At 37.8% G+C, this 68033-nt stretch overlaps 1 protein-coding gene across 1 annotated transcript; it reads left to right on the plus strand.

Annotated features, from left to right (window-relative positions):
* Nucleotides 1–22432: 22432 nt before the first annotated feature.
* Nucleotides 22433–26742, plus strand: LOC140887063 (U-box domain-containing protein 35-like). Its single transcript, XM_073294083.1, has 10 exons — nucleotides 22433–22738; nucleotides 23163–23281; nucleotides 23366–23487; nucleotides 23583–23788; nucleotides 23862–23931; nucleotides 24050–24350; nucleotides 24446–24547; nucleotides 24893–25321; nucleotides 25619–26374; nucleotides 26472–26742. The coding sequence occupies exons 1-10, from the start codon at nucleotides 22567–22569 to the stop codon at nucleotides 26574–26576; spliced, it is 2382 nt and encodes a 793-aa protein (XP_073150184.1). The 5' UTR covers nucleotides 22433–22566; the 3' UTR covers nucleotides 26577–26742.
* The last annotated feature ends 41291 nt before the right edge of the window (nucleotides 26743–68033 follow it).

Consider the following 68033-nt stretch of genomic DNA (forward strand, 5'->3'; position numbering starts at 1 on the left):
AAAATACCAGAACTGCTCGAGGTCAACCTTGCTCAACTGATCAAATTCCATTTGGTCTTGAGACGTCTGTTTGATCTAGATAACATCCGTTTTTGCTCAACCAACATGATATACGATATGTTTCAAATTGATTTTTCTATGCAGTCATCTTGGCATCTAGTCATTTTCATCACTGAGCTGTGAGATATCATCGAAAAACTAAAGCTCGCCAGAAATTCAGTTTAGCTAAATTTTAGTTTTGGTTTCAATCTTGAGTTTATCAAATTCACACTAGAGTAAATAAGTTAAAAATACAATAACAAGTTTTGTTATCATAAAAATCAAGATTGTTTTTGTTTCACAACCCAACAAAAAAATGGAGGAAAAAATTTTTTTCATTCTGAATTTATAACTTTGCCCACAAATTGTTCATGGATGAAAAAAAAACATGCATGGATTATAATGGAAAATCGAGGTAAAAAACAAGGATAAAAAAGAGATTTAAAAATTTAGTCAAATTTAAGAGTGATGTGATTTATTGCATCATGACTTTCATGAGTAATGGAAAATATTTTGACCCTAGGCTGACGGAATCAATAAAAAAATAAAATAGTGTAATTCAATATTTAAAAATTAAAATATAATAAAAGACTATGATAGGATCGGTTGGGGTCTTATAAACCACTATTGGATTGATATTCTAAACTTAGTTCAGTTGGGTTGGCAACTGAGCTATTTTTTTTTCTTGTGTCTATATCAATCAACCTACTAGATAAGGCTGTAATGAGGTTGACTGATAGATGAACATTAACAAGATGGCTTGACTAAATTGTTGGAAAACGTGTTCAGATCAATCAAGAATTGATATCCGGTGCAGCGGAAGTTAAAAATTTTATTTTATTATATGGAAGGATTCCATATCAAGGGTATCAAAACTTTTACGATTAAATATGTGTAAGTAAAACAAATAATCACAATTAAATATTTTACCTTAAAATCTCGAAGCGAGATTATGGACACCAACAGAACTTAATCTGCTCTTCTTGTAAATTCCAGGAACCGATGGCATCACGATCAATCACCGGAATTAGGTCCACGAACAAAAAACAGAAACCCTCTGATTGACTGCACTAGAAATCAATCAGAAGTTTTACGTAGAGAATAAACAGATTTGATCTGTTAATTCGAATTGTAATTTTTCACAAAAATCACAGCCCGAATTTTCTCAAAAGGGACAGGAATTTTCGAAAAACCTTTTGAATAATATAGACTATTTTTCGAAAATTGCTAGACTGAAAACTTGTGTAATTTTCGAACACAGTACATATATTTATAGATAATTTCTAGACTAGATTAAGTTATAATTGCATTAGGACTCAAACTCCTTAGGGCTCACAATCCATAACTTAAGTCCAACAAGCCAAGCCCGTTGTTTTAGAAATTAATATAAAATTCATCGTGACTCCGATTGATAAACTGATTTTACCGATGTGCACAGAAATCATTTCTGCATCTTTTAAAGTCAAGATAATTTTTATGAATCCGAATTCAGTGATTTCCAAAAATGTCCATCCCTATGTCATTTTAGGAAATCCCACTCCCTTTAGTTAAGAAGTCCAACTTTTCTTTCATTAAATTTAACTCTTTAAATTTAACTATCTCTACGGGGTTTTAGTAATCCATTACTTGTGTAACCCTCAATGGTTCAGGAATACAGCTAGCCGTGGGCTCACAACTCCTTGTGACTCGGAACAACAATTTTTGACTTACCCATCGAATCATGGTAATAGCGCCTAGCAACATCGCCCCATGATTCCCTAGGTATTACTGATAGTGCTTGCAAGAACCAGTAGATTTTGGTTAGCGTACAGTACAGTCCCTTCATCCATATATTCCGATCAAATCAACAACCATTGGTATATCGAGAGTCGTTCGAGATTCGATAACTATGCATTACATCTTGGAGATCAAATAGTGACATCGTATGTGTTACTAGGAAAACCCATTAACCTAAAACACATCATGTACTCTGGCCAGAGATTCGTCACACTAATATCTCCTCAGATCGCATAGGATATCCACACTCGCAAGTATGTGGTGAATCCTTGACAACAAAGCATCGACTCCTATATGTGTCGTAACTGTACCCAATCCCGACACCTAATGACCCCAATAGAGTCAGTAAACGAGTCAAAGTACAGTACTAGCATATAGAGTCTCAATGATGTTTCAAGTAATAAGGACTAATGGTGTACAACCAAAACCGCGGACTTTTCCCACTCGATAAGAGATAACCACTTGGAAAGTCCGAATAGGGTAGTTCGATCATTCATCATATGAATATCCATTTGCATGATTTGAACATCTCTATGTTCCATACCAATGAAACGTGGTACTCGGCATCGCAAATGCTAGTCTCAATCTCGAGCAATCCTTATCCTTATTTGCGGACGGCTCAATTGACTAGGAACAGTTTAGAATATACAGTGACTATAAGATGTGTTTCATGATAGCCATTCCCATGTGCTACCATATCTTACATAACCTATAGTATATTCAAGGTCTTTATCAAAACAACAATAGTATATCATAATATAACATTATGAAGAAAGATAAAGTCAATGCCATTATAAAAGTGTAAATTATATTAAACAAAAGATTGTTTTACATAGAGTCATAAAAGCCCTTAGCCACAAGTTGGCTAACCGGGCACCATCTCTTTCAATCTCTCACTTGCCTTAAAGCCAACTAGTCATACTATGTAATCCCATTGCTTTGCGATGTTTGTCAAACAATGGTCCTGGCAAGGGCTTAGTAAGCGGATCAGCGATATTGTCTGTAGAGGCCACTCTCTCGACACTGATGTCTCCTCTTTCCACGATCTCCCGGATGATGTGGTATTTTCTCAGTACGTGTTTGGACTTCTGACGAGACCTTGGTTCCTTTGCCTGAGCAATGGCACCCGTGTTGTCACAGTACACCGGGACTGGACCAACAGCGTCAGGAATTACACCCAACTCTTGGATGAATTTCCTTATCCAAACCGCCTCTTTAGCAGCAGCTGATGCTGCAATGTATTCTGCCTCAGTGGTGGAATCCGTTGTGGTGTCCTGCTTGGAACTCTTCCAAGAGACAGCACCGCCATTGAGCACGAATACAAATCCAGAGGTTGATTTCGAGTAATCCACGTCACATTGGAAGCTAGAGTCGGTATAGCCTTCCAACATCAATTCTCTCCCTCCATAAACCATGAATAAATTCTTAGTCCTTCGCAAGTACTTAAGAATATCCTTCACGGCTTTCCAATACATTTGACCGGGATTGGCTTGGTATCTGCTCGTGACGCTCAGAGCATAGGCCACATCCGGTCTGGTAGATATCATCCCATACATGATACTACCTATGGCTGACGCATATGGCACGTGTGTCATCTTCTCTATCTCTTCGTCAGTCTTGGGACACATAGACTTGGATAGAGAAACTTCATGACACATAGGTAGATGTCCTCTCTTGGACCCATCCATTGAAAACCTTTTCAATATGGTGTCGATGTAGGTTGATTGAGTGAGTCCTATCATTCTTTTAGATCTATCTCTATAGATCTGAATTCCTAGAATATAGGATGCCTCACCTAAATCCTTCATCAAGAATTTACCTGATAACCATATCTTTGTTGACTGCAACATCCCTACATCATTCCCCATGAGTAGGATGTCATCAACATAAAGTACTAAGAATGTTACCGCATTCTTAACTACTTTCTTGTACACGCATGGTTCCTCCGGGTTCTTGATAAAACCAAAATCCTTTATCGTTTCATCAAATTTCTGGTTCCAACTTCTTGATGCTTGTTTGAGACCATAGATTGATCTCTGAAGCTTGCATACCTTATGCTCGCTTCCCATGAATGTGTATCCCTCAGGCTGCATCATATAGATCTCTTCCTTAATGTTTCCATTAAGAAATGCAGTCTTTACATCCATTTGCCATATCTCATAGTCATACCATGCTGCTATGGCAATAAGGATTCTTATGGATTTGAACATTGCGACTGGTGAAAAGGTTTCATCATAGTCAACTCCTTGTTTTTGAGTATAACCTTTTGCCACCAATCGTGCCTTGTAGGTCAATACCTTTCCATCAGGCCCAAGCTTTCTCTTGTAGATCCATTTGCACCCAATTGGAACAATTCCATCGGGAGGATCTACTAAAGACCAAACTTGGTTAGAATGCATCGAGTCTATTTCCGATTGCATAGCTTCAAGCCATAAATTCGAATCCGCATCAGAAATTGCTTCCTTGAAGTTTCTTGGATCACATCCAATGTCGAGTTCACTTTGATCCCCTTCAAGAAGAAGACCATATCTAATAGGAGGCCTAGAAGTCCTCTCGGATCTCCTAGTAATAGGCGTGTCTTGTGATGATTCTTGAGGTGTAGGATCGCTGTAAAGCCCCGTTTTTATCTTAATTGAGCTTATTTGAGATAATCAGAGTTTCCAGAGTTAATGAGCCGACTTTTTATTGATCGGGTTCTATTTTGTAAAAATTGGATTTTTCAGGGACTAAAACGCAAATATTGAAATTGTTATAATATCTAGCAAGGGTTGACTATTCTTGACACTCTATCTTCCTCCCCTAGCCGTGCTCCACCATTGAAGACGCCTCCAACCTTTTCCAAGCTTCTAGATTTCAGTCCGAGCTCGATCCAGCCGTTGGAAATTATTTCTGAAGGCAGATTAGTGATCACAGCAGTGAGAGCTCCGTTATACCGTACGTATTTCTCCGATCGGATATGTTTTGATTTTCGGAGGTTGTTAGAATCGATTTAGATTCTAGTATGTTGTTCTTGGCGGAGTTCTGAACGTTTTTATCTGTCGATTTTGAATTAGAGCGACGTTCGGAATTGTTATGATTTTTGGAAGCTATTTTCGAAAATGTGAGTTTTGAGATGTGTTGGATTTGCCTTGTTGTTGTTGTATTAGCATTGAGTTGAGTTGATATCGGTATTGAACTGCTGTCTGCATTGCCGGTTTGTTCAGTTTATAGCCGTTATGCCGTCGGTTTGAGTTTTAGGGATTTTGAACCGTTTTTGAGTTGTTGGAACTTGGCTTAAGTTGATCTTGGTTATTGATCATTCATTTGTCTCCGTACAAATTCGTTTGGAGGTATCAAGCCCAGAGTTAGCAGTTGTTTGATCGTTCTCGAGATTTGAACAAAGAACGGTATAGAGAATTTCCTTGAACCGTTGCCTTGTTGTTGTTAGATTGTATAGTTATTGATACAGTCTCTTTTGTAGCGTATCCAGAGTTGGAAGCTACTGCATTGAAAGGTAAGAGCAGTCACCATAGCGGGATAGCATACTCGGGACTGTGGTTCTCGAGTTTCCCTTTTTAAATCACATACTTGCATTTACACTTGTTCTAGCATGAGGAACTTGTGTCTGGTTTGATTGTATTGGCTTTTGTTAAATGGCTTATGTGTTATGTTTTTGTTATGCATTCATCTTAAGCCAATCTTGTTTTCAGCGGGCAAAACCGCCCTTTTTGTTTAGACGTTTGGGAACTATGATTGAGTGGCCTAGGTCATAGTCGTTTCGCTTGGTGCTAGCATACTCATTATAGTTGCTCAAAGTCTAGAGGAGTGAGATACGTGGTACCACCTCGATTGGGAGAGTCGGTGAGTTGTTACGTGATCTTATCCTCGGGATCCCAAAAGCACAGCAGCAATCCCTCGTTTATCAGATTGATATCGCGGTTTAAAAGACATGCATTCATTATGTTATTATTGATTCTTTGTTGTATTGAAAGCATGTTGATTGTTGTATTAATTGTTATGTTGCTTTTACTGGGAATGTCATTCTCACCGGTTATCCGGCTGTTGCTTTGTTTTGTATGTGTACTTGGCAACAGGTGTGGCAGGATCAAGTCAGAAGAAGCATGGTTAGCTCCGAGGGAAAGTTGTAGCAGTGAGACTCGGTTTAGAAGTCGTGTCAGCATGTCTACCTAGTGTTGTTAGAACATGTTTAGATAACGAACTTCATTATTATGTTGTATTGTCATGCAAGCTTTGCCGTGTTGTTATCGTGGCATGTTCTATTTTGGAGTAGTTGTTAAACTCTAGAACTTCATGTATTAATCGGAGGAACTGCATTTATAATGTATGTGTTGATTTGGATTACATTGGAATAGTTTTAGATGGAATTTCAAAGCATGTTTTCTGCTGTTCTGTTTCTGCTGTAGGGGGCGCCCGAGCTGCAATTTTTAGCAGCCCGAGCGCACCCCACTCTGAGAACTCAGTAGCGTCTCTGTCCAGGGCGCGCTCGAGTGGCGGTTTTTGACCGCCCGAGCGCGGCCCTCTTTAATAAAAAAAAAAAAAAAATTCCTTTGCTTTGCTTTTAGTTCTTAGATCTTGGAGGTTTAATTATTGTTTACTCCTTAATTAGATGTTTAGAACCGAGGTCTCACAATCGCTATTTTGTATCTCGGGTTCTTCTCGAATTTTTCGAGTTCCATCATCTTGCCTTTCTTATCCAATAAGAACTCCTTCTCCAAGAAGGTGGCATTCCTTGAAACAAACACTTTTGTTTTATCAGGATGATAGAAATAATATCCAATTGAATTCTTCGGATACCCTACAAAATAACATAAGGTGGATCGACTATCCAACTTATCCCCCACTGTCTGCTTCACGTAAGCAGGACATCCCCAAATCCTCAAGTACGAATACTTAGGAGCTTTGCCATTCCATAACTCGTATGGTGTTTTATCTACTGCTTTAGTGTGGACGTTGTTTAACAACAATACCGCCGTTTCAAGCGCGTAGCCCCAAAATGAAGGTGGGAGCTCAGTGAAGCTCATCATGGATCGAACCATGTCCAACAAAGTTCGATTGCGACGCTCCGAAACACCATTCAGCTGAGGTGTCATAGGAGGAGTCCACTGTGAGAGAATCCCATTCTCTTTTAGATAGTCCAAAAACTCGGTACTTAAGTATTCTCCACCTCGATCCGATCGAAGTGCCTTAATACTTTTACCTAGTTTGTTTTCTACTTCAGCCTTGAATTCTTTGAACCTTTCAAATGCTTTAGACTTATATTTCATTAAATATAAATACCCATACCTAGAATGATCATCAGTAAAGGTAATGAAGTAGGTGTTGCCACATTTAGTACCAATCCTAAATGGACCGCAAACATCTGTATGGATCAAATCCAACAGATTTTGACTACGCTCAGGTTTTCCTTTGAAAGGAGATTTAGTCATTTTTCCCTTTAGGTAGGACTCACAAGTAGGTAGAGAGTTAATATCAGACATATCAAACATGCCCTCTCTCACTAGCTTGTTCATCCTCCTTGAGGAAATATGACCTAGCCTAGCATGCCAAAGGTTTGCCGGGTTTTGACTATCGTTTTTCCTTTTAATTGTTGTTACCGGTTTATCGACATAATTAATTGGAACGTCTTTTAATTTTAAGCTATATAGATCGTTTTCAAGTTGTCCATTTCCAATCAAACATTCATTCTTGTAAATTGCAAATCTCATTCACAAAATTGCAAGAAAAACCATCTCTATCAAGCATAGAAATAGATATAATGTTTTTGACCAAATCCGGAACATATAAAACATCTCTCCAAAATAACTTAAAATTGTTTTGCAAAACTAAATAAATGTCTCCTATAGCTTTGGCTTCGACTCTAGAACCATTCCCGAGCCTTAGCTGGGTCTCACCCATCCTTAGCTTACGACTTCTTGTCATCACCTGCAAATCATTGCAAATGTGAGATCCACATCCGGTATCCAATACCCAAGAAGAAGTATTAAGCGAAACATTTATTTCAATGTAAAACATACCCTTTGTAGTTCGCAACTTTTCGAGGTATTCCTTGCAGTTACGTTTCCAATGACCGGGTTTCTTGCAGTAGTGGCAAACGTTATCATCTTTATTCACATTTGAAACCTTGGCCTTTCCCTTCTTATTTGGTACAATCTTCTTGGGTGGGGCAGAACGTTTCTTACCCTTTCCACTTGGCCCCTTCTTGGAGTAAGAAGAGGAGCCAACCAAGAGTACCGGTTTATCCTTCTTTAATGTGGCCTCATAAGACACAAGAATATTGACCATCTCTTCAAGGGTGGCCTCTATCTTGTTCATATTGAAGTTCACCACAAATCCGTCAAACGACGAAGGAAGTGAAAGAAGTAATAAGTCCGTGTTTAGCTCATGCTCCAATGTCAAATCGAGTGTTACCAGCTTTTCAATAAGCCCAATCATGTGTACTCCATGCTCACGGACCGAAGTCCCATCTCGCATGCGGCATGTCATGAGCTCTTTGACGGTGGCATACCTTTCCGACCTTGACTGAGCACCAAAAAGTTCCTTGAGGTGCATGTGTATGTCAGCAGCATTCACGGCATCCTCAAATTGCCTCTGGAGTTCATCAGACATTGAAGCTTGCATATAGCATTTAGCCTTGATATCATGGTCCTACCATTGATCAAGTTTTGCCAATTCTTCCGGACTTATATTAGCCGGTGCTTCCTTTGGAGGATTTTTTTCTAACACGTAGAAAATTTTCTCCGAGTTTAGAACAATTTTTAATTTACGGAACCATTCCGTATAGTTTGCGCCAGTCAATTTGTTTTGTTCGAGAATTGAGTATAGTGGATTTCGCGAATTCATCGTAATGAAATACTGAAAAGGATACAGACAATAATCAGTGATTTGTTTAATTAATTTACTAAGACATAAAATATGGCGAATTTTAATTTTATGAATTACACTCCCACTATTTTAACGATTTCACTACCCTCTAGTGAAACGGGAAACCCTTTCCTTAGTGGAAACATGGAGTCCAATTGACAAATCATAGTCCCGAATAATATCAGCCAACCATAATTTTCAAAAGGTAGAGCTCAATTGCTTCCAAAGCAACCCCCATGTTTTCACCTCATGTCCAATAAGGGCCCAATAATATGACGCCGTTTATTGTGACATGTCAAGATGACCCATCAATATTAAGTTGTGATGGACGGTCGCCATGTGGATCCCCAATAATATGAGCCAATCCCATGGGAGTTCCACCCAACTTACAACATGTGCCGATCCAATGTACAGCTTTCCAACGAACGGGTCCCCCCCAATAATATGAGCCGGACCGTATCCGCGGGTAGCATCTCATACATTGATCGTTTATGGAAGGTAGGAATATTTAAACAATATTTAAATTCCCTTTGTTTATCTTGTTATCAATTTTAAATCATATTTAAAATGAGGGATTTTATTTTTGAAAATTTGTCTCATCATGCAATTTATGTATGCTTGCGGGATTCATACAATTTAGTCTAAACATGCATACATCAATAATATCATATATTATTTAAGGATGATCGATCCTATTAACTAATCGACCCGTGGTTGCCAATCACGAGTCTAAGTCCAATCCTAGGTGATATGCAAGTATGCAATGCAATCCTATTATATTGAGCTTCCAATTTACATTTTTTCGGTCTTCATTGTCTGCTGGGCCCACCATTTCTTCAAATCTTTGTCTCCCACTAAGTCTAATAAATTTCGATGACAAATATGGGATACATTTTTAGGGGTGGGAACGGGCCATAAACCAGGCCCACTTTTATTACATATGACAATCATATTGGGCTATAAATCAAGCCCATTAATAAAATCCAACAACAATAAGAAAAATGTAAATTACCTAACATACACCTAAAACATTGGTCATGACAATCGATCATCCTTTATCCAATAATTAATTCAATAATTAAATAATTGGATAAACATGCATAGGCATCATAATTTAAAAGATAAAATCATATTTTATCTTATCCATCCATAAGATCATATCTTATCATCAATTGTACCAAAATAATTAATTTTATAAAATTTAATTTAACGGATAAAATTTATAAATTTTCCAAAAATTTAAATTTATCCAAAAATCAATTTTAAAATTTTCGGACTCGAAAAATTCGATCCGATGCCTCGTGAATCAATCAAAAACAATTTTCGATCGGATCAAAAACTAAAATTTCAAAATTTTAAAATTTTAATTAAAAAATTAAAAATTAATTTTTTCGGGCTGCCCGGGACAATCCCGGGCAGCCCGTGCCCCAAAAAGGGGCCCGGGCAGGGCAGCCCGTCGCTGCCCGATTTGCCCATTAAAATTCAATTTTAAAATTTTCGTTTTGTTTCAAAAACCGAGGCTTAAAAATTTTGTACAATCGATTAATTTAATCGTTTGATCTGAGCAACCTGGCTCTGATACCACTGTTGGAAAACGTGTTCAGATCAATCAAGAATTGATACCCGGTGCAGCGGAAGTTTAAAAATTTTATTTTATTATATGGAACGATTCCATATCAAGGGTATCAAAACTTTTACGATTAAATATGTGTAAGTAAAACAAATAATCACAATTAAATATTTTACCTTAAAATCTCGAAGCGAGATTATGGACACCAACAGAACTTAATCTGCTCTTCTTGTAAATCCCGGGAACCGATGGCGTCACGATCAACCACCGGAATTAGGTCCATGAACGAAAAACAAAAACCCTCTGATTGACTGCACTAGAAATCAATCAGAAGTTTTACGTAGAGAATAAACAGATTTGATCTGTTAATTCGAATTGTAATTTTTCACAAAAATCACAGCCCGAATTTTCTCAAAAGGGACAGAGGAATTTTCGAAAAACCTCTTGAATAATATAGGCTATTTTTCGAAAATTTCTAGACTGAAAACTTGTGTAATTTTCGAACACAGTACATATATTTATAGATAATTTCTAGACTAGATTAAGTTATAATTGCATTAGGACTCTAACTCCTTAGGGCCCACAATCCATAACTTAAGCCCAACAAGCCAAGCCCGTTGTTCTAGAAATTAATATAAAATTCATCGTGACTCCGATTGATAAACTGATTTTACCAATGTGCACAAAAATCATTTCTGCATCTTTTAAAGTCAAGATAATTTTTATGAATCCAAATTCAGTGATTTCCAAAAATGTCCATCCCTATGTCATTTTAGGAAATCCCACTCCCTTTAGTTAAGAAGTCCAACTTCTCTTTCATTAAATTTAACTCTTTAAATTTAACTATCTCTACGGGGTTTTAGTAATCCATTACTTGTGTAACCCTCAATGGTTCAGGAATACAGCTAGCCGTGGGCTCACAACTTCTTGTGACTCGGAACAACAATTTCCAACTTACCCATCGAATCATGGTAAGAGCGTCTAGCAACATCGCCCCATGATTCCCTAGGTATTACTGATAGTGCCTGCAAGAACCAGTAGATTTTGGTTAGCGTACAGTACAGTCCCTTCATCCATATATCCCGATCGAATCAACAACCATTGGTATATCGAGAGTCGTTCGAGATTTGATAAATATGCATTACATCTTGGAGATCAAATAGTGACATCGTATGTGTTACTAGGAAAACCCATTAACCTAAAACACATCATGTACTCTGGCCAAAGATTCGTCACACTAATATCTTTTCAGATCGCATAGGATATCCACACTCGCAAGTATGTGGTGAATCCTTGACAACAAAGCATCGACTCCTATATGTGTCGTAACTGTACCCAATCCCGACACCTGATGACCCCAATAGATTCGGTAAACGAGTCAAAGTACAGTACTAGCATATAGAGTCTCAATGATGTTTCAAGTAATAAGGACTAATGGTTTACAACCAAAACCGCGGACTTTTCCCACTCGATAAGTGATAACCACTTGAAAAGTCCGAATAGGGTAGTTCGATCATTCATCATATGAATATCCATTTGCATGCTTTGAACATCTCTATGTTTCATACCAATGAAACGTGGTACTCGGCATCGCAAATGCTAGTCTCAATCTCGAGCGATCCTTATCCTTATTTGCGAACGGCTCAATTGACTAGGAACAGTTTAGAATATACAGTGACTATAAGATGTGTTTCATGATAGTCATCCCCATGTGCTACCACATCTTACATATACTATAGTATATTCAAGGTCTTTATCAAAACAACAATAGTATATCATAATATAACATTATGAAGAAAGATAAAGTCAATGCCATTATAAAAGTGTAAATTATATTAAACAAAAGATTGTTTTACATAGAGTCATAAAAGCCCTTAGCCACAAGTTGGCTAACCGGGCACCCACTCTTTCATAAATAAATAATGCAGTAATTAAATAGCACAAGATATGTTTTTGGATGTTCGGATACTCAACTGCTCTTACGTTACCTCTTCTACCACCTCAGAAGGATATCATTAGAATACTTTGAGTATTACAAACAAACACCACACCTCAGTTAGGACTTACCTTACTGCATGTATACAACTGAGACTCCTAGACTTAGCTCAAGAATTCAGTACTCAACTGAATCTATTACAACTCGACTTGTCAATCCTCGACTCACTCTACAATAAAGTGTTTATGACTCAACATTTGGAAAAAAATGACCCTAAGAGATATGATACAAAATTTATTCTTGTGCTTTGTGTTCTTCAGCTTGAATAAGATCTTCAATTGTAAGCTTGAACTCTCTTAATATTAGCAATGATAGCATAGTTCTCTATAAGCCGACAGGCTTCTTGACTGATCTTTATCTCTATTTGTAGGTGATATTGAAACTGTGTAATAATTCAAAATTAGCTCCGTGCAAAAGATCTGTTGCTTTGTATTTTCTCAACGAAACACTCTCTGACTTCAAAATTTCATTGTATGGGAAATACTTTATCCAAAAATTAGTTGGCTTCGACTGATCATCCTTGACTGAAATCTTTAAATTGCTCAACTGGTGTTCATCATTTGATATCTAGTTGAATGTCTTGATTGAGTCTGGTTAAGTAGTTTAGATTTCGTCCATGACTGACTCAGTTTACCTTCATTCAGTTGCGAGTAGTTCGGTCGAGCAACTTGTATAGTTACGATGCATTCAATTAAGATCATGGACACCATTAGTTACTCTCTTCAGTTTTGTCATCTCCAGTTGGTTGACTAGTCCAGTCAAATATTATCCAATTTACTTGTGGACTAGTTAGGTTAATTCAGTCGACTTTTTCAGTTGAGAAACTCGGTTTGGTTGTCTGAAATCGTCCAATCGAGTTACTTAACTTATTCTTTTATTATTTTCTTTAATTATTTTGTTTAACACCAAAATCCGATAATTGATTTCCTAACAGACTAATTTATAATCATAAAAACTTAATTTGAACATCTAAAAGAGAACACACAGTCTAACTGAAATTTCAGATTACTTTAACTCCTTTTTAAATGAAATGAGTAGGACTAGACATGAACTTATTCGAAAACTTCATATATATCTTTACAATGTAGTGTACTCAGAATAAAAAAAATGATGTTTCAAGTAACACAACACACCATAAAAAACTTCACATGTGAGCTACTTAAAAAAAAAATCATTATCGTTAACAGGGATAAAAAAGAAATTTAAAAATGCAAAAATTTCATTTTCTAAATGAAACAAGTAATATTATAAAACCCACAAGGGAACTACTTGAAAACGCACATCATTTGTATTTTTTAATAAAGAAAATACAAAAATGACACAGAAATTATAGAAACTAAATGAAATCATTTAAAAAAAAGAGGATAAATTTTTCCACTTCACATTTATTTTTAAGAACCCACACACACACACACACACACACACACACACACACACATATATATATATATATATATATATATATATATATATATATATAGTAGCTAATAATAAAAAAAACCTTGGTTGTAACCTACCCCAGCCCAGACCTCGGTTTTTGGTACATGGCGGAGCAGTTCGGGTCCAAATTTTATCTTTGGTAGGACACTTCCTAGGATTGACTAAACTCGTCTTAGATCGGCTCGTTGTCGTACCTAGGCATGAAGCACGTGCTTCATCGTCAATAAATGGGGAAAAAAATCCATTATACACTCTTCTTTAATGAGTAATATACAATGCAATACATTATTGTAACATATTTTATATTATATTTTGTATATGTTGTTTCTTTTTCTCTCTTGTAACTTTTTATCTTCCTTAGGTTTATGTTTTGTATATAACATATTTTGTATTTAGTATTTTGGATAAATGAAAAATATATTCTCTCATTAGTTTATACATGGTATTAAGAGTCTCTGGCATACTCCACTAACCCTAACCCTAGCTCTGAAGCCGCCAAGCCACCTCCAATCCTCCATCTTTTTTTTCCCACCGTCCCTATGGTTTCCTCTAACATCGTTGCTACCCTTCTACTCTGATTTCATTCAATGTTGCTGCTCATGTGCCCTTAAAGCTATAACCTCCTCCAAATATCTCTCATGTCATCTGCAGTTCATGAACCTCCTTATTGGTCATGATCTGTTTGGATTTGTTGATGGTTCTCATCCATGTCCGGCAAAATCGGCCACGGTCTCCAACACTTAGACTTATAGTCTTGTGTATACCTCCGAGATCTGCCACTATAAAATCATATTGAAAGTCATCATTGGATCATTGTATCCTTCCTTGATTCCGTTTATTGCGATTTCTAGCACATCTACAGTAGCCCGGAACACCCTTCCTCTCACTTATGGCAAGCCCGCCCAAGGCCACATAAAACAATTGAAAATACAACTTCATAATCCGTCAAAGGCCCTCAATATATCACCGAGTTCATGCAGTTTATCAAATATTAAGCTTGTGAACTGGCTCTCATATATGCTCCTCTTGATGTTGAATACCTCACCATCAAATTTCTTTATGATCTTGATGACAACTATAAGGAACTCACTCACACCATTCAAGCTCGGGAAATTACAATCTCGTTTAAGAAGAAACATGAGAAGATCCTCAATCATGAAGCTCATATGGCTGCTCGCGGGATACTCAAGTCACTCTTCCGACCACCGCTCATCCTTCCACCAGATCCATCGGCCAACTCCACCACCTATTATGGCCCAAAAGCCCGTCGTCGGCCGTTGCCCTGGCTCCTGGCCCTCTTGGTACTGCAACAGCTGAACGCATTGCCGTACAACCAGCATGCCCCGTGTATCTCAAGTATTGCCGGCTCTGTAGTCGTCAAGGCCACTTTACTAGATATTGTCCGAATTTTTTGTATCTGCTGACTGCTACACCTGCGCCCCCTATTGGGCATCCTAGCCCTACCTATGTTCAGTTTCTTTCCCTAGTAGCTTACTCGCTCGCGCAATTTTCTCACTTTGGCTGGATTATTGAATCTTGCGCCACTCATCATGTGACTTCTGATCTTGCCAATCTCTCCTTACATACCCAATATATTGTCTCTAATGGTGTCTTTGTTGGTGATGGTATTTGCCTTCCCATCACTTACACAAGCTGTCTACCAGCATTTAATGTTCCTTACAGTTCTCTCATGCACTTTGTGTCCTCTCGATTAATAAGAATCTTTTGTCAGTTTCTCGACTCTCCAAATCTAATGATTTGATTTTTTTTTCTTCCTCCACTTTTCAGGTGAAGGATCCTGGCTCAGAGGAAATTATCCATCAAGGTCCACTTAAGGGCGGTATCTACTCCTGGTCTGCATCCATGTCTTCTCCACCATTGGCTCTATCTTTTTCTGTCATGTCATTGCCTGTCTAGCATAGTCGCTTGGGTCACCCATCTGATCGAGTCTTACATCAGTTTTTTTTGAAAAAAGTCTTACGTCAGTTAGTCGTGTTTAATTCGTTGTCGTCCTTTAATTCTCCATTGCATTGTTTAAAGTGTAATTCTTGCCAGTGCAATAAAAGTCATAAATTGTCGTTCGTGATTCTTCTATTTTTGAAATTTCTCCTTGATCTAATTTTTTCTGATATTTTAACTTCCTCTGTTCTCTCCTATAATGGTTATGTTATAAATATTATGTTATATTTATTTACTATTAAAGTAAATATATTTGGGTCTACTCTTTAAAATGAAAATCGGATGTCCTTTCCGTCTTTCACTATTTTAAATCTCATGTATAAAAATGGTTAACTCGTCATATTTTCACATTGTACACTGATAATGGTGGTGAATTCCTTGCACTCCAAGAGTTTCTTGCCCCTCCTCACACTCTTGAGCATAATGACTTCTCTGAATGTCGTCGCCACCATGTTGTAAAGTCGATCATGTGCTTCTACACCATGCACCTGTCCCTACCCAGTTTTGGCATTTTGCCTTTTCCACATTGGTTTATCTCATTAATTGGTTACCTAAACACAATCTTTCCCACAAGTCCTTCTTTGAAAGTTTTTTCACTGCCTTACCAAATCTTTCTAAGCTTCGTATTGGCTATCTATGCTATCCTTGGCTTTTCCCCTACACTCCACATAAGCTTACACACCGCTCTTTCCCATGTGTCTTCCTTGGTTACTTCCTTACACAAAATGCCTATCTGTGTTATTAGTCTTCCTTTGGAAAAATCTTGTTTCACTTCAAGTTATCTTTGAGTCCGAGTTTACTTTTGCTAGTGGTGGCTATGGTGATGGTTCTTTCCTGGAGTGTTGCCTGGTTTTCCTATGGAGGATTTCCTGTCTGTCGATTCTTTACCCTTTTTCACATGAGTCGTGACCCATACTACCCGTACGTCCTGCCCTGCCTGATCGTCCACCCAAAATTGCCATACCCCCTACCTAGCCTGAACCTACAAACTATCGACCCACACCTGATCTTATCACCTCATCGGATTCTGCCCCCAGCAACCATCCTATGGTTACCTACTCCAAAAATAATAACTTCAAGCTCAATCCTCGCTTTGGCCTCACCACTGTCACTGACACTACCTCGTCTGAGCCCACCACACATATTACAACTCTCAAGGATCCCCTGTGGTGTACAACCATGTATGAGAATTGTGATGCTCTTCTTCGTAATGGAACCTGGGATCTTGTCCCATTGACACATCTCAGATTGTATTTGGTTGCAAATGGTTATTTCGAATGAAACAAAAGACTGATGGCTATGTTGACCTGAAACGACCCTTACTCGAATTTTTTTTAAATATTACATATATGTCCATACATATATTAATATATACTAAAAATACATTTTTCAAGTAATATAATACATAATAAATTGATTGTATTTTAACAACTTAAAATACTCGAATAATGAAAGAAATTCATGCACGAAAGTTCAATAACGTAAAATGCAAAAAATCATAGTTTAAACACAAACCAGAAGCAAACAACCTCAGTTCTAAACCAAGTAACACAGTGAAAATAGTGAACATGTGCGGAAATTGGTTTAATACAATCACTAATAGAATCTCATAAAAATATTGAAACATAAATACTGCAAAGGTCACGGGTACGCTATCCAGCGCCGGATGCTCAGAGGTCCTCGCATGCAACCACATATCATATAAAAATATTCTGAGGTGTCTAATGCATGCATGATCGTAAACACGTTGCATAATACTGAATCGTAACGTAAAAATCATCATAAATTGAATCATAAACATAATACGTACGTAAATTCATAACATAAGTATTGGCATGTCATAAATATAAAATCATTTTCATGCGGGTCATATCAGTGAAGTGTGACCATAAACATAAGCGATTGATCAATCTAAAAACCAACGTACGTGGCGGCGAGATCCACCCAACCTTTGTGACTTCCCTACGCCTCTTATGCCACTTCACCCAACCTTTAGGGATCCATAGACCCATAAACATAAGTGACACTTCACCCAACCTCTGGGGATCCATAGGCCCTTAACATAAGTGCCACAAATCACATCAAATTGCATAAAATATTTTTTTTCATGCCCATTATCTTATCGTAAAATACATGCATGATTCATGAACTTAAAAATATATTTTCCTTAAAATTCTGCCAGTAAATATATATTTAATTCATTTTCCATAAAAATCATACTATATCAAAATATACAGATACATCCATTAAATATATATTTACGGATAATTTTATTCGCTACTGGCTAGTTCCAGCTGATGCCCCCTTAACTTAAGCCCTTAAACTTAGTCTGGCTCATTAATACTTACCCTTGCCCAAAATACTTAGACTAGCCCAATTATCCATAAATTTACCCAATTAGACTTAGATTGACCCATAAACAATTAAATTCTCTCAAGCCCAATTAATTTGGCCCAGAATAGACTTGATCCAATAACTATTTAAGCTCATTACACAACTTAAGGCCCATTTAATTCATTTGGGCACAAATAAACTTAATAAAATTAACAAGCCCAAGTAAAAATTAATTCAAGCCTAAAATATAATATTTCAGCCAAAATATAAAATTTAAGCCCAATAGATAACTTGGACTCGTAAATTAAAATTACCCGGCTCGAAATAAAATAACTCGAACCCAAACCCATAACTTATGGCCCTAAATCACTTGACCCGACCCGGACCACTCACCCGCCCGAGCCCTGCTCGGGCTGCCCAGATAAAACCAAGCAGCTCAAGCCCTAACCCAAATCACTACGCTACACCCGAGCAACCCCCATCTACACCCCACGGCCACCTTGCTCCAGCCACCCATGGCCGGAGCCGCGCCGGCAGGACCACCCCAAGGTCATGCTGGTGCTACAGGACCCGGCCATGGCCTGATCCATGACCTGCATGGCTCGAGCGTGAGCCATATTTCAAGCCATACGCAAAAGCACACCCCTGCGCACAGCTCACCCAAAAAACTTCGGTCCTCTTGATCAGAACCCTCCAGGCCGAGCCCCCACCTTCCAAACCAACGCAACGAGCCCAACTAACCAGCCAACCAAGTACAGCAGCTAATCGAACCAGCTATGTCCGAAAATGAGAGAAAATCAATCCATCCATTGCAAAAACGTGAAATGTTGCATAAATCTTAAAATCATGAGCTGAAATCCACAAACAAATGCAAACACAATTTTTTAAGCATAAAAACAGAGTATACTATGATTTAAATGGGTGAGGAAAGGAGGATAGATCATGCCTTAGCTCAAGAACAAGAGATACGATTACGAAACTCGAGACGGGAATCTCGGAAAGCCCAAAATCTTCAGTTTTTCTTCAAATTTCGTGAAGGTGTGTGCAATGTGTGGCACGGCAGCTGAGACTCCTTCTTGAGCTTCAAGAAAACGTGAGGTTGAATATGATGGGAAGAAGATTAAGGCTTAGTATATATTTGTATGTATAGTGAGCTTAGTGCCTTTTAATTAAAAATGATAAGGGGTTTAGAATAAAATGATACAAGCCCAACATAAAATTTTGAACATAAAAGAGCTCAAATTTTTGAAATAAGAAAAGACCCAAATTTAAAAGTGCCCTAAAAGCCTTTAAAATAACCCACTAAGGTTAAAATGGGCTTTTAATTACACACACACACACACACACACACACACACATATATATATATATATATATATATATATTGGGCTCTTGAAAACCTTGGTCATAAATTTCGATAAAAACTTTACCCCGTTCATCCATGGTTTCGTCTACGCGCTCGCAAATCGAATTCCTCAAAAATTCATAACGCTCAAAATACTCGAGTCAAATTTCATAAATAAATTTAAAACATATACACATGTCACATAAAAGGTCATTTAACCCCTTAATTTATTTTAACATACTTCAATTCTTCTAATTACGCATATGGTTTATCGTAGAAAAAATTTTAGGCGTCACATGACCGCTACAAGGCTCGTTTTGTTGCAAAGGATTTCATCAGTGCGCGGGTCTTGACTACATTTACCCTTTCAGTCTTGTGGTGAAACCCACTACAATTCACATTCTCTTGCTACTTGCGGTTTCTAATGGGTGGTCTCTTCTTCAGATGGATGTGAATAATGTCTTTCTTCACGTTCAGTTGAATTAAACGTGTTTATATGGCTCAATCGCCTAGTGTTGACTTCACTGGATCTCGTGCTGACATGTATTTACTTATTTTTTTGTTCTAGAGGTGTTACTACTGTGTATCTACTCATCTGTGTTGATGATCTGATTCTCATATGGAATAAATCAGGCGCTCTACAGGGCTTCATTGATCGATTGAGAAATCGGTTCTCTGTCAAGGATCAGGACAATTTTTCTTATTTTCTACGTGCTGAAGTTGATTCTTTTATAGAGGGACTTTGTCTCTCTTAGAAAAAGTATCTTCTTGATATTCTTACCAGGACCAACATGGCTTACTCGAAGCCTGTATAATCGCCTCTAACAACGTCTTCTGCGCTGCACCTATGGGATGGCTCACACTCTAAGGATACAACCTTGTGTTGCCAAACGGTTGGTATTGTACAATATCTTTCATTTACTCATTAAGATATTGCATTTTTTGTTAACAAATTGTCTCAGTTTATGCACTCTCCTTTGTATCCACCGGGGATTTCAAACGTGTATTGTGATACCTAAATGGTACGTGCTCCTATGGTCTTCTTCTCTGAAGGCATTGCTCTCTTTCCTTTACTATGATATGGATTGAGCTGGTGATATTGATGACCGTGCATCCACTGGTTCTTATATTATGTTTCTAGGTTTCATTCCTGTCTCATGTAGCTTCAAAAGTATGGCTCTATTACTCGCCCTTTTACTAAGGCTGAATATCGAGCCATAGCCTCTACAGCTGCAGAACTGCAATGAGTTAGGTGTTTTCTTGATGAACTTGGTGTTGCTATTGATCCCTATCCAGTCTCTATCTACTGTGACAACATTGATGCTACTTATTATGTTCAAAATCATGTGTTAAATTCTCGCATGAAGCACATTGCTTTGGATTATCATTTTGTACATGAGCTTGTTCAAAGTAACAAAGTTCGTGTCTCTCGTGTCTCATCTTCCGACCAATTGACTGATGCTTTGAAAAAGCCACTTCTTAGTTCTCGTATTGTCTACTATGTTCCAAGATTGGTATATCTTCGATCTCACCATTTTGAGTGGGTATATTGAAAAATATTTTATATTTTATTTTGTATATTTTGTATGTTTTGTATATTATGTTTCTTTTTATCTCTTGTAATATGTTATCTTCACAGAGTTTATGTTTGTATGTAAACATGTCTTGTATTAATTTTTTGGGAGATATGAACAATATATTATCCCATTAGTTTCTACTGATATAACACATATGTTCTACATATATATAAAGAACATATTATATATATATGATTTTCTGTTTGTCTTCCCTGAATGTATTACATATTTAATTTGTATTTGACACTTACCTCGCAAATAGGGATGTCAATGAACTCGGACCCACAATGAACTTGCCCCATGCGAGGCGGGCCTCGAGTCCATTTTTTCAGACCCGAAAGGGTATGGGGCAGGTGATCATGGGTCCTATAAGACCTGCCCCATATATAATACATATAAAAGCTCCTAGGTTTTTAATTCTTCAAAGATTCTTCCTAGCTGCTCTCTCCCATTAGCCGTGCGATCATCTCTCTCACTCTCATCTTTTAATTCCTAAACAATTCTTAAATTCCTCTTGCTTTTTAATTCAACTACCACCGATCACCGCCTTACTGCCTACCCTTCGATGTCTGCCTGCCCTTCGACGATTGCCAACCTCCAACCACCAAATACGTTCAGTGCTAAGATACAAGTTTCTATCATAAAGAACAAGTTTCATATTCGAATTTAAATTGAGAAGTATTTTAAGGTTCTCTTTTGCATACTAGAAATGGAGTATTTTAAGGTTTTATTTTGCCCTCCGACCACCACCTACGATCAGATCTGTTTTTCATTTTAAAAAATCGCGGTTTCATGGGTCTCACGGATCCAACCCATCCCGTCCCGTTTCAGATTCACGGTGGGACAGGTACAAAGCATATTCAAACGTGGGGTGGGTAATGAGTTCATATTTTTCTATTGAGACGGGTCTCGGGGTTTGGCCAAACCCGACCCAAATCCGCCCAATTGACATCCCTACTTGCAAAATTATTATAACATGCGTGGAGGGTAAGTGTCAAATTCATTAAATACAAGAGAGTTTAATGCAAAAAACACTCGATTATATATTTATAATATTTAATGTATCTTTTTAATAGATTTATGTTAATTTTATGAATTATATGACACACATAATTTCACATTCTTAAAGTCCCCGAATTTTAGTTTCCTTGCCTTTTTGTTATTTTGAGAGTTGCAGTCTTCCAGATTTTTACATTTGAATATTAACTAATACATTTGAATATTAAATAATAAATCTAACATATTGTAGCATTAATATAAATATAAATATCAACCATTTAATTATTTTAAATTAATTATATACATATAGAGGATTGAGTAATATAGTTGTATAGTCAATACAATACCTATAAACACGGCCACAACAAAGTCTCTATAAACCAATGAAGAAACAAACTAGAGGCATATAAATCAGGTGATGGTCTACATAAATCCCATTTTATTCGGACCAAAAATCAAGCGTAAAACCCAAAAAAAATCTTAAAGCATCACATTAATAAAAGAAAATATTGATTCTCCATGGGATGAGATTCATTGTCTGAAAAAGACAACATACATTAATTTCTCAGGCAAATCTAACTGGGACCTCTTTGGTCCCATTTAGAAGAACTTGTCTTCGTTCTGATTCCATTTCGCCTCTTGTTGATAGAGGATTCGAATCCGAAAAAGGATGTCGAATCAAAGAGGGAATGGAGACAAGAAGCAAGAAATGGTTGCCGTCGCCATCGACAAAGATAAAAGCAGCCAAGCTGCCTTGAAATGGGCTGCTGATCATTTCCTAGGCAAAGGCAAAACTGTCATTCTCCTCCATGTCAAACAGAAATCTCCGTCCGGTACTCCCGGTTCGTGCAATTTTCGATCATGATCATCTGCCAATGAAGCTGCAGTTTCTTTTTCTTTTTTTTTTTCTTTTCTTATCTCACCTTTCTGGCATGCAAGAAATGAACATATATAGATCTATCTTTTTGCTCAGCATTGTATTTGGAAGGATATATGTCAGAATTTTGTTGTTCTTGTTTCACAAGAAATAGTCAAATTCGACGCTTTAAAGAATTAAAGTATACAACAAACATTTGGTTCAATAATTTGTCTCTTTGCAATATTGATCTCAATTTCTTTCGTTTTGCCAAGGCCTTGACACTTTTTGTTTAGTCCAGAATATGGATAGCTATTGATCATATACAATCATTAATCTGGTTTGCGGTTGACATATCTTACATCGAAATTTCATGGACTTTATCTCACCCTTTTCTGCTCATGGTTCAGTAGGAAACCATTCTAGTTTCTCAGACAACGAAGACGTTTCGAAAGGGAGCAAAGTTCCATTCGACAACCAGACCAAGGAGCTTTTCCTTCCCTTCCGTTGCTTCTGCAACCGCAAGGACGTAAGAAAACGCCTTCATCGTTCATGACGTACGATAGATTATGCTAATATACTAAATTGGGATGGCGAAAATAATTTGTAACAGATAAAAGTGAGTGAAGTTTTACTAGAAGACACAGATGTAAGTAGAGCTCTTTGTGACTTTGTGAGGAACAATTCAATAGAGAACTTGGTGCTTGGTGCCAGTGTCAGAACTGGTTTTAACAGGTAAAAAATAACACATCTAATCTTATAGTTACATTTTCATTGCCATTTCATTTCAAAAAGTTAGCAGTTAAAAAGTTTCTTTTTTCGAATTTTAGATTCAAAACAATTGATATTCCGGGAAATGTTACCAAAGGAGCACCCGAGTTTTGCACTGTATATGTCATTGCTAAAGGGAAAATACTAACCGTCAAGTCGGCCTCGATAAGTTCAGCTTCGAAAGAAGCTCCTCGCCAGATGCAGAATTCGTCTAACCCTCCTGGTTCGACTGATCCACGGTCAACGCAAGTTAATGGGGCACGAGGTAGGTTCGTTGCTTATCATAGATACATATCTTGTTTCATTGGGCTAAAGAAAACTGGGTTGCTCCATTTCAGGAGGTGCCTATGTCGATAGGTCATCTTTTGCGGCTAAGACAAGTGGAGTGGATAACACAGATTCAATCAAGTAAGCAGACTGATATAAGAACAACAGATGTTATTCAATCCAACTGAAAGTGGAAAACTTATATACAATGCTTGTTTGTTTGTTTTTTAATCTTTTATACCATCGATTTCAAATTCAGGTCACCATTTATGAGAGGAAAAGCTGTGAATAGATCATCATACGGGGAAATATCTCTGCCCGATACGGACATATCGTTTGTGAGCTCGAGCAGGCCGAGCAACGACCGAATGTTGTATGCATTGGATCACGATACCAATCTACCCCCTCGCCTGTCAAGCGGGTCGGACCCAGAAAACTCGATGAACTTCGGATCCCAAATCTCCGTCTCCAAATCCTCCGATGGAGGCAGCAGTTTCGGAGTCTTCTCTTCGAGCTCACTGGAAAGTGGGAACCATCCTTGGTCAGGATCTCAAAACTTGGTATGCTAAAAACAAAAACAAAAACAAAAACGATCTAAGTATTCGAAAGAGAAATTATATAGATTCGAAGATAGTTAATGTTTTCGTATACGCAGGATGATGTAGAAGCAGAGATGAGAAGGCTGAAACAGGAGTTGAGACAGACAATGGACATGTACAGCTCAGCTTGCAAGGAAGCATTCACTGCTAAACAGAAGGTATAATTTTTAGTTTGGGCACTCCTGCTTGTGAAATCTACTTCCCTATGTGCTCAAATCTTGAATAATAAATCCCGTGTTTTCAAATTTTGAACATATACCCCTTGTATAATTTTAAAACAAAATGGAATTAAGAAAAGGTTTTCAGCCCTTGTATAATTTTAAAACAAAATGGAATTAAGTAAAGTTTTTCACTTTTCAGCAGTCTCCTCATTTCACTCAAGCAGTGTATCCAATTCCAATCAACCCCATTGATTAGTTTTTTCAAATGACATACAAAATGAATTCTAATATATCAGTCATTTATGGAATACAAACACGGGTTCTATGTCTACATCTTCATAGGCACTCGAGCTTCATCGGTGGAAAGTGGAAGAAGAACAAAAACTCGAAGAAGCACGACATGCAGAGGAAGCAGCATTAGCCATTGCAGAGAGAGAGAAGCAAAAATGTCGGGCGGCTATTGAGAAAGCCGAAGCGGCTCAAAGAATAGCCGAATTCGAGGCGCAGAAAAGAATCAACGCTGAAATGAAAGCACTCAGAGAAGCAGAGGAGAAGAAGAAAGTACTTGATAAGTTGGCACAGAACGATGTTCGGTATCGAAAATACTCCATCGAGGAGATTGAAGCTGCCACTGATTATTTCTCGGAGTCTCGTAAAATCGGAGAAGGTGGATACGGGCCGGTTTACAAGTGCTACTTGGATCATACACAGGTTGCCATAAAGGTTCTTCGGCAAGATGCTGCACAAGGAAGATCACAATTCCAACAAGAGGTATGAAATTTTTGATATTGGTAAAAAAATTCGTTGAATGAAAGAAAATATGTGTGACTTCTTTTCACATGAGAAAATGAAAGTTTTAAAATGAGTTAAAAAATGGGGTAACTTCTATAGCAATTTGGGTTAATTATTTTCGTAAAGCGAAAGCGAGAACGAATACAAAGTAGTTGTTATAGAATCTCATTGTGCAATCGCGCAGGCCTGAGCGGCCCGGGGCGTGACAAAATATAGGCCTTTTTCTTGGCTTGGTATCGAGTCATACTAGAAAAATGTCGATATCTTTTCTCTCAGGTCGAAGTTCTGAGTTGCATTCGGCATCCGAACATGGTGCTGCTCCTAGGAGCATGTCCCGAATACGGGTGTCTCGTGTACGAGTGCATGGTAAACGGCAGCTTGGAGGATTGCCTCTTCCGACGGGGGAACTCTCCAGCTCTCTCGTGGCAACTCCGATTCCGAATCTCAGCAGAAATCGCAACCGGCCTCCTTTTTCTCCACCAGACCAAGCCTGAGCCACTGGTGCACAGAGACCTCAAACCGGCCAACATTTTACTCGACCGCAACTTCGTCAGCAAGATCAGCGACGTCGGCTTGGCTCGACTCGTCCCACCGTCCGTGGCCGACACGGTCACGCAATATCACATGACATCTGCTGCTGGAACGTTCTGTTACATCGACCCAGAGTATCAGCAGACAGGCATGTTGGGCACGAAATCCGACATTTACTCCCTCGGAGTAATGCTACTTCAGATCATAACAGCCAAGCCGCCTATGGGTCTGACTCATCACGTCGAAAGGGCTATCGAGAAGGGGACGTTCGCAGACATGCTCGACCCTGCGGTCCCCGATTGGCCAGTAGAAGAGGCATTGGGCTTTGCAAAGATAGCACTCAAGTGCGCAGAATTGAGGCGCAAAGATAGACCTGATCTTGGAACCATGGTGTTGCCCGAGCTCAACAGATTACGAGCACTAGCCGAGGAATCGATGCCGACTATGTCCATGGCTACAACTCCAAGAATCACCCCAAGTTCAAGAGAGACTTATTCTCATGTGAGTACTGAGTTATTCTCATGTTCGTCGTCTCTGATCAGCGTTTTTCTTGTGATGTATAGCTAATATATATCGAGGGAGTTGCTGAATTTTGCAGGTGCCTGAATCTCAGAAGCTCTACTCAAATAGTGAAGGCATACGAGGACGTACAATGACAGGATATATTCCAGAAAATAGAAATTTGGGAACAAATGAAACTTAGCTTCTTGGTTGATTATGATAGAACAAGGAAACAAAACATTGGATATTGGAAAATCGGGTGATCTTTTGTAAGTTTGTAATAAAACATTTCACACGTTTAACATTGAATGATGTTTTGTGCGTACCATTGATTTGGTATAAAAATGTTGTCAGAAAGATTTGAATGGGGTAAATCAAATCCAACAAATGACCTATATAGAATTTATAAAGAGGACATGACAAAATTGTGTTATCTACTATGGTTTTCATTTTGGACAAAAAATGCATGCGTATATATGTTGTTATAGAAAATTATTGTCTTGAAAAATAAAACACGAGATCGTTTTACGCTTTATCGAGAACCTTAAATTGTAACAATTAACACATAAGCATACGTGAATCCATTCTCCCGAGAAATCTGGAGTATGGAACTTCTTAACAATGGAGCACTTAGGTTCCGTAGAGAAATATGTAGAATGAATACAATTTCTACGTTATGTAGTACATTATGTGTGTGTGATCCACTTTTGAGGACCATAACCCTACTTATAATAAAATAATTGTCCTTTATTTTCAATTTGGTCCCTCAAGAAATTGACATAACTTAATGGTGTCTATCTATGCATTTAAACCCATGACAAGATTTTGATACCCTTTTTAATCCAAAATTTAAACTTTATGACATCACACTGCGTTTATTTGCCTTGATAAATGAAGGATACCATAGATAATACCAACTAATCATATGTTTACTTGCAAAATTAAAAAATGGTATAAATCTTTAGGCCCGTTAATGATAGGATTGAGAGATGATTTTTAGTCCTAGATTTTTAATGGGATTATAAATATTATGGTGTGAGAGAATGAAAAAAATCAATTATGCCTTTTCTTTTTATCTTTCACCTTCTTTCCTTCTTTGCCGAACATATGATTATTATGAATTATGATAGCTAAATGGTGAAATCGTAATTTGTTCTTAAGTATAATTTCAATCCCAAAATTAATCCATCCAACTAAACATATTATTATTTATCCATAACTACTCTCTATCATATCAAATTATATTAATAATCATACTTTAATCTATCCTTGCCCAATCCCATCATTCAAAGTAAACATAATGGGATTATCCGATGAGAGATGTGAACATTTAGGCATTGTTTGGTTTAGTGTATTATTAATTTATATATAACTTATCTCATTCAATTTCGCATTATTCTCGTCATATTATTTATCAATTTATTAATTATTAATTTTGTATCAATTAAATCAAATAAATTATAATCTATCCATCAAATCAAATAATGTATTAACTATTATTTCTTATTTATTTTTTAATTACATTATATTACTTATCTATGTATTACGTATATCATCACTCAAACCAAACGGTGCCTTAAGTCCAAAATAATCCTTACAAAAAATTCCTTTATTTCTTTAAATTAAGAAAAAGAAAATGATTCAAAACGAATTTGAGAAATTAAATGGTGGATGCAATCTCTATATAATCTTTTATTTTCCTCTTCAATGACAATTTATTGTGAAATTTGAATTTCTTGGGTATTTGATCTTTTTGAAAGATGATTTGATATTTTGATAACGTTAAGTCGATGGGTTAAAGCCTTGTTATCAAATTAACCTTCAAAATTTGGAAAAAAACGCGATGAATGCCTTGAATCGCGTCTTGAATTTTATTTGTCTTGAATTCGGTGAAGAACGAAATCTTCATGAATTTAGATGAATTTAAATATATTTAAAGAAGAACACAATTAATCCCTTGAATCATGTATTGATCTCTTCAAATTTGATGTTGAAGAAGAACGCCTTAAATTACGCCTTGAACTTCGTTGATTTCCTTGAATTTGACTTGAGATGAATTGTTGAATTCTTTTATTCATTTGCTTCTTTGTCTTCTGTGTTGTGTCTTCTTCTTAATCATTTGTCCCCTATTTATAGCTGAAAGATGCAGATTTCTATCATTTTTTTTTGATGAGGTGTCGCAATTTGATTGGCCCCTCGTGATTCATTTGGTGATTATCTTCCATTATTCACAAGATTTAATTTATATACTAAGAGCCCGTTTGGATTTCATAGATATTTTTTTAAAAAAGTGCTTTTTTAAGTTATAATTTTTGGTTTTTCAAAAAACTTTAATTTTGACTTTAAAAAGCACTTTTTAAGCACTTATTTGTTCATCGAAACACCTTAATTATTAGCTGAAAAAGCACTTTTTTTTAAAAAAAAAAAATTATTTTTCTGCCTAACTTTTGAAACCAAATGGGGGCTAAGGCTGTGTTTATATGTCTTGATAAATGAGGGATAATAGAATATTACTGACTAATCCTATGTTTAATTAGTTGCAACATAAATCATTATAAATCTTTAAGTGCGTTAATAATGGGATTTACGACTGATTCTTAATCTTAAATTTTAGAAAAAATTATAAATCTGTACATGGTGAAAATAGAAAAAAAAAAATCAATCCCAAATTTAATCCATCAAATTAAACATAGTATTATTTTTTTATAACCACTTCATATCCTATTAAAATTATATTAATAAACACATTTTAATCTATCATTGCACAATCTCATCTCTCAAAGTAAACGCAACCTAAAAATATTAGTATTTTCTTCCATTTGATTCAAAATTTAATTTTAAATACTAAAAATATTGGTATTTTCTTTTATTTATTGCAAGATGCAATCTCCATTTAAAATCTTGATTTTCTCACAAAATATATTAAAATATCAATTAATTAAATATTTATTTTTTGTAGGAATTTAATTTTCTAATAAATAATCAATTGACATTTACTATTATTTTATATTTTCCATAATTTCAGTGTCAACAAATTTTAATTGTCTACAAATGTCCCATTTTGGAACGTAACCATAAATTATTTTTTTCATAGGCGAAATTTTGTTTGAAACATATGAATAATCAGAAAAATACATTAAGGGTGAAAATGAACTCATATAATTTTAAAATAAACAATATCTTGAAAGCAAAAATTGACATACATCATAGTTTTCAAAATAATAAATATTAAAACGATTATAGAGTACAAAATTCATATCAAAATCATCGGAAGTATTCCCATCAATTAGCGGGTGGGTTTGATGTGGGGGCACTGGGGCTGCAATTGATAGTTGAATTATAAATTTTTTTTGAATTATATTCTCGTGTGATGTGTCCAAATTGATATATATTTATATCAAACAATAGAATGTGTCAAGATTGAACTAATAACTGGGCCTAAAAATAAAAGTCATGGTGAGATAAATAATTATAGTTACTTTGAAGTTTGGTTTGGACCCATAGATCGAAATGTTAAAAACAAAAACAAGTCTACTATGAAAAAATATAATATTATGAGGGCTTGAGTATATTAAAGTATTTGGACAAGAGTCTACTGGCACTTGCCCGTATACTATCTTCGTCTCTTGTCGCATTGAGATTTATTCATAAATGATTTTTTGTTTAGACAATAATTTATTTGCAGAAATTTGATCTTTGAAGTTGCACAAATCATCCTTTCAAATTAATTTCATCCAAATTTTCTTTCATTCATATTTTTCTTCTCCACAAGCAAGCAAAAGATGGAAAATTTTCTTTCTTTCATGAATGATTTTTTTTCTTCATTCCATGCATATTTCATGAACTATAAATAATAAAAAAAACAAAGAATATTAGGGCAAAATTCGTATTATCCACATTCCACAAGTACGGTGTTTATGTTTTTTTTTAAAATTTAATATTAATATTTAACCTTATGTATGGTTCGAGTTTGCATTGCAGGAGGCGGGTTCTTTGAAAATATATTCCAAAAATTTGGAGTGGAACTTGAATTAATTGCTTTCCAATTCTTACATGTATGCTCATTGCTTCTCTTCATATTTATTGTATATACATGATATATTTTTGTTTTCTTTCACAAATAACACGTATTTTATTATTATTATTATTATTATTATTATTATTATTATTATTATTATTATTATTATTTATTTATTTTCGCATCTCCTAAAAAAGAACCTATTATTTCACCTACATATATACATTAGCATTTGCCGCTCCCTGTTCGTCGTTTTTTTAAAATAAAAATAAAAATAAGATTATTACATTCATATAATACACGTCATTGCTTTACACATGTATTTGTTATTATTATTATTTTTTTTGAAAGATTTTTTATTTTGTAGACATATGTTATATGTATATGGGTTCTCAATCGTATTAAAACCTTTTTTTTTTGGTTTTTCTTACGTATTATTATATATGTTTTTACCATTTTTTTGTTTCATTATTATTATTTAATTATTTATTTATTATTATTAATTTTATTATATTATATGTATACACATGCATGCTCTATTATGTACGCAATCTTCTCGCTCTCTTTTTTGTTTTTTTGTTTTTTGTTTTAAAGTTTACATATACATAATCGTGTAAATTTTTTGAGTTTATTATAATAATAATAATTATTATTATTATTATTCACAAACCTATACGTATTCAAGTTTTTTTTGGTTATATTATTATTTACATATATACATGTATTCACAATACTTTTTGTTATATATATATATATTTATTTATTTGGACAACACAATGGTCTTCCTTAAAGATATATATTCTTATTACAACACCCAACGCTTGGTGATTCTTGATGACGAAATCCAAACGAAAAAGGTACTATTTTACGGAGCCATCCCAGAGGTTGGGGTGGGCTCAAGCCCTAGATTGTTTTTTTTTTTTGTTATTAGCATGTATTTTTTTTTCTTTTTCATGGGTTTCATCCCTAGCTAGTTAAAAAAAATTTCTTGTTCTTTAGCCCATTGAATTTATTTATCCCATTGAATTTAATTTGCCCATTAAAAATAGCACTCCATGAATACATGACTCCATCGATTTCTCTATTTCTCCCTCACCTCAAAATCGGCCGATAACTCTCGGTCGGTGGAACCTGAAAATTCATTGAGGGTCATGTTATAAGCTTCATTTTGATACTAATTTTCTTGTGTAAATCGCGAACCAAGGTGAAACCCAGAATGTAGCTCGTAACTCTATTTCTACTTGAGTTTTTCTTCAATTTTTTCGAAGAATTTCTGTTGTCTTTGGGTCGTGTTGCTAGGATTCAAACAATGATAAGTTTGCTTCAAGTTTGGGTGTCAAAAGCCTCAAATTTCAGCCGATTTTAGCAACTGCTGTCGTGAGTTCGAGCACCGCTGCAAGTTGCCGGAATTTTGCCGGAATTTAGCTTCGAGTCTTGGGCATTCCAAGCTCAATTTTCAACCTATTGTTTGAATTAGTAGTCTGCTTGGTGAGGAGAAATTATTCACTTCGCTTTAATTTGATTTCAACTCAATTATTGCACCGATATTGATTAGACATTATTGAGTAATGTTATAGGTACCCAAGTTTATTGATTTTTAAGTTTATTCCGCCGAACCTATAAATTTTGGTTGAATTGGTATAGCGATTATTTGATAATTTAATGATATTTCAATAATTATAGAATTGTTGTATCGAATTATGAGTTATGAAATAGTCAAATTTTAAATATCTCGTTAATGACTAAGTTTATTATTGAAAATTTGTTAATTTTTAATTATTTGTTTGGATAAGTAAATTTTTATTTATGGTGATAATTTTTTCTCATAATATCATTGAGATTATGTTTGTCTTTTGCATTATTTGGATTGTCATAAACTTATAGCTTGTATATTGGTTTTCTCTCATTACTTGTATTGTTCGAAAAAATTAAATGGTTGCCATAAGTTTTCTTTTCATCTTGCATTTTTTCCTTTTAGTTGTGCTTTTTGGGACTTTATTGTTATGGGTTGAATTGATAAAACCAGTTAGTTTTCAAAAAAGTGAATTGTGTATTCATAATAAGCTGATTTTTCTGATGGAATTCAATGATGACGAACATCTCGCCAAAGGTCAATCAGCCCAGGGTCGTAATATTTTTTGGCTACGTCCCTGTTTATGCTGGCTGCCAAGTGGTTCATCGAGACTCATTTCACAAAAACTTCCAAATTTTGGGCTTTTCGGGCAACTCATCACCAACAATTGCAAGAGCATACTCTATTGCTATCATTGGGGAGTCATATCATTGAGGGCAAGGCAAAATAGAATGACACACTCTAATTCATTGGTGAATTTCATTACATCAAAGGATATTGGGAGTGGACTGAAGACATTTTTAGTCGGTGTTATCATATGCTTCGAGCGGCACAAATATACGACCCAGTACGCTTCATTATTCACATATGATCAAGATCTAACATTATATAGGAATTTTGTGAGGCATGCATGTTGTCCACTCAACCATACACTATTGACTTCACTTGAAAAATAATATATATATATTTGTGGGATTTGCACTCTTTGTCAGCTCTCTCCATCATCAGAAGTTTATATGATGAAGTTGTTCGTAGTGCCTAGGAGCTCATCGGCGTTGATGAAGTGGATGTCAGATTCTTTGCTCGATCTTGCAACCACTTATTTCATGTCTTTCACATTCTTCGATGAAGTTCAAAATATGAGTCGTGTTCTCAAGTGACTATTGATCATTGGGTTAGATTTTGGTTCAAGAAGTTTTTCCAATATCATTCACCTCCTCTACATAGAGATAAAAAAAGATGGTGCACCCTGAATTCACACATAACCCCCTTGGCGATCTCAAGACACATGAAGAATGGTCTCTTGTAGAGAAGGCTATGTTTTCGAAGTTCGTCATCATAGATAACTCAAGAGATGAGACATATTTGGTGGCATATTTATCTTGATGGTTATGTGTATTTGTCTTTCCCCAAAGTGACGCCAACATGATTCGCTCGAGTACCTTCAAGATAGCAAGCATTATGGCTACTGAGCGGAAGTAGGGTTTTGCTGTCACAACATTGACAAGTATTTACCGATGCCTCAAAAAAATTGATGGTTCTTAAAATCCATCTCGTGCACGTGTAACTTTTCTTGTACACTTCATCTATGGTTGGCTTGTGCATTACTTTAAAAATCACATCCAAGTTTGGCAAGAAGTATGCAGCTCCAAAATGGCGAGATTTTCTAGCGAAGGGAGTGCGAAACATAATGATTCATTTGAATCTCGCAAGAAAATTCACAAATGAGATTTTGCTTCTTGGACTTGCATCATGATCACAAGAAGTTGTGGGCCACAGTTCATGGAAATTATTTGAAAGAAAATATTACGATTTTGACTGTCTCGAGGCCTTGTGAGAACTTGCGAGAAGGTAAAGCATGTGATGATGAAAATGGGTCTCTTGGTGAAAACCGTCCACATACGCCTACAGACTCTCGTCCTAAAGATCATAGTTCTCGTGCCATTGAACTTTTAGAAGTTAACAATAGAAATAACTTTGAAGATAGTGAGAGTAGCACTGCGGACCATCACTAGAAAAGGGTAAAAAAGAACTCTAACCTCTCTGAGCCGAGAGTCATTGACATTGATAGTGTAACCGGGGATCCGAAACTTATGTGAAGCTTTGTGGGAGAGGTTGTTTCTCAATTTCATTTTCTTATTTTGACATACTATTTTTCATCAACCTTCTTTGTTATTATTCACTTTTTTTAGGTAGAGAAAGAGATATTGAATGTTGATGATAATCTTGGTTCACGGGGTAGCCAAAAGTCGATCGTGGGACTTAACACATCAATTACGGTTCTTTCAGGTGGTGAGCCAATACCAAAAGAGGATTCTATCTTGGCAATTATGGATGTAACTCCTAGGCCTACTTCACTTCTTGCGTTTGATGGAGAAAATTTTTTATTTGATCATCAAAAGCTATTTTTTCAGATATTGCGGGTCGACCTTCGTGAAAAGATAATGAATACTTCAATCGACTATATCTCCTCTCAAAGGCGACATGTTTCTGGTGCTTGATACCATGAAGCGTTTCAATGATTTTGATTTATCTGGTTTGGAAGAGTTGTTAGGATCATTTTTTGACAAGGCTGCTGCATTTGATGAAGCCCGGTCAAAATACTCCGAACAGACTGCCAAGGAGATTCTTGCACAACAACTGAGCGAAGCCAATGATCATCTTGATGCTGCCAAGACTAGGGAGAACAAAGAGGCGAGTGAATTTCAATCTACTTAGGAGGAGTTGGAGCGCATTACTAAAGAACTTGATGATTTGAAGAAGAGAAAGAAAAATTTATCTAATTCCTTAAAGAGACAACAACGATTGGTATCCAGTGCTCAAGCAAAGGTTCATAAGATTGAGGAAGAAGTCGCTACAATCAGAGATGTTTCCCCTTTGGATGATGAGGCCATCGAGAATTTGAATATGTCGATGGTCCATCTTGAAGTTAGTCAAAGAATACTTGAAGAAATTTAGTCCTTTTGTTTAGCATATGTTTAGGACTTTTATTTCTTTTTATCTTTTTTTAATGAACATCATTTTGAGACCGCTATAAATTTTCTTATTTGGTTGATACTTTCTTTTTGATATTTTCTTTTTGCTTACATTTCACTTGAAAATATAAAATAAATTAATATTTCATGTAAAAAGAAAACAAAAAAATCCTGACTGTACTTAGAAAATATCTAAGTTGCATACGTACCCAATAGAGAGATCAAGTCATAACGTAGTTAAAAAATTTGATTGTTTGAGATGGGGGTGACGTACATAGTTTATACTCATGTGGTCCAGGAGAATCTATTTCTCGACCACCCTAGACTAGGTGGAGACTTAACATTTTAACCACATAAAATACCATAAGTGGGAGAAATACAGTTTAACCACATGAAGTCACTATTGGTGTGATATATAAGAGTTTAACCTCATGTAATATCTTTGGTGGATATCGTTTACATTTTATACTCTTGTCACTTGTGAGTCAGGAGTTATTCTTGATTTATTCTTTTTTCGTGAATTATTTTTTTATTTTTTTTATGCATAGTCGCGCTTCAAAAATTTCTCAATCATGAGACCAATCCTTAAACCATCTTCAGCCACTAGTTTGTATGCGCCATAGTATACACCTCTTTGATAACATACGTGACATTCCATTTTGACGTAAACTTGTTTCCGATTCGATGAGTTGTGATGATAGGTCTTCTCATTGCGAGTACCAAATCACCGACTTGAAATGAACACGATCACACTTTCTTGTTGAATGCTCTAGAGACATGAGCTTGATAACATTCAAGTCTTTGTTGCGCTTCCATTCTTTTCTCATCGAGAGCTTCTGACTCCTAGAGGCTCGATCGCGCATTCTCTTCTTATGTCAAGCCTTCTTTGAGAGGTACCACTTCAGCCCATTTATAAAAATAGTCTGCTGAAGCCAAGATATAAAAATGTCCACTTGAAGATTTAGTCAGCGGTCTTACTGTATCTAAGCCCAACGCATCAAATACCAAGAGGCTACTGTAGGATGCAACAACTCAGGCGGTTGGTGAATGAAATTTGCATGGTACTAACAAGCTTGACATTTTTGTGCATAATCCATGCAATCTCTCACCATTTTTGGCCAATAATAACTCATTCTTTTTATCTGAATATGCAACTTTGGGCCTGATTGAGGCTCTACAAGTTCCAGAATGAGCTTCTTCCATTGCTCGGGTGGTGTAGTAGTTCGATTCTTAATTAAGTTAACCAATTGCCTAAACTTGATTAAGGGTTCCCAATCGGAATTAAGGAGTTAAAAATTGGATTTGAAATGATCAAAAATGGTTGCAAGGGCTTCAAGTTATTGGACAGTTCGGAAGCTCCGAAGATTAGTTCGAAAACTGGTTCGGAATCAGCGATGTACTTTGGAGGCAGAGGGTGAGTTCGGAAGCTTCGAACTCAAGATCGGAAGGTCTGATCGCCTTTGGATATGAAAGTATGGGCTTTTTTATTTTTGAACTGATGTGAGATAGATCGGAAGGTCAGAACTCCATCAGCAGCAGTGTGTTGTCCAATCAAGACACGCGTTTGGTGGCTAGAGATCAGAAGCTACGATGGAGAGATCAGAAGATTTGAAGTCCATTCGGAAGCTCCAAACTTGGGATCGGTAGTTCCGATCGTTGTCTATAAGTAGGGGCTAAGGGCTTCATTTCCATTCACCAATTCACTCTTCTCTCTCTCGTTTTTGGTGGTCTTAGAGGGCTTCCGGGTGTTGTCTTGAGGGTCAGTTGATAGCGATCGTAGCAAAGTTGTGCCTTGAGTTTGAGACCATCATCATCAAAGGACTAACGATGTACGCATGTATAAGTTTGGACTCTGATTAGCTTCTGTGAGTAGCTATTAGTCAAGTTAAGGCTAGCTTTTAGTAGACATTAAGTGATATGGTTATTATCTGCTTATAGGATTGGACTAGAGAGCCAGTGTTGCTAGGTTGTTTGTATTGAGGTAAGGATGTACTATCAGAGATATCATGGATGAGTATGCATGTTCTATGTTTGCATGTTTATATGGCATGACTTATGTGCATATATTATGTCACAACTATTATGCTGCATGCATTATCATGTTGAGCATGTACTTTGATATTATCCATAGTGGGATCGCTGAGTGGATGGTTGGACCATTGGTTTACGTGGTCAGGTCACCTATATCCACATTTTATTTCTTGTATAGGAGCCACCTCCTGATGCGACGACCCATCGTGCTACATATCATGGCGCCACTTTATTGAGCAGTGTTTTCTATCATCATAGGTTTTGGATACCCGTTCATTTGCATTTGCATTTGCATTAATTGCACGTGTATACTCATACTTTTGTACTGAGCGTTGTTAGCTCACGTCCTTGGTTTTTGGTTCTGGACACCCCATTCCACGGGGCAGGGCTTAGGTTGGACGGACCAGGAGGTAGTGGTCATTGAACTACAGCAGTGTTTGGATTGTTTTCGTACCAGGTTTCCGTTTGTGGATTTTTAGTACTGTAATTCAATCGGGTTGTATAACAGTTGATTTTTGTATCAGTTGTATTCCGTCGGTTGTATTGTTGAATCGTTTGAGTTTCCCCTAGTTATTAATTGTTTATTGTGCTTTAAGATATTTATTGCATGCTTAAACTTGATTAGTATGTGATTCCGGATCAGGTCACTACATGTGGTTTCTTCATCTCCTAAACACCGTAAGAAATCTCAATTTCGAATACTTCAATAGTGTAATTATCATATTCTTTTTATTCATCACTCTCATCATAAAAAAAAGTGGCGGTATCACCCAATTTTTACAGATTTTCACACAAGCCTCGTTGTTTGGCATGAAAATTGTAGAAGCAATTTAGCCAGTGTATCAGCTTTTTTATTGTCCTTTCTCGGCACATGCTCAATCTCCACATCACCGAACCACCCCATAAGTCTCCTAGAATAATTATGATATGGGAGTAATTCAGGATTTTTGACCTTATATGATCCAAGTAATTGATTAACCACTAGTGCTAAGTCCCCATATACTTGAAGACGCAGCTGCTTTATCTCGACCAATATCTCTAGTCCAATGATTAGAGTTTGATATTCAACAACATTATTGGATCAATTTTGAGTCAAGGTTAATGAGTATGGGAACAATATCCCTTCAGATGTCACAAATATAACTCTAGCGCCGACCCCGTCCTTATGTGTGGCTTAAACAAAATACATCTTTCAAGGGGTTTAACTTCAACTACAAGAACATCTTCATTTGTCAATTCATTAGATATATTCCAATAGACAAGGATAGGGTGGTAAGCTAACAAGTCGGCTAATTCTTGTCTTTTAACAACCTTTTGGGGAACATATATGATTTCAAACTGCTGAAATTTGAGATAAAAACTTGCAAGACTAATCCGTATTGACATCACATATTTCAGCGGGTTTACTTTTGAGACAAGACAAACAATGTGGGCTTGGAAGTAGTGTTTTAGCTTCTGAATGATAAATATGAGGGCTAAGCATAATTTCTATCTTGTGAGTATTTCAACTCATTTGGCGTCATCATTATACTCAAATAGTATAGTGCAGTGCATTTTTCTGCCCATCATCATTATCTTGAACTAATAAAGCTCCAATAGAACGCTTTTGAGCAGTGATATAGAAGGTTAACGGGCGTCCAGGCACTGGGGCGGCCAACACGGGAGGCTTCATCAAATAGATTTAATGCACTCAAAATAATTCTTGCAAGATTCATCCAACTCAAAAGGAACTCCTTTTTTCATGGGGTGGCTAAATGGTTGAAAACGTCCAGCCAAATTTGAGATAAACCTCCTAATATATGTCAATTTTCCTTGCAAACTTTTTAGCTCATGGATATTTTGAGGTCCGGGAATTTTTAAGATTGCATCAATTTTGGCTGGCTCGATTTTGATCCCTCGATGTCGAACAATAAATCCAACGAATTTTCCTTATGTGACACCGAATGAACATTTCAAGGGGTTCATCTTAAGTTGGTACTTTTTTAGGTGCTAAAAAAATTCTTCTTAAATCTTCTAAATCACTCTTTCTCTTTTTGATTTGAAAACCACATCATCAACATAAAATTTGACACTTTTGTGCAGTATGTCATCAAAAATATTTTGAATTGTCCTTTAATAAGTAAAACCAGCATTATTTAATCCAAATGACATCAATTTTTAGCAATATATACCCTTGGGGTTGCGAAATGCCGTTAGCTCTTCATCTTTTGGCTCCACGCGAATCTGATTATAACCAGAAGATCCGTCCATGAAAGACAATGCTTCGTGACCCATAGTAGCGTCAATATTGAGTTCGATGATAGGAAATGAGAAGTCATCTTTTGGGCATGCATCAATTTAGATTTCTAAAGTCAACATGAACTCGTATTTTTCCATTATTTTTCCTTACATGAACTATGCTGAATACTTGAATTTGTTGATAAACCCAAACTCAATGAGTTTGTTAACTTCAGTTTCAATTTGGTGGGATTAACTCAAGGAGAAATCTTTGCTGAGCTTTCTTGATAGGATGCTCATTTTTTAAGAGCTAAGTGATGGATAACCACTTTTGGATCCTGCCCAGACATATTTTTTAACGTCCCAATTTTATCTTAATTGACTTTATTTGAGATAATCGGAGATTCCAGAGTTCAAGAGCCGACTTGATTTTGATCAGGGTCCTTTTTGCAAATTTTAGATTTTTGAGGGACTAAAATGCAATTTTGGACTTAAATAGATATTTAAGCTTGGTTGACTCTTTCTCCTTCATTCATTCTTCTCCTCCAACGTTTCTTCCTCCATTGAAGGCGCCCAAAGTGTCCTTCAAGCTATTAGATTTCTTCCCGAGCTCGATCCGTCCGTTGGAATTTATTTCTGAAGGCAGATTAGCGATCACGGCTGCAAGAGCTTCGTTCTATCGTAAGTATTTCTCCAATCAGATTCATTCTAGTTTTGGGATGTCGTTAGAATCGATTGATTTGCTAGTATGATGTTCTTGACAGAGTTCTGATCGTTTATTCTCTGTCGGTTTTGAAATAGAGCGTCGTTCGGAATTGTTATGATTTTTTAAGGGATTTTTGAAAGTTGAGTTTTTATGATTTGTTGGAATTGGATTGTTATGGTTGAATGTTGATTGATATGAGTTGTTTGGATTGATATTATGTTGTCTGCGTTTCCGGTTTATTAGGATATAGCCGTTATGCCGCCGGTTTGAAATTGGGGTTTTGAACCATTTTGAATTGATGACATTTGGCTATTGAGTTTGATCGTCGTTGTTGATCTTCTATTGTCTCCGTACAGATTGATTTGAGGCCAGTGGAGTTGCGAGATTGCATCTTTGTTCCACTTGGTGATTGTAGCCGGTTTGGAGCATCGACATCTTGAGAAGAGGTATAAGATGACTTAGACTGGAATGGAACGAGTGACTCAAATCCGACTTGATTCGAGTGTTCCGGAAAAACCACATACTTGCATGTTATTTGATTTACTTGAATGAGTTATGATTTGCATTGCATTCATATTGAGCCAATGGATTTATTTCATTTTGAGTTAGATGTTGTGAGAACTATAGTAGGGGGCATTGACAGGCGATTTACTGCAATGACTGACTTAACTCTATATAGTTGTTTATATGATTCTATCTCGAAACCGGATTGAGGATTTTGTATTGAACGTGTCCAAGCATGATTTCCAGCTTATGATTGTTGTTTATAGCTGATATTATGAAGAGTTTGATGATATATTAGTTGATATATGTTGTACGAATGATTGAAGTGAAGTTAGAAATGATTTTGGGATTACGTCGATTACCGATTTTCAATCGCTACGCCGTCGAATTGAGTTTTTAGACTGTTTTGTTGGTTTATCTCTGAGCTGAAGTTGTTATCTAGATGATATGAATGTTATAGCATTTTTATTCTTCAGTTTCAGTTGAGTTTGGAAGGCCAACAAATCAAGACGTCGACTTTGTACCAAAGAAGTTTGATTGAGGTTTGAAATGAGTTTGATCGATGATCTTATGATGTTTTCGACTCGATTTTGATATGATAGATTGGAATGAAGTTTGATATGTGTATTTTGATTATATCTTTCAGATTTGAAGAGTTCAGAATCGAGTTAAACAAAGGTATTATGACGACATCATGAGTTAGGGACTTTGAAACTCAAGAACGTCTATTCGTGAGTTGGCCCGTAAAAACCACATACTTGATATGTTTTGATTTATTTTTTGATGTTATTGATCCATCTCAGGTAGTGGATCTTTGAGTTTGAGTTGATATGATAGCATATTGAATTGATTCAATGCCAAGATTGCGGTTAACCTTATTTTCTAGCCCGGAATGGCTACGATAGATGGATATCAATGTCAAGATCGTTTACGAATCTTGATGGCAATGAAATGATATGAATCAATTCTTATTGAAGCGTTGATTACTCTATTTGGTGAGTCGAGTTTTAAATAGAGTCGATATGATTTATTTAACGCTTTCTATATATGTTGGTTATACTGAGAATTGTTTCTCACCGGAGTTTATCCGGCTGTTGTCTTGTTTTGTATGTGTGCATGACAACAGGGAGGACAGGAGCTGATTATCGATGTCATTGACAGCGGGGAGAGAGTCTACCATGTGAGGACTCGGGTTGTAGAAGGTTTAGAAGCATCAAACATGATAGTATATTGTAGTTTGAAGTATACTTTTGAGAATTACGATAGTTGTGTCGTTTATTGCTTTTTGAACGACTAGTTGATGTAATAATCGCATGGTTTGATACTAGAAACTTACTACATGTATATATGCATGTTACAGATTTTATAAACCATGATTTGAGTTGGTTTTTGATTATTTTGGATTGAGTTTGCATAGTTGACAGCAACAAAAATTCTGCAGAATTCTGAACAGAACTCGTGCGCTCGATCGCATGAGTACGTCCGATCGAGCGCGGCTCGTGATTTGCAAAAACAGAGAATTGGAATTTGAAGCTCGCTCGATCGTGTGAGTACGTGCGATCGAGCGCAGCCTGAAATTGAAAAACAAAAAGTTTCAACTTTTATGTGCGCTCGATCGCATGAGTTTGTCCGATCGAGCGCAGGGCCAATTTTTTTTTTTTAAAAAATAAAATTTAGCTCTTGATTTGATTATGTTTTAATTGACTTGATTAATTGTTTATTAATCATTGCCTTAAGTTGAGATTAGCAACCCGAGGTCCCCACAACAGGTGGTATCAGAGCTTAAGTTTCTCGGACTGAGAATAGATGAGCGGGGTAGATCGAGTATTCTATTCTGATTTATTTATTGCTTTCATACTTGTATGGTATATGATTCATTGATTACAAATGTTAAATTGTCACATGATGCTGTGATAATTTGTGAAGAATATGCCATACAGTGTTTTGAATTACATGCTATCTGATTGAAGTAATAGCATGTATTGAATGAGTATGAATCAGAACTCGATCTCTTGAGAAGGCATAATTGTGCTAATCAGAGGCGGACTGAAACAGATTTATTATATCTGTGATTGAATTGTGCACTAATCTTCTTGATTATCAAATATGCCTCCCCGACCAGCACCGAGAGTTAGACAGACATTGACAATGAATCAGCCTGAACAGACGAATGCTGCACAGGTCCCAGTGACAACATTTGAACATGGACAGGGTAGTACTTCTACTGATGAGTTTAGTGATGCTAATCCGATGGAGAAACTTCTGAAACGATTCCAGTCATTCAAACCACCGAAATTGCAAGGAACTGAGAATGCTGTGGATTGCGAGAATTGGCTGGAAGATATAGAGCAGTTATTTGAGTCACTTGATTATGAGGATGAACGACGAGTGAGATTGGTAATCCATCAACTACATGGCCTTGCAAAGAGTTGGTGGATAGCGACGAAGAGAGCGTTGGAAAATCAAGGTACTGTTATTATCTGGTCTGTATTTCGAACTGCTTTCTATCAGCATTTCTTTCCTGTGTCTTATCGCAAGGACAAGGGGGCAAAGTTCGCGAGTTTGCAACAGGGACAGTTAAATATCGAAGAATATGTTTCAAAGTTCACTAGTTTGTTGAATTTTGCTCCCCATATCGCTGTTAGTGACGAAGCTCAAGCCGATCAATTCATCAATGACTTGAATCCTGATATATTCACACTTGTGAATTCGGGAAGACCGAATACCTTTGCCGATGCTCTGAATCGAGCAAAGGGTGCAAAAGCAGGAATACTGAAACAACGAGGAGATCAGTTTGTTCCCCAGCCGATGAGACAACCCCAAGAGCAGCCACAGATTCCACAGCCACCTCGATTTGAAGCTGGAGGTAGCAGCAGTGTAAAGAAAAGCTTCTTCAAGTGTAAGAGCAAACAATTCAAGAGATCAGGTGGTAGTAGCTCTTCTAGTTCAGGTAGTTCTCGACAGTCTAGAGCTGGACAGAGGTCCGATGTGTATTGCACTAAATTTGGAGGTCGACATACCAATGAACAATGCCGAGGTGTTTTTGGCAGTTGCCACATTTGCAACAAGATGGGACACTTTGCGAGAGTATGTCCACAGCGAGGTTCTGAAGGTGCTCAGGGTACTGGATCATCTAGACCAGTAGTTCAGACTGATAGACAAGTAACTTCGGTACACTTTTTTCAACCACAACCTGTAGCACAGAGTAGAGGAGGAGGTCAGACGGTGAATCAACTTCCGAGGCAACAAGCACGAGTGTTTGCATTGACAGAGGAGCAAGCACAAGCGGCACCGGATGATGTGATTGCAGGTAACTGTTCTCTTTATGGTTATCCTGCCTATGTCTTATTTGATACTGGTGCGTCACATACTGTAACACCCGGTATTTTCAGTACGTAAATCCGCATGCATAATTAGAAATTTAATTAATTTAAAATTTTAGATTTATGGGTTAAATAATTATGTGAATTATCTGTGCTTATTTAAATGATTTTTTTAAGTATTTAACCCATAAATAGAGATTTTCCTGATTTATGATATTATATTATTTTATCGCGTTGACGAGACCGTGGACGGACGAGATGACAACTTTCTATCCAAATTATTTTATGAGTCTTTTAGGAGCCCAAAAATATTATTTTGAGTTTTATTTCCTCAAAATTATCAGTATTTAATTTTATATAATTTTAGGAGTCCATTTTTACCCAAATTAAGCCAAAATAATGACTTTTAATTATCTTTAAAATTCCCTTAATATAATATTTCGGGATTTTTATGTTTATTATGATATCTATTATTTTTTTTTAAAGCCTAGATATATTTTTATTTATGTCATTATCTTGAAAGTTATTCCCTATCTACCCCAAGGCCCACCCTCACACGCTCAAATCACTTCTCCCTCACCCTAGCCGTCTCCCTCACTCTCCATTATTTTCCATCGACAGCAACATCAAGGAGGAAGCCATAGACCTTTATTTTTGAAGCTTTTTCGAAGGTTGCTCGTCGTAGTCGTCCGGAATCGTCTTCACGTTCTTCCCATCTACTTTCTACGATTTAAAGGCATGTTTTTCTTCCCTTTTTAAGCACCATATCAGTATGTATTATGTAGGTGTTGTGTACGTGTCGAAATCCTCAAATATTTTCAGATTTTAAATGGTATCGTTTGATGTTTGCACCTTGTTTATGTGTTTTGTCATCATCTCACGTTTTTTATTTAGCATGGGTGTGCATGGCTGCTCGGCCAAGATTCATGGGTGTCATAGGGTCCCTATACTTGGGCTAGTTGATCGGTTAAGGTTGGAGAAGGGCTGGAACGAAGCAAATCGAATTCTGTCATGGGTGGCTCGCGCAGGTTCGGTTCGTGCAGGTTTTGGGGCTGTGGGAGAATGCTTTGTTCTCCCTCCTCAGGCCATGGTTTAGAGTGAGGTTTAAAGGGTTAGAACCCCCTTGATGTTGGCTAAGATTGAGAAGTGGTTGCACAAAAAAATATGGTCGGAGTAGGGAGAACGATCGAATTTATGGCAGCCGCTCAGGGCTGGGCTCGAGCTGGGGGATAGCCTGTTGCAAGGCTTCGTTCTCCTTCCTCGGACCACGGTTTGGGCTGGTTCTTGGCTTGATGGAAACGTATAGATGTGGGCTAGATCCTAGGTGTGGTTCTCCAGCCGGTGGGTGGCCGGAGCAGGGCGGCCGCCGGTGTTCTTTGCAGCTGCTCGCGGCCGAGGGCTGTGCAAGAGGGGAAAACGGGTTTTGGGTTTCAAGGTGGGTCCGAGTCGAGTCATAGGTTCGGGTCGGGGTCAGTAAGTCATGGGTCATGTTAGTTGGGTCCGAGTTCGGGTTAAGTGAGTCGGGTTCGGGTATTTTTATTTTTAAGTTTTAAGTTTAATTAAGGGTTAAATGGGCTTAATTAAATTCCAAAATTTGATTGGGCTCCATTTAATTATTTGGGTTGAATTTAATTGTTATTGTGTTTAATTAAATTAAATTAAGTTAGCCCAATAATTTTATGGGCTTGGGAGCCCATGGAAGTTATTGGGCCAGTCTTTGGGCTTTTGGGCCCATTGGGCCAGAATAGATTGTTATTGGGCCAGGAATACATTAATGGGCTTGAATAAATTAATTGGGCTTAAAAATGTATTTTTGGGCTTAAGTTTGTTAATGGGCCAGTTTCAGTGTTAATGGGCCAGAATTTAAGAAAATGGGCTTGAGTGTTAGGGCCAGCAGTTCAGCACAAACCATGAAAAATTTCATGTGTCCTAAATATATATTTAATTATTTTATGCATGAATGTTATTTTAGTATTTATATGTTAGTATAAAAATTAAATTAAATATATATGAAGGAGACACATTTTATTTAAGTACATGCATTCATGAAATAATTTTATGGCATGATTTAATGTTTAAGGTTGAGCTAGAAAATAATTTTTATGTTGGAAGTTGAAGTAGTGTGACAATTTAAGGGGGACAAGTCCCCACATGTTAAGGGTAGTTTACTACCAGTAAGAGGTGATTCGTCACCGCCGCGTACGTTGGTTTTAAGAGACTGATCAGTCGAACCAGTTAAGTTTAAGGTTACACTATGGATACGACCATGCGATGTTAGAAAAATTTTATGCTCAACAATGTTTAAGTATGTATTATATGATTATATTTAAGATCAAGTTTAAGCAAGATTTTAAGTTATGATTCATGATTTTTAAGCATGTTCATTCATGTATATGTTATGTATTAGTATTCCAGTGATTTAAATTATTTTAAACCCTTGTTATGTTAGCATGTTGGGCCTCTAGGCTCACTACACTTGTATGGTGCAGGTGAGTATGTAGAGGATGATGTGGTACCTACTGGTGGTGAGGATGTATGAGCAGACAGGCAGTGATCCCCCGTGACCGTCGGCTGAGTCATTATGAACATTTTTAAGAATTTTAAACTCTGTTATTTATTTATCTCTTTTAGGTCTTTTAAATGGTGAATTTTGGTATTATTTTCATTAAATAATTTTATTGCATGCAAACTTCTAAGTTATTTGTTTTGACAATATTTTATTTAAGTTTAACTCAGATATTCAAGTAAGAAATGTTGCATTTTATTTATGTTATTTTTAAATCTGTTTATTGTTGTGCATATATGTATGGGCATGTATGTACATTTATTTTACTTAGTATTTAAAAATAAATAAAATATTTCCGCATTTACGTAGAAGTTTAGGATGTTTCACATACCTTCATTTCTAAACAATTTGTTACATTGTATTCATTGCCAGTTGAGTCATTAACTACTGTAGTGTCTATATCCTCACCGTTGGGAAAAGGTATAGTATCAGTGAAGTCTGTTCGAAACTGTGTACTACAGTATGAAGGTAATGAAGTTGAGCTTGACTGTATCGTTCTTGGTTTGTCTGATTTTGACTGCATAATCGGTATTGATATGCTAACCAAGTACAGAGCAATAGTTGACTGTTTTTAGAAGATAGTGACGTTCAGACCAGTAATGGCTGACGAATGGAAATTTTATGGTAAGGGTGCTAGATCTAAAATTCCCTTGATATCTGTTATTGCTATGACTGATTTGTTACAGAAGGGAGCAGAGGGATTTTTGATCTATGCAGTTGATGTGCTGAAGACTAGTCCGAAATTGACTGATCTACCAGTGGTGAATGAGTTTGCAGATGTATTCCCTGACGAGATTCTGGGATTGCCACCGTACAGAGAGGTAGACTTTGGTATTGAATTGATGTCAGGTACACATCCGATATCGAAAGCACCGTACCGAATGGCACCGATTGAACTGAAAGAACTGAAAGACCAACTCGAAGATTTGTTGGCGAAAGGATATATCAGACCGAGTGTATCCCCATGGGGTGCTCCAATGTTATTTGTAAGAAAGAAGGACAGATCGATGAGATTATGTTTTGACTACCGGCAATTGAACAAAGCAACGGTAAAGAATCGCTATCCTTTACCTCGTATCGATGATTTATTTGATCAATTACAGGGTTCGTCGGTATATTCGAAGATTGATCTACAATCCGGTTATCATCAATTGAGGGTTAGAGACGAGGATATTCCTAAGACTGCATTTAGAACCAGGTATGACCATTATGAATTCATAGTCATGCCGTTTGGTCTAACGATTGCACCAGCAATTTTTATGGGATTGATGAATAGAGTATTTCAAAAATATCTAGACGACTTTGTGATTATCTTTATCGATGATATTTTGATATACTCTAAGAATATGTGTGAACATGCTGATCATCTCCGAATTGTACTGAAAACATTAAGAGAAGAGAAATTGTATGCCAAGTTATCCAAATGTGAATTTTGGTTGCAGAGAGTTGTTTTTCTTGGTCATATAATTTCAGGAGATGGCATTTCAGTTGATCCGAGTAAGGTTGAAGCTGTGATTAGTTGGCAGAGACCGATATCTGTGCCAGAAATTTGAAGTTTTATGGGCTTAGCTGGTTATTACCGTCGATTCATTTGAGATTTTTCATCGATAGCGAAGGCTATTACACAGCTTACACAGAAGAATGCACCATTTATTTGGTCTAAGGCGTGTGAAAGAAGTTTTATCGAACTAAAGAAGAGATTTACTACAACGCCGGTTTTGAAAATTCCTACAGGTACTGGTGATTTTGTTGTTTATTATGATGCTTCTCACCAGGGTTTGGGATGTATTTTAATGAAGAAAGGACATGTTGTCTCTTATGCTTCTCGACAACTGAAACCACATGAAGTCAGGTATCCGATTCATGATCTTGAATTGGCTGCAATCGTTTTTGCATTGAAGATCTGGAGACATTACTTATACGGCGAGAATTTTGAAATCTTTTTTGATCACAAAAGTTTGAAGTATCTGTTCTCACAATCTGAATTGAATATGAGACAACGACGATGGCTTGATTTATTGAAGGATTTTGATTGTGAAATCAAATACTATCAGGGGAAATCTAATGCAGCAGCGGATGCCCTGAGTAGAAAGGTATGTGCTTTATCCTTGTCTACGGTAGGTGTATCTAATTTGATTGAGGATTGTTGTATTTCTAGATATGTATTTGAGACAGATAGAAGGCCAATGAGAGTTTATACAATCAGTGTTGAGCCAGAATTGCTGATTCGTATCAAAGAAGCGCAGAAAGCTGATCAGAATGTACTGAAATCAATTGAAATGATCCGATCAGGACATCAGTCTGAATACAAGGTTAGTGACGATGATATATTGTATGTGAATAACCGAATAGTTGTTCCTAATATTACAGACTTGAGACAGCATATTTTGAAAGAAGCCCATTGCAGTCGCTTCAGTGTTCTTCCTGGAGGCAGAAAGATGTACAACGACTTGAAGAGTCAGTACTGGTGGAAACAAATGAAGTCTGACGTGACTGAATTTGTATCCAAATTTTTGAATTGCCAACAGGTGAAAGCTGAAAGAAAGAAACCAGGTGGCTTGTTACAGAGTTTATCGATTCCTGAATGGAAATGGGATCACATTTCCATGGATTTTGTAACGAAGTTGCCACGATCATCTCGAGGATGCGATGCTGTTTGGGTGATCATCGACAGATTGACAAAATCTGCATGCTTTATTCCTTATCGAATGACTTATCGTCATGATCAAATGGCAGATCTCTATATTCGAGAAGTGGTAAGACTACACGGTGTGCCAAAGTTGATTGTATCTGATCGAGATCCAAGGTTTACGTCACACTTTTGGCATAGTCTACAAGAAGCTCTAGGTACGCGCTTACATTTGAGTATTGCTTATCATCCTCAAACTGACGGTCAATCTGAACGAACTATTCAGACGCTTGAAGATATGCTGAGAGATGTAGTACTTGATTTTGGTACTACATGGCAAAATTCTATACCACTTGTGGAATTTTCTTATAACAACAGTTATCAGACGAGTATAGAGATGGCACCATTCGAAGCATTATATGGGAAGAAGTGTCGATCGCCTTTGTATTGGGATGATGTTTCTGAGGTACCTGAGTTAGGGCCAGATATGATCAGACAAATGACTGAGAAGGTAAAACTGATACAACAACGAATGAGAACAGCGCAACACAGACAGACCAAATATGCAAATGTATGACGATGGCCGTTATCTTTTGATCAGGGAGATAGAGTGTTTCTGAAGATTTCACCGTTCAGGGGCACAGTCCGATTTGGCAAACGAGGAAAATTATCTTCGAGGTATATTGGGCCGTACGAAATTCTCAAGAAGATATGCAATCTTGCTTATCGACTCGCTCTTCCTATGTCTTTATCTGGAATACATGATGTCTTTCCTGTATCGATGCTAAGGAAGTATATATCTGATGCGTCTCATGTGATTCAATCTGATGAAGCTGAGTTGGATGACACTCTTAGCTATTTCGAGCAACCTATTCAGATTCTTGATAGAAAGACAAAACAACTCCGAACGAAGACCATTCCATTGGTGAAGATTCAATGGAGTCGACACAGAGTTGAAGAAGCGACGTGGGAAGTTTAAGAAGACATGAGACAGAGATTTCCTTACTTATTCCACTGATGTGAGTTCTTATTCAGTTTTTGGTTATTTTTTATTCTTATGAGCATACAGACTGCATATCTATACTGTTTATGAATTCGAGGACGAACTCATGTCTTAGTGGGGGAGAAATGTAAGGCCCGAGATTAATTAAAAATTAATTCGAATTTAATTTGATTTTAATCTGAGTATATTTAATTTGGGAATATTTAGAGTTTTTATTTAAATTCTAATATTCTTAAATTATTTAGGATTGAAATTGAATTAAAATAAGGGCCGAGGACCAAATTGCAAATATTGAAGAATTGAGGGGATAAACTGCAATTAAACTTGAACTTATCAGATTTTTAGTTTATTACTCAGCTTTCAACGTGTAAGCCTACAACTATGTTCAGAAAATTGAGAGAAGTCAGAACATAGAAGCCGAGACCTTCATTTTCTTTGAAAGTTGGATATTCAAATCCTTGTAACTTTTGCTTCGGTTATCCGATTTCGATTCCGTAAATTGTTCTGGAATCCTTACAACGAGGGCTTCGATCTCGTGTAAGTTTTATGATGTTTTATATGAATTTCGAAATCAGTTTGGGGCAGAGATCAGGTTTTGAGTTATTGAGTATGTTTATCGTTGTTTATACGATTCTATCTCAAAATCGGATTGAGGAGTTTGTATTGAACGTGTCCAAGCATGATTTCCAGCTTATGATTGTTGTTTATAGCTGATATTATGAAGAGTTTGATGATATATTAGTTGATATATGTTGTACGAATGATTGAAGTGAAGTTAGAAATGATTTTGGGATTACATCGATTACCGATTTTCAATCGCTATGCCGTCGAATTGAGTTTTTAGACTGTTTTGTTGGTTTATCTCTGAGCTGAAGTTGTTATCTAGATGATATGAATGTTACAACATTTTTATTCTTCAGTTTCAGTTGAGTTTGGAAGGGCAACAAATCAAGACGTCGACTTTGTACCGAAGAAGTTTGATTGAGGTTTGAAATGAGTTTGATCGATGATCTTATGATGTTTTTGACTCGATTTTGATATGATAGATTGGAATGAAGTTTGATATGTGTATTTTGATTATATCTTTCAGATTTGAAGAGTTCAGAATCGAGTTAAACGAAGGTATAATGACGACATCAAGAGTTAGGGACTTTGAAACTCAAGAACGTCTATTCGTGAGTTGGCCCATAAAAACCACATACTTGATATGTTTTGATTTATGTTTTCATGTTATTGATCCATCTCAGGTAGTGGATCTTTGAGTTTGAGTTGATATGATAGCATATTGAATTGATTCAATGCCAAGGTTGCGGTTAACCTTATTTTCTAGCCCGGAATGGCTACGATAGATGGATATCCATGTCAAGATCGTTTACGAATCTTGATGGCAATGAAATGATATGAATCAATTATTATTGAAGCGTTGATTACTCTATTTGGTGAGTCGAGTTTTAAATAGAGTCGATATGATTTATTTAACGCTTTCTATATATGTTGGTTATACTGAGAATTGTTTCTCACCGGAGTTTATCCGGCTGTTGTCTTGTTTTGTATGTGTGCATGACAACAGAGAGGACAGGAGCTGATTATCGACGTCATTGACAGTGGGGAGAGAGTCTAGCATGTGAGGACTCGGGTTGTAGAAGGTTTAGAAGCATCAAACATGATAGTATATTGTAGTTTAAAGATACTTTTGAGAATTACGATAGTTGTGTCGTTAATTGCTTTTTGAACGACTAGTTGATGTAATAATCGCATGGTTTGATGCTAGGAACTTACTACATGTATATATGCATGTTACAGATTTTATAAACCATGATTTTTGTTGGTTTTTGATTATTTTGGATTGAGTTTGCATAGTTGATAGCAACAAAAATTCTGCAGAATTCTGAACAGAACTCGTGCGCTCGATCGCATGAGTACGTCCGATCGAGCGCGGCTCGTGATTTGCAAAAACAGAGAATTGGAATTTGAAGCTCGCTCGATCGTATGAGTACGTGCGATCGAGCGCAGCCTGAAATTAAAAAACAAAAAGTTTCAACTTTTATGTGCGCTCGATCGAGCGCAGGGCCAATTTTAAAAAAAATAAAAATTTAGCTCTTGATTTGATTATGTTTTAATTGACTCGATTAATTGTTTATTAATCATTAATTGCCCTAAGTTGAGATTAGCAACCCGAGGTCCCCACATTTAAAGAAATGCATTTCATTTTGATTTTTCTTGAATTTGCATGGTTGATATTTGAGTATCTGGAAGTCGATGTATTTCGTTTGAGATGCTTATTTGATATTGCATGCTAGTCTCTTTTACTGGGAATATTATTCTCACCGGATTATCCGGCTGTTGTCTTGTCTTTGTATGTGTGATTGGCAACAGGTGGGACAGGACCGAGTCAGAGATCGCATGGATAGGTGGTCGAGTTGATAGAGTGAGGCCTTGGCATTTTTAGAAGTTGAATTTGTAATCGAACTTAGATTGGATTCGTACTTGTATTGTATTGTATCGCATTGAATAGGCTAAACTGAAGCATGTTCTACTAGTTGGAAATTGTATATATCTAGAACTTCATGTCTTATTTGGAGAGATTGTGATTTAATGCATGATTATGTTTTGATGAAAATTTGGGAGTTGTATTGCTTGATTTCGGCTCTGTAATTGCTGAAGTTTTTCTGGTGTAGCAGAGCACGGACCCCGTGCCTCTTTTGTGTAAGGGTCCGTGCCTCCTCGCATTTCAGAATCTTGGTTTTTTTTGTGCATGCACGGACCCCGTGCCCTTCATGTGTAAGGGTCCGTGTAGGCTGGCAGAGAATTGGTTATTTTTGATGTTTTGCACGGACCCCCTTCCGGACTTGACCCGGGGTCCGTGTGTTCTTGAAATTGTAGGCACGAACTCGTGCACGGATGTGTGCACGGGGTCCGTGCATGTGTTTATAAAAAAAATAAAAAATTCATTACTTGTAATCTTGTATGCTTTATTATTGTTTATCCTGAGATTAGATGATTAGAATCGAGGTCTCACATTAAGTGGTATCAGAGCGATAAGATTCTTGGACTGAATTTAAAAGTGAGCGGGGTAGATCGAGTCCGCATGAATTGAACTCTCGCATGTGATTGAGTTATTTAAATTAATTTTTTTAAATACCATGCGAACATGCTTTATTGTTGAGAATTATTTGAGTTACATGATTATGTGATTTAAATTATAAAGCATGACTTAGTTGAGATATGAACTGTATTTCATTTCGGATCCGAATTCCAATTGCTTGAGCAAGCAGAATAGAGGTTGTTTGAATTGTGAATGAGAATCAGTTTGAGATCCAAAATTCAGCACCTTTGTAGTAGAATGAGCTTATCAAACAGAGATTTTGGGCACCGAATTTTTGAGATGGAGATATTTGTGTCCCTACCATCTAGAATTATCAGAATTGTGTCATTGAAGAGTTTGAACAGGCGACAACCAACAGCAACTCCTTCGACTGATCTAGATCGTACTACTACTGAGAATGCTGATGGAGGCAGAAGATGAATAGAAGAATCGATCAGTGGTTGACTCTCTTGACTACTCAGATGACCGTCGAATTCGGTTAGTAGCTCATCAACAATAGGTATTGCAAAGTTGGTAGAATTCGAAGAAGCTGTCAGGTCTGTCATCAGCCCAGACACTTTTGACTATTTTATTTCAGAAATGTGCGGAGGAATTCTCTTTGTTGTAGTTGATATTCTAATCTAGCCCGAATTGGTTGATAAACCAGTGGTTAGAGAGTTTGCTGACGTATTTCATATGAGATTTATGGATTTCCTCCGAGTCATGAGGTTAGTATTAGCAACAACTTGAGATCGAACATCGCAGTTGAGAATTGAGAAGAAGTGTTCCTTAGACCGCACTCATGTAGAGGTACGACGCAGTGACTTGGTCATGCCATTTGATTAGACAGACGCTCCTGCAACATTTGGGAATTTTAGGAGTCAAATCCTTCAGAGAGATTTATATGAATTCGGGATTGTTCTTATTAATGAATCCTTATCCGTTCGAATGGTCGTACTGATCTTTCAAACTCTTTATGAGTTGTTTACAGATTGCATGCCTAGCAGTTATGCTATTCTATCGACTTTTGATTTCTGATGGGATCGAGTTGCCTCTCCTCGATCTTTTATATCTGAAGATGGAATTTTAGTGGACCACCTCAATACTAGAATCGAATTGTATTGATCTAGATCAACGTTATTACCTGAAATTGAAGATTTATGAGTTCTATCACAGATTTTTGAGGAATTATTATCGTTTGCAAAGCCGATTACTCTGCAGATTTTGTTCTTCAGTCTGGACTTCATCTAATGAGACCAGTTCTTATTGTTGAAGAAGAGATTTATCAGCGCTTTTTTATCCCTTATTTCTTCTGTATTGATGACCTTGCAAGTACTTTACACTTCTTCTTATTGAGGTTGGGGTATATTCTTGTTCAGAAGAATCACTTATTAGCTTGATGTGCCGAGACAGCTGAAGATGCGCGAGACTTAATGTCTGAATCTGGACTTTGAGCTCGCAGCGATCTTATTGATTGGAAGATTTTAGTACTTGTTTTGCCGGTTGAACTGAGTATGAAGAAGAGAAGATGATTAGAAGTATTGAGGAACTTCTGATTTGGAACCTGATTCTATTTGAAGAAATTGAATACAACAACTGATGTTTTGAGCTGTTCTTATTTTATCTACTATCTGTTTTAATTGATCGATTGATGGATCTGCCGTGTTTTCCCTACAGAGTGATTCCCAGACATGATCAGATGATGGATATTCTGTCAGAATTTTGTCAGATTGTTTTAACTGCCGGATTTAGTCATTTCAGACAGAGATCTTTGTTATACATTTTCTTCTGGATTAGTCTACGAAGAGTTTTATTATTCCATTATATCTGAGTTCAGTTGATATCCTCAGAACGACGGACAGCCAGATCAGACGAGGCGAACCTTAGAGGAGATGCCATGAGTTGTAGTGCTTGACTTAGCACTAGTGGCAGGATTTCGATTTTCGTCGAGACTTTGTTCAACGACAACTATTTGATGAATTATTGGATGCACTTTTCAAAAGTTGTACGAGAAGAAAGGAAGATCCCCGTTGATTGGAGGTGATTTTCTGTGTCACCTGTTCTAGAACCAGAGATGAGTCAAATTGTGACTGAGCATAGAAGGATTTTCTAACAAATAGGAGTTGACTTTTGATTGACGGACTTAAAGGAGTAATTTGGAGAGACAAAGTTCGTGATGGAACCGTGTTTGATTTCGAGGACGAAATATTTTCTTAGAGGGGGAGAATTGTAACGCCTCGATTTTATCTTAATTGACTCTATTTGAGATAATCGGAGATTCCAGAGTTCAAGAGCCGACTTGATTTTGATCAGGGTCCTTTTTGCAAATTTTGGATTTTTGAGGGACTAAAATGCAATTTTGGACTTAAATAGATATTTAAGCCTGGTTGAATCTTTCTCCTTCATTCATTCTTCTCCTCCAACGTTTCTCCCTCCATTGAAGGCACCCAATGTGTCCTTCAAGCTTTCAGATTTCTTCCCGAGCTCGATCCGTTCGTTGGAATTTATTTCTGAAGGCAGATTAGCGATCACGGCTACGAGAGATTCGTTCTATTGTAAGTATTTCTCTGATCAGATTCATTCTAGTTTTGGGATGTCATTAGAATCGATTGAGTTGCTAGTATGTTGTTCTTGACAGAGTTCTGATCGTTTATTCTCTGTCGATTTCGAAATAGAGCGTCGTTCGGAATTGTTATGATTTTTGAAGGGATTTTCGAAAGTTGAGTTTTTATGATTTGTTGGAATTGGATTGTTATGGTTTAATGTTGATTGATATGAGTTGTTTGGATTGATATTATTCTATCTGCGTTTCCGGTTTATCAGGATATAGCCGTTATGCCGCCGGTTTGAAATTGGGATTTTGAACCGTTTTGAATTGATGATATTTGGCTATTGAGTTTGATCGTCGTTGTTGATCTTCTATTGTCTCCGTATAGATTGATTTGAGGCCAGTGGAGTTGCGAGATTGCAGCTTTGTGCCATTTGGAGATTGTAGCCAGTTTGGAGCATCGACATCTTGAGAAGAGGTATAAGATGACTTAGACTGGAATGGAACGAGTGACTCGAATCTGACTTGATTCGAGTGTTCCGAAAAAACCACATACTTGCATGTTATTTGATTTACTTGAATGAGTTATGATTTGCATTGCATTCATATTGAGCCAATGGATTTATTTCATTTTGAGTTAGACGTTCTGAGAACTATAGTAGGGGGCATTGACAGGCGATTTACTGCAATGACCGACTTAACTCTATATAGTTGTATCAAAGTCTAGAGGATTGAATTATACACTATCCACCCCGAGTGGAGGGTCGGTTCGATTTTGTGTGATAGTTCATCCTCGGGATCCCAATAGAGGAAGAGAAGAGCTGATTACCTTTTGATTATCCGGACATGATAATCCCAGAGTTTTAAAGACATGCATTTCATTTTGATTTGTCTTGAATTTTCATGGTTGATATTTGAGTATCTGGAAGTCGATGTATTTCGTTTGAGATGCTTATTTGATATTGCATGCTAGTCTCTTTTACTGGGAATATTATTCTTACCGGATTATCCGGCTGTTGTTGTAACACCCGGTATTTTTAAATACGTAAATCCGCATGCATAATTAGGGTATTTAATTATTTAAATTTATGATTTATGGGTTAAATAATTATGTGAATTATTTGTGCATGATTTAATTTATTTTTAAGCATTTAACCCATAATTAGTGATTTTTATGATTTATAGTATTTTAATTATTTTATCGCGTTGACGGGACCGTGGACGGACAAGATGACAACTTTCTATCCAATTTATTTCATGAGCCTTTTAAGAGCCCAAAAATATTATTTTGAGTTTTAATACCTCACTATTTTTAGTATTTAATTTTATATAATTTTAGGAGCCTGTTTTTATTCAAAATAAGCAAAAATATTGATTTTTAATTATCTTTAAAAATTCCCTAATTTAATATTTCGGGATTTATGATTTAATATCAGATTTAAATCTTTTTAGGTGGAGTTTAAATTATATTATTTTGTATATTACTAACCTAATTAATTATATTATCTATTTACCTAATTTTAATTATTTTAAAAACCTAATCTACCCAAACCCAAGCCCACGTCTTCAAGCAGCAGCCGACACCCAATCCCTATTCATCCTCTTCTTCGGCCAGTCATCCCCAAGAAAACTCCATAGCCTCGGTCTTGAAGGTCCAAAGTTCATCGTCGTCGCCCCGTCGTCCCGGAATCGTCTCACTTTCGGTTTTTTTCTCTTCGTCTACGGTGAAAGGCATGAATTCTTCCCTATGTTTTGTACCTATCAGATATCAGTATGTGTGTGTCGTGTATACACCGAAAGGTTTAAGAAATTTTCAGAAAAATGTTGGCTTTTGATTGTTATGCACTTTGTTCATGTATTCATTCCATCTTGCTCACGTTTTCTTCAACCATAGGGCGTCCAGCTGCTGTCCAGGGGTTCATAGGCTAGGTGAGGGTGGCTTGAATCTGGGTGTCTCGAAGAGACCGAGCCAAAATAGCCAGGAGAGGGCTGGAGGCAGTTTCGGCTCTTGGGCTGCGCAGGTTAGGGCTGTTGGAAGAGGCTTCGGGTTCAGTGGCTTGGGCTGCATGGGGTTGGGTCTAGGGGCAGGTTAGGACCGCCCAGACGTGGGCTACGTCTGGGCGGCGGCGCTCCGGCCATGGGCGGCCGGAGCAGGCCGGCAGCAGCCAAGGAGTGGCTGCTGCTCACGGCCGCAGCAGATTAGGGCATAGGGTGATCGGGTTTAGGGCTCCAGGTTGTTTTTGGGTCGGGTCTTGGGTCCGGGTTGGGTCTGGAAGTAAGTGGGTCAAGTAAGTTGGGTCCGGGTCCGGGTTAGGTTAGTTGGGCTCGGGTATTTTTATTTTTAAGTTTTTAAGTTTAATTAAGGGTTTAATGGGCCTAATTAAATCTTAAAATTTTATTGGGCTCCATTTAATTATTTTGGGCTAAGATAATTTATTTGGGCTTAATTAATTTAATTAAGTGAGTCCAATAATTTTTATGGCTTTAGGGCCCGTGAAAATTATTGGGCCAGTCTTTGGGCTTTTGGGCCCATTGGGCCAGAATTGGTTATTTATGGGCTTTAATTATTTAATTGGGCTTAGATCAATTTTATTGGGCTTAAGTATGTTAATGGGCCAGATTTAAGTAAATGTGCTTGAGTGTTAGGGCCAGCAGTCCAGTACAATCCATGAGAAATTGCATGTGTCCTGAATATATATTTAATTATTTTTATGCATGGAAGTTATTTTTATATTTATATGTTAGTATGAAATTAAATTAAATATATATGAAGAACACACATTTTATTTAAGTACATGCATTCATGAAATAATTTTTATGCATGATTTAATGTTTAAGGTTGAGCAAAAGAAAATATTTTATGTTGGAAGTTGAAGTAGTGTGACAATTTAAGGGGGATTCGTCCCCATATGTGACCTATTGAAGGGCAGTCTACTGCCAATTTAAGAGGTGATTCGTCACCGCCACGTACGTTGGTTTCCACGCTGATCAGTATTTAATGTATGATTTAAGGTTACACTACGGATACAACCATGCGATGTTAGAAAATTAATTGCTCAACAATGTTTATGTATTATGTATGATTATGATATTTAAGCTTATTTAAGTTAAGTTATGTTATGAAATTTTCAAGCATGCTCATTCATGTATATGTATGTATTAGTATTTAATTGTTTTAAATTATTTTAAACCCTTGTTATGTCAGCATGTTGGGCCTCTAGGCTCACTACACTGATATGGTGCAGGTGAGTACGTTGAGGATGAGGTTGTACCCACCGGAGGCGAGGATGTATGAGCGGGCATGCAGTGACCCCGTGACCGTGATAGATGTCTGAGTCACATGCATGTTTTTGATTATGTCAGCACGTTACACACTTTATATTATTTTTCAGTGGTTGTGAGTTTTGAATATTTTATTGATTATTGTCAGTGCATGCAAATTTTAATCATTTTATTTATGCAGTTTTTTTTTACTAAATGTTTGACTCATATATTTATTTTATTTTAAAGAATGCATTTTTATTTAAGTATTTAATTGTTTATTTATTTATTTATTTTTAAATCTTTTTTATTTTGTGCATATATGTATGGGCATATATGTACATATTTTATTTAGTAAGTATATATAAAAAAAAAATTTCCGCATATTTATTTATTTAATAATTATAGAGTTATGGTCGTTTCAGTTGGTATCAGAGCACGGTCCTCGGAGGGGTCATTACTGCTATGCGAGCTCAGAAGTCCACGCTACCGGTCTGTAAGTTTTAAGTGTTTATAGCATGATTTAATTTTTAGAATTTAAGTTAGCATTAAATTTTAAACCACTTAGTTATGCATGGCGATTTACGTAAAGAAATATGTCGTGGTGCAGAATGCCTCCTAGACCAGTTAACAGACGTGGGGGACCTCTACCTCCACCTCCACCTCCACCTCCACCTCCGCAGAACCCTATTGCAGCAATGGAGCAGGCCAATGCAAATATGATGGCAGGGATTACTGCTCTGTTAGAGCAGCAGGCTACTCGTCCCAGGTTGTCCCACGAGGAGGACGTTGCTGAGAGGTTCCAGAAGAAGGGACCCAAGGAGTTTGTTGGTACCACCGATCCTTTGGTGGCGGAGGGATGGATTCGCTCTCTGGATTCCATCTTTGCTTATATGGGGATCACAGACACCGACAAGGTGAACTGTGCGACGTACATGCTGCGGGGTGATGCAACGCTCTGGTGGGAGGGTGCAGCCAGGGGAGTTCACCTTCCTACACTGACCTGGGCAGAGTTTAGGCGTATCTTCTACGCCAAGTACTTTACTGAGGATGTGCGCAGTCGCATGATCCGTGAGTTTATGAGTCTCCGTCAGGGGGACAAGGCCGTGGTTGAGTATGTGAGACTGTTCGAGAGGGGCTGTCACTTTGTGCCCTTGATTGCTGATAGTCCGCAGGAGAAGTTGAGACAGTTTGTGGAGGGCCTGAAGGCTGATATCAGGCATGATGTTTGTATGGCAGACGTCCTTACTTATGAGTCTACAGTCAGTAGAGCCTTGCATTCCGAGGAGGGTCGGAGAGAGATCCAGAGGGAGCAGCAGGGGAAGAGGCAGTTTCAGGCTGGGTACCAGCGACCATCTTCGCAGCCTCCTGCGAAGAAGCAGTATACAGGGCCGGCTAAGGGCCCGAATCCACAGCAGAGGCCACAGCAGCAGAGGCCGCAGCAGCAGAGGGGCGGGGCCCCTAATGCCATAGCTTATCCTACTTGCCTGAAGTGCCAGAAGATGCATTCGGGACCTTGCCTATTGGGAGCAGGAGTTTGCTACCACTGTAGGAAGCCAGGGCATCAGATAGCTAACTGCCCGAGGAAGAAGAACACCGCTGGTAGGGTGTTTGTGATGCAGGCCGAGGAGGTAGATCCAGACACCTCCTTGATCATGGGTATATCTTATCCCTAGCATTTTAATAATTTTCCTTTGGTTAAAAATTTAGTCTTTAATTTGGAATTATTGTTATTTGGGTTATTTAACTGCATGTTAGAATAGGAAGCATGTTTTACTTATGATTAGAATTAGGAATTTGTAGTGACTCGTTGGGGAAAATTTAGTAGTGGTATGAAACTGTTGGGAATTTTCTGCGGGCAGGGAGAATTCTAGTTGGAGGCAACTCCACGTTTGCGTTGCTAGATTCAGGGGCTACGCATTCGTTTATCTCCCTGGAGTTTATCAGGCGGGTAGGCATCACACCTGAGAGTAGTGACAGTGGGTATGATGTTACTATGCCGTCAGGGCAGATTATTTCTACCTCGAAGGTTATTCGAGGACTGGAGTTGGAGCTGCAGGGACACTCCATTCGAGCAGATGTAGTAGTTTTGCCTTTGAGTGGATTCGATTTGATTTTGGGGATGGACTGGTTGACAGTCAATGGAGCTTCGATTGATTTTCGTCGGAGATCAGTGTCAGTGAGACCTACATTAGGCGACCCGTTCACTTTTCATGCATCTCAGAGCAGTGATATGCTTCAGGTGATATCTCATATTGAGGCGAGGAAGTTGTTGAGACGGGGTTGCCAGGGGTTTCTAGCGAGTATTGTCACGACTTCAGAGCCATCTAGCAGATCATTATCAGAGATAGAGGTGGTTCGTGACTTTCTGGATGTCTTTCCGGAGGATGTTGCCGGAGTTCCACCAGTGAGAGAGGTGGAGTTCAGCATCGACTTAGTGCCAGACACCATGCCTATCTCTAAGGCACCTTACAGACTTGCTCCTACCGAGATGAAAGAGTTGAAGGAGCAGATTCAGGAGTTGTTAGAGAAAGGCTTTGTTCATCCTAGTTTTTCTCCATGGGGGGCTCCGGTGTTATTTGTGAAGAAGAAGGATGGCAGTATGAGACTGTGCATCGATTACCGAAAGCTCAACAGGGTCACAGTGAAGAACAAGTATCCACTGCCGAGGATAGAGGATTTATTTGACCAGTTGCAGGGAGCTTCGGTGTTCTCCAAGATCGATCTGCGATCTGGTTATCATCAGTTGCGTGTTAGAGATACAGATGTGTCCAAGACTGCTTTCAGGACACGATATGGGCATTACGAGTTCTTAGTGATGCCATTTGGGATGACCAATACTCCAGCGGTTTTCATGGATCTCATGAACCGAGTCTTCAGCCATATCTAGATCAGTTCATCATAGTCTTTATTGATGATATTTTGATCTATTCTAGGAGCATCGAGGAGCATAGACAGCATCTTCAGACAGCCTTGCAGACTTTGAGGGAGCATCGGTTGTATGCCAAGTTCAGCAAGTGCGAGTTTTGGCTTGAGCAAGTGGCATTTCTTGGCCACATTATTTCGAGAGATGGGATTGTAGTTGATCAGTCTAAGGTTGAGGCAGTGCAGAATTGGGGTATTCCGAAGAATGCTTCAGAGATTCGCAGTTTCTTGGGTTTGGCAGGATATTATAGGAAGTTCATCAAGGGTTTTTCCTCTATTGCAGTACCCTTGACTTCCTTGACCAAGAAGAACGCGAAGTTTATCTGGAGTTCAGACTGTCAGAGGAGCTTCGATCGGCTGAAGGAAGCACTCACTACTGCACCAGTGTTAGCGATGACAGTACCACACGAGGAGTTAGTGGTGTACACCGACGCGTCTAAACTAGGTTTAGGCGCAGTGCTTATGCAGTGTGGTAAGGTTATTGCGTATGCGTCGAGACAGCTGAAGATTCATGAGCAGAATTATCCGACGCATGACTTGGAGTTGGCAGCAGTGGTTTTCGCTTTGAAAATCTGGAGGCACTATCTGTATGGCGAGAAGTGCAAGATTTTCACAGACCACAAGAGTCTCAAGTACTTCTTCACACAGAAGGAGTTGAACATGAGACAGCGCAGATGGTTGGAGTTGGTGAAGGACTATGACTGTGACATTAGCTACCATCCGGGTAAAGCTAATGTAGTGGCCGATGCTTTGAGTCGGAAGTCGTCAGTGGTATCATGTTTGACTGTACAGTTACCACTACAGAGCGAGATTCAGAGATTTGGCTTGGAGTGTTATCCGAGTGGTTGTGCACCGAGCTTGTCAGTGTTGACGGTGCAGCCAGTTCTGCGAGATCGGATTAGGGAGGGACAGTCCACTGATGAGGAGTTGCAGCGATGGAGACAGAGAGATGAGGCTAGAGGTAATCTCTTGTATACAGTGGAGGATGGTATCGTTCAGTACCGTGGTAGGATGTGGGTACCGAACGTCGATCAGTTGAGAGCTGAGATTTTAGCAGAGGCTCACACATCTTCGTACTCCATTCACCCGGAAGTACGAAGATGTACAAAGACTTGCAGCTATTGTATTGGTGGCCCGGGATGAAGAGTGACATCGGGAGAGTGGTGTCAGAGTGCTTGACTTGTCAGCAAGTCAAGGCAGAGCATCAGCGTCCAGCAGGACTTCTTAGACCTCTTCCTATTCCGGAATGGAAATGGGAGAATATTACGATGGACTTTGTGGTTGGCTTACCGAGGAGTGCCAGAGGTTGCACAGCGATTTGGGTGATTGTGGATAGACTCACCAAGTCAGCTCATTTCTTGCCGGTGAGGACTACTTATACTTTGACACAGTATGCAGAGCTTTATATCAGAGAGATTGTTAGACTGCATGGCATACCAGTGTATATTGTGTCAGACAGGGATCCGAGATTCACATCGGCGTTTTGGAAGAGTCTGCACACAGCTTTGGGGACGAGGCTTTTGTTCAGTACAGCATTTCATCCCCAGACAGATGGTCAGTCTGAGAGGGTGATCCAGGTTCTCGAGGATCTTCTGAGAGCTTGTGTCATTGATTTTCGGGGCTCTTGGGAGACTAGACTGCCATTAGTGGAGTTTACCTATAACAACAGTTTTCAGTCGTCTATAGGTATGGCTCCTTATGCAGCATTGTATAGGAGGAGATGTAGATCTCCTGTGCATTGGGATGAGGTTGGTGAGCGGATTTTGCTGGGACCTGAGATTGTGCAGCAGACAGCTGACATAGTGACTCAGATTCGAGATCGGATGAGGACAACTCAGAGTCGGCAGAAGAGTTATGCAGATGCCAGACGACGAGATTTGGAGTTCGCTGTAGGTGATCACGTATTCCTGAAGGTGTCACCTATGAAGGGAGTAGTGCGTTTTGGCCGGAGAGGCAAGCTTAATCCGAGGTATATAGGGCCATTCGAGATCTTGGAGAGAGTTGGCACGTTGGCCTACCGATTAGCTCTACCACCGGGGCTAGCGGCAGTGCACAACGTTTTTCATGTATCCATGCTTCGGAGATATGTCTCCAACCCGTCGCATGTGTTGGATTTCGAGCCCTTACAGTTGCCACCAGATCTAGTGTATGAGGAGAGGCCAGTGCGGATCTTGGCAAGGGAGGAGCGGAGGCTTAGGACGCGGGTCATACCGATGGTCAGAGTCCAGTGGCTGAATCACTCGGAGGAGGAAGCTACTTGGGAGACCGAGGCAGATATGAGGACTCGCTACCCGGAGTTGTTCGGGTAAGTACTTTAATTTCGAGGACGAAATTCAATTTAAGGGGGGGGGGGGAGAATTGTAACACCCGGTATTTTTAAATACGTAAATCCGCATGCATAATTAGGGTATTTAATTATTTAAATTTATGATTTATGGGTTAAATAATTATGTGAATTATTTGTGCATGATTTAATTTATTTTTAAGCATTTAACCCATAATTAGTGATTTTTATGATTTATAGTATTTTAATTATTTTATCGCGTTGACGGGACCGTGGACGGACGAGATGACAACTTTCTATCCAATTTATTTCATGAGCCTTTTAAGAGCCCAAAAATATTATTTTGAGTTTTAATACCTCACTATTTTTAGTATTTAATTTTATATAATTTTAGGAGCCTGTTTTTATTCAAAATAAGCCAAAATATTGATTTTTAATTATCTTTAAAAATTCCCTAATTTAATATTTCGGGATTTATGATTTAATATCAGATTTAAATCTTTTTAGGTGGAGTTTAAATTATATTATTTTGTATATTACTAACCTAATTAATTATATTATCAATGTACCTAATTTTAATTATTTTAAAAACCTAATCTACCCAAACCCAAGCCCACGTCTTCAAGCAGCAGCCGACACCCAATCCCTATTCATCCTCTTCTTCGGCCAGTCATCCCCAAGAAAACTCCATAGCCTCGGTCTTGAAGGTCCAAAGTTCATCTTCGTCGCCCCGTCGTCCCGGAATCGTCTCACTTTCGGTTTTTTTCTCTTCGTCTACGGTGAAAGGCATGAATTCTTCCCTATGTTTTGTACCTATCAGATATCAATATGTGTGTGTCGTGTATACACCGAAAGGTTTAAGAAATTTTCAGAAAAATGTTGGCTTTTGATTGTTATGCACTTTGTTCATGTATTCATTCCATATTGCTCACGTTTTCTTCAACCATGGGGCATCCAGCTGCTGTCCAGGGGTTCATAGGCTAGGTGAGGGTGGCTTGAATCTGGGTGTCTCGAAGAGACCGAGCCAAAATAGCCAGGAGAGGGCTGGAGGCAGTTTCGGCTCTTGGGCTGCGCAGGTTAGGGCTGTTGGAAGAGGCTTCGGGTTCAGTGGCTTGGGCTGCATGGGGTTGGGTCTAGGGGCAGGTTAGGACCGCCCAGACGTGGGCTACGTCTGGGCGGCGGCGCTCCGGCCATGGGCGGCCGGAGCAGGCCGGCAGCAGCCAAGGAGTGGCTGCTGCTCACGGCCGCAGCAGATTAGGGCATAGGGTGATCGGGTTTAGGGCTCCAGGTTGTTTTTGGGTCGGGTCTTGGGTCCGGGTCGGGTCTGGAAGTAAGTGGGTCAAGTAAGTTGGGTCCGGGTCCGGGTTAGGTTAGTTGGGCTCGGGTATTTTTATTTTTAAGTTTTTAAGTTTAATTAAGGGTTTAATGGGCCTAATTAAATCTTAAAATTTTATTGGGCTCCATTTAATTATTTTGGGCTAAGATAATTTATTTGGGCTTAATTAATTTAATTAAGTGAGTCCAATAATTTTTATGGCTTTAGGGCCCGTGAAAATTATTGGGCCAGTCTTTGGGCTTTTGGGCCCATTGGGCCAGAATTGGTTATTTATGGGCTTTAATTATTTAATTGGGCTTAGATCAATTTTATTGGGCTTAAGTATGTTAATGGGCCAGATTTAAGTAAATGTGCTTGAGTGTTAGGGCCAGCAGTCCAGTACAATCCATGAGAAATTGCATGTGTCCTGAATATATATTTAATTATTTTTATGCATGGAAGTTATTTTTATATTTATATGTTAGTATGAAATTAAATTAAATATATATGAAGGACACACATTTTATTTAAGTACATGCATTCATGAAATAATTTTTATGCATGATTTAATGTTTAAGGTTGAGCAAAAGAAAATATTTTATGTTGGAAGTTGAATTAGTGTGACAATTTAAGGGGGATTCGTCCCCATATGTGACCTATTGAAGGGCAGTCTACTGCCAATTTAAGAGGTGATTCGTCACCGCCACGTACGTTGGTTTCCACGCTGATCAGTATTTAATGTATGATTTAAGGTTACACTACGGATACAACCATGCGATGTTAGAAAATTAATTGCTCAACAATGTTTATGTATTATGTATGATTATGATATTTAAGCTTATTTAAGTTAAGTTATGTTATGTTATGAAATTTTCAAGCATGCTCATTCATGTATATGTATGTATTAGTATTTAATTGTTTTAAATTATTTTAAACCCTTGTTATGTCAGCATGTTGGGCCTCTAGGCTCACTACACTGATATGGTGCAGGTAAGTACGTTGAGGATGAGGTTGTACCCACCGGAGGCGAGGATGTATGAGCGGGCATGCAGTGACCCCGTGACCGTGATAGATGTCTGAGTCACATGCATGTTTTTGATTATGTCAGCACGTTACACACTTTATATTATTTTTCAGTGGTTGTGAGTTTTGAATATTTTATTGATTATTGTCAGTGCATGCAAATTATAATCATTTTATTTATGCAGTTTTTTTTTACTAAATGTTTGACTCAGATATTTATTTTATTTTAAAGAATGCATTTTTATTTAAGTATTTAATTGTTTATTTATTTATTTATTTTTAAATCTTTTTTATTTTGTGCATATATGTATGGGCATATATGTACATATTTTATTTAGTAAGTATATATAAAAAAAAAATTTCCGCATATTTATTTATTTAATAATTATAGAGTTATGGTCGTTTCAGTTGGTATCAGAGCACGGTCCTCGGAGGGGTCATTACTGCTATGCGAGCTCAGAAGTCCACGCTACCGGTCTGTAAGTTTTAAGTGTTTATAGCATGATTTAATTTTTAGAATTTAAGTTAGCATTAAATTTTAAACCACTTAGTTATGCATGGCGATTTACGTAAAGAAATATGTCGTGGTGCAGAATGCCTCCTAGACCAGTTAACAGACGTGGGGGACCTCCACCTCCACCTCCACCTCCACCTCCACCTCCACCTCCACCTCCGCAGAACCCTATTGCAGCATTGGAGCAGGCCAATGCAAATATGATGGCAGGGATTACTGCTCTGTTAGAGCAACAGGCTACTCGTCCCAGGTTGTCCCACGAGGAGGACGTTGCTGAGAGGTTCCAGAAGAAGGGACCCAAGGAGTTTGTTGGTACCACCGATCCTTTGGTGGCGGAGGGATGGATTCGCTCTCTGGATTCCATCTTTGCTTATATGGGGATCACAGACATCGACAAGGTGAACTGTGCGACGTACATGCTGCGGGGTGATGCAGCGCTCTGGTGGGAGGGTGCAGCCAGGGGAGTTCACCTTCCTACACTGACCTGGGCAGAGTTTAGGCGTATCTTCTACGCCAAGTACTTTACTGAGGATGTGCGCAGTCGCATGATCCGTGAGTTTATGAGTCTCCGTCAGGGGGACAAGGCCGTGGTTGAGTATGTGAGACTGTTCGAGAGGGGCTGTCACTTTGTGCCCTTGATTGCTGATAGTCCGCAGGAGAAGTTGAGACAGTTTGTGGAGGGCCTGAAGGCTGATATCAGGCATGATGTTCGTATGGCAGACGTCCTTACTTATGAGTCTACAGTCAGTAGAGCCTTGCATTCCGAGGAGGGTCGGAGAGAGATCCAGAGGGAGTAGCAGGGGAAGAGGCAGTTTCAGGCTGGGTACCAGCGACCATCTTCGCAGCCTCCTGCGAAGAAGCAGTATACAGGGCCGGCTAAGGGCCCGAATCCACAGCAGAGGCCACAGCAGCAGAGGCCGCAGCAGCAGAGGGGCGGGGCCCCTAATGCCATAGCTTATCCTACTTGCCCAAAGTGCCAGAAGATGCATTCGGGACCTTGCCTATTGGGAGCAGGAGTTTGCTACCACTGTAGGAAGCCAGGGCATCAGATAGCTAACTGCCCGAGGAAGAAGAACACCGCTGGTAGGGTGTTTGTGATGCAGGCCGAGGAGGTAGATCCAGACACCTCCTTGATCACGGGTATATCTTATCCCTAGCA

This window comes from Henckelia pumila, chromosome 3, assembly GCF_033568475.1.
Source record: "Henckelia pumila isolate YLH828 chromosome 3, ASM3356847v2, whole genome shotgun sequence".
NCBI classification, from domain to species: Eukaryota; Viridiplantae; Streptophyta; class Magnoliopsida; order Lamiales; family Gesneriaceae; genus Henckelia; species Henckelia pumila.

Bases quoted from the DNA above. Each gene is read 5' to 3' on its own strand.
- LOC140887063 (XM_073294083.1), top strand. From the start codon at position 22,567: ATGTCGAATCAAAGAGGGAATGGAGACAAGAAGCAAGAAATGGTTGCC. The intron at 23,789-23,861 runs GTAGGTTCGTTG...GCTCCATTTCAG, and splicing joins GCAAGTTAATGGGGCACGAG to GAGGTGCCTATGTCGATAGG. The intron at 25,322-25,618 runs GTATGAAATTTT...CTTTTCTCTCAG, and splicing joins GATCACAATTCCAACAAGAG to GTCGAAGTTCTGAGTTGCAT.